At 40.5% G+C, this 60948-nt stretch overlaps 1 pseudogene; it reads right to left on the bottom strand.

The window, feature by feature from the left end:
* Positions 1–36774: 36774 nt before the first annotated feature.
* Positions 36775–38321, bottom strand: LOC129044428 (arrestin domain-containing protein 3-like; annotated as a pseudogene).
* Between the last annotated feature and the right edge of the window lie 22627 nt (positions 38322–60948).

A 60948-nucleotide genomic window follows, 5' to 3' on the forward strand; every position in this document is an offset into this window, starting at 1 on the left:
AGAGACTTCAAACACTGCTGTTGTTTCTCAAGGAAAAGATCCAGTTAACAAAGAATCATTCTCTCTTCTTCAATAGCTGCTTATGGTAAATAAAATCTGTTCCTCCTTTTAATATTTTACATAAGAGAACATTTTAAAATTTTCTTAAAAAAAAAAAAACATGAGGAAAGAATGATAGCCTTAAGTGAGTTAAGTGAGTTTTCTCACTGTGCTTATAGCCCTTCCCAATTTTGTGTTCTGTATATTTAGGATGGCTGATGGATGGGAAGGCCAGAGAGCCAGAGCTGTACCACAGCTGCTGTGCCTGCCAAAGGACAAGCAGGTGTTCTGGTTTTTTGTTCGTATTCTTTAAGGTCAGTGAACTGGCTGGTTTCCATTTCTCATCTTAGCCTACATCATACTTAAAGGTTCTGTCTCACAAGGAAACTGTTCAAGAGCTTAACCAGCAAGTGTGGCTATCCCAAGTGAAATGGAGAAATAGACCAGCATCCCTCATGAGCCAGGCTCAGTCCTCACTTTTACCATAAAATATTGACGTTGTGAATGTAATTGTTTCTCTATAAAGCTTCTGCATAAATTCCATGTTTTAATATATTAGTTCGGTGTTTCTCATTATTTGGAAATCAGGCCTTTTTTGATAAGCATGTAAGAAAATAGCATAATCAGAAACAATATCAGATATATCAAGAGCAGGAGAGTGACAATGGGCAGAGCTTTTTTCCAGGCTTTGGGGGTAGTTGACAATAGGCTAGCTGGAAGATTAAAAAAGAAAGTTAATGATGGGTCACCCTAAGGGAGCTGGTAAACTAGTTCTGAGGTAAAATAAAGAGGTCTGGGACCACACAAATAGCAGAAAGAATGGGACTGATCTAGGATAGAAGTAAAATCTAGATTAAAAGAACAAACAAATTAAGGCTCTGATTTCTTCTCTGGGGAGACTTCAATGTGTGCTTGTCAAAGTGAGATTTTTTTTTTTTTTTTCTGTTATGGATAGTTAAAAGTGCAGGGGAAAAGAGGTATCTTTTCCTCAGCCATTGCTAGGTTCATGGCTGAGGCCCCTATAACAAAAGACAAATTGACAAGAGAAAAGCATAAAACCTACTAATAAGTTTTACATGACATGACTTCATGAAAAATAAAGAACCAAAGAAGTAGAAAACCCCCGTGTATTGACCTGGTGCGGTGGCTCATGCCTGTAATCCCAGCACTTTGGGAGGCCGAGGTGGGCGGATCACGAGGTCAGGAGATCCAGACCATCCTGGTTAACACGGTGAAACCCTGTCTCTACTAAAAATACAAAAAATTAGCCGGGCGTGGTGGCGAGTGCCTGTAGTCCCAGCTACTCGGGAGGCTGAGGCAGGAGAATGGCATGAACCCGGGAGGTGGAGCTTGCAGTGAGCCAAGATCACGCCACTGCACTCCAGCCTGGGTGACTGAGCAAGAGTCCACCCCCCCGCCAAAAAAAAAAACGTGTATTTCTTATGCTATATTTGATGTACAGTCATGAAGAAATATAACTGGACAAGGTGGGTAGACCTCATGGTAACACACTGAAGGAAACTTAGCAAGGATTTTGTGCAGGTTCTTCACTGTGTCCCTGTGTCTTCGGAGATAAGGATGCTCCTTTTCTCTGGGTATAGGGAGAACCTCTCAAATAAGAGTCCTATGACCTGCTTCAGGAGAAGGTCAGAAAATCCATCCTAGGTTTTAGGACATGCTTTTAGGAAGGAGGATCAGGGACAGTCATAGAGTGATATTTCTTCTTCAGTTTCCTCAAATGTCAAGGTACCATATTTTATGGTAACATACCTGAACCCAATTAAAAGAAATTAGCATGTTACTTTTTGAAGGGCAAGGCTCTGACTGAGCTACAATGTTATGGGTTTTGTAGGGGTGAAAAAGCAATACCTTTTCCTCACCCATCACAAGGGTCATGGCTGACACCTTGATAACAAAAGACAGATTAACAAGAGAAAAGCATAAAAAATTTATTTAAAGTTTTGCATGGCACAGGAGGTTTCAGAAATGAAGATCTAGAGAAAAGCGTGTATTTGTATGCTTAGGTTTGATATAGAATAAACAGTCATGTAGAACTATGATTGGATGAAAGGGTGTGACATAATGGTAATAAACTGGGGGGAACTTAGGTCTCTTGTTCAGATTCTCGTTGGCCTTTCTGAGTAGCATTCCTTCCCCCTGGGAATGGGGCAGGGCTCCTTTGGAGTGAGGGTCTTATGACTTAATTTCAGGTGATGAAGGTCAGAGAAATCGTTTATAACTATGTTTTACCCAGAAAGGTGGGAGGAGGTCAGAGTGACTTTCTTGTTCTGCAGTTTCCTCGATTGCCAAGGCACCATATTTGGGGGTATCATGTTCTGGTCCCCAGCAAGTTATATGGGGTACTGTGCATTTGTTGCCCCTACCTAATTTTCAATATATGCTAATTCATGGGTGCAGCAGAGCATAGACTGTAAGTGCTCTGTTTCTGGGAACCTGTTGCTCAAACTCTAAACTTGGCTCATTCATCTTGCATGTAAAATGAGAATATAAATCTCATTTAAAACAAAAGTCTCAAGCTGAGAGATGATTCACGCATAAGATTCAGCACACTGTCTGGCACAGAGTAAGTGCTTTCCAAAATGAACATTATGTTAGATATAATTTCCAAAACACACACTCTTGTGTATTAAGTCATTGGCAAACATACCCAAGCTTCTTGGCTCACTGATATGATGGACTCTGCGATTCACATCCTGAGAAGGGTGTGGGCATCACATGCACAATGCGGCTTATCACAGAGGATTTTTCCAGAACATAAATGCTACACATCCCTCCCTATGAGAAAATTCACATTTCTTTCTTTTGAATGAGAGGAGAAATTCTGCACAATGGAAATAGTAATTTGAATGAGAGAATATACCTTTGAATTCACAATTCAGGCAGACTGTATTCTTTGTCTTCTTGAAGGTAAGAATAGTTCTTAATTTTTTTTTCTCAATTTTGAAGGGCATGAAGTTTAGGAAAAAAATATATGTAAGTGGTAGCTGACAAGTGTTCTAACCCTCTTAAGATATTATTCATTGCCAAAATGGAAAGCGTTTAAGTGAATATCCTTCTCAAGGATTCTGAAATGCCCCCTGAGAAGACGGCGACAATTGTTTTGGGGCTCTTTCTGTAAAGGGGAGTATGTGACAACAAGGAGGCTGGTACTGTGTACTTCCTATGGTGGCATGAGCATATGCATTCTCTAAAATATAATCATAGATGTATATATACGTATATATGCATGTGTGTATTGTGTGTGTGTATTTCTGTAAATATTCTTTTAAATATTGTTCTCAACTATATATAATATTCTATAATCCATTGTGGGGCTCTACAAATAATCAGTTAAAGTGTTGCTTAATAGCTACATGATCACAAAGGTCAGAAACCCAGTCAGGACCAAATCATGTAGAGTCTTAGAGGCCACCACTAGGAATTTGTATGTCATTCGAAGTGGCCGGGGGAGCATTTCAAGAGCTTGAAGCATGGGAGTGATATGATCTGATTTATATTTTCAAAAGATCACTCTTGATGCTTGTAGATGGAGTTGGGGGATATAAACTCCTCAGGGGGCCACTACATCCCACTACAGATGATGCTGGCTCAGAGCCCAGAATCTGGTTTAGAGCTGGTGAGACATGGATTGTATTCAGGAGGTAGAACGGCTGTGAGGACCAGGAGAGAAGAAAGAGAAACAATGATAAGTTTCTGGCTTGAGGATTTCAGTAGATGGCCATTTCATTAACTGAGATAGAAAAGACAGCAGGATGAGCAGTCGGGGTTGGATCTGACTGGCTTTGCATTTCTGTGGGGCTGTTGGGCTGTTGGGGAGGGAATGACAGTGTCACCAGTGCTCTCTACCCACCTGTCACTCAAGGTGGGTGAGACGTCTTCTTGAACTTAATTTAGGCTCCTGCCTTTGTGCTTCTTGAGGTTAAATGTGTAGAAGCCCTTTGAACGTATTAAAACGACAGTGCAAAGATTAGACATTCTTTGGAGGCCCTGCCTGACTTGCATTAGCTTTGATTAGGCTGTGTTCATTGCCAAAGCTTGTGGCCACATGCTTATTATTCTGCATTTACTGAGGAAATAAGAACATGACAAGACGTTCTGAAGTCTCCAATGACTCCAGTTAAGGTTCTTTGAAATGCCCATGCTCTACTTTCTCTCCCGCTACCTGATGACTTTTTTCACACTAGGCTGGAGAATAAGTTGGAAGAAGGCTTGGTCCCCTTGGCTTGGTGAGATCACGGTAAGCAGCAGCTCCGATTGTTTGATGCTACACTGTGAAGAGCACAACCTGAATTTTCAAAATGGAAAAGTTGCAGCAATTAAAAATTATGCTGACAAGTTTTGTTTTTGCAACAGTTGTCAGGGCTGGTGTTGATAAGGAAAACAATGATAGGATGAGTCGTGAACCTGCACAGTGCTTTACTAGTGTTCAGGTGAGAGAGCTTCGTGATCAAGGGAACTTTTAAGTTACAATATTTTCTTCATGGTTTCTAGCTTTCCGTATTGTATCTAGAAAGTCCACATGTAAGCCACAAGGATTTTTTTTCGACTTTTACCTAGCTCTTTTATGTTCTAATTTTCACATTAATTCTTACATGCTTCCAGGATTGGTTTTGAGGTGAGTTGTGACACAGGAGTCCAAACATAACATTTTTTCTAAGTGGCCAGCAAATTATTTCAACACACAGTGTCTCCCTACATTGTAAGTAGGTCCTGTGGGGCAGGAGCAATCTGTCATGTTCTTAGGGCTTAGCACAGCACGAAGTCTCAGATATTTGTTTGGGGCCTGAATGAATCCGTGGAAGAGCTTCCTGCTAGCATCTCATGGCTGCGTATGAACACTTAGGACTTATAAATGCAGAGGTACACAGTAGCCTTGCAATTGACTCCCAGTTTAAAAAATAAGGCCAGAGGTGGTGGCTCATGCCTGTAATCCCAGCACTCTGGGAGGCCGAGGCAGGTAGATTGCCTGAGCTCAGGAGTTCGAGACCAGCATAGGCAACACGGTGAAACCCTGTCTGTACTAAAGATACAAAATAAAAAAAATTAGCTGGGCATAGTGGCGGGTGCTTGTAATTCCAGCTACTCGGTTTCACTTGTGTCCACATGAAGAGACCACCAAACAGGCTTTGTGTGAGCAACAAGGCTGTTTATTTCACCTGGGTGCAGGCGGGCTCAGTCCGAAAAGAGAGTCAGCGAAGGGAGGTACGAGTGGGGCCATTTGATAGGATTTGGGTAGGTAAAGGAAAATTACAGTCAAGAGGGGATTGTTCTCTGGCGGGCAGGGGCAGGGTCACAAGGTGCTCAGTGGGGGAGCTTTCGAGCCAGGATGAGCCAGGAGAAGGAATTTCACAAGGTAATGTCATCAGTTAAGGCAGGAACAGGCCATTTTCACTTCTTTTGTGATTCTTCAGTTGCTTCAGGCCATCTGGATGTATATGTGCAGGTCACAGGGGATATGATGGCTTAGCTTGCGCTCAGAGGCCCGACACTCAGGAGGCTGAGACAGGAGAATCACTTGAACCCAGGAAGCAGAGGTTGCAGTGTGTCGAGATCGTGCCCTTGCACTCTAGCCTGGGCGACAGAGCAAGACTCCATCTCAAAAAAGAACAATAAAATAAAAAATAAATCCCAGAATTATGTAAAGTGCTGATTTAAAAGGGTATTGTTTTACCATAGTCTCTAGGGCTCCTAGGATTTTTAAAGTGAAAATATAATCTAGAGTGACACAAAATTATTCTAAACTAAATGAGAGACAGCATGGTGTTGTGAAAATATTTAGAATCATCAAACTGCATGTCTGTCATTTACTTGCTATGTGATCTTGATTTATTCATTATAATCAGTTTTCTTGTCTCTGCAGTGAGAGTAACAGCACCCACTTTTCAGAGTAGCTCTGAGTTTCAATGAGTTAACATCTGTAATTTACCTGAATGGTGCCTAGCAGGGAACAGACACTAAATTAGTGTTTTTTCTTCTTCAACTCCTCCCTAAAGCCACATTCTAAAAATACATCCTTTCTTTCACGACTTGACAGCTTGAAACTGAAAAAAAAAAAAAAGATTGTATATCTTGTGTGAGTACTGATATGTAGGCAATTTTCCATCATCAGAGTGTGGAGTACTTTTTAAGACTGTCTTTTAATGAATCAGATACACTGATTACAAAAGGACTGGTTGATTTCAATCCAGTTATTTTCCATGAGTAACTTCAATAATACAACAAACACATACAGTTTTTGTTTGTTTTTTTTTTGAGACAGAGTGTTGCTCTGTCACCCAGGCTGGAGTGCAGTGGCGTGATCTTGGCTCACTGTAAGCTCCACTTCCCAGGTTCACGCCATTCTCCTGCTGCAGCCTCCCAAGCAGCTGGGAATACAGGTGACTGCCACCACTCCCGGCTAATTTTTTGTATTTTTAGTACAGATGGGGTTTCACCATGTTAGCCAGGATGGTCTCAATCTCCTAACCTCATGATCCGCCTGCCTTGGCCTCCCAGAGTGCTGGGATTACAGGCGTGAGCCACCGCACCCAGCCACAAGTACACTATTAATGAGCTAATGATGAGCTCTGCATCAGGGCCAGGACTGAGGTGAAAAACTGCCTCATTTGTCTTGTGTGCAAAACTGAGAAGTCACCAAAAAATTCAGTCATTAAGATAAATAGTTAACATAATATTAAAATATCAAAATGAATGCAAAAAATTCATTATGAGCAAAATACCAACATTTCAAATGAAGACAAGCTCTGACAAGGCTAGGCTAGTGAGGAACTGATGCTTTCAGGTACTATGCTAAGCACTGCAATATATGCTAGATTAAAGCAGATGACATTGCTTTTTTTATTTAAATATTTTTATTTAAAAATGGTCACATATCTGCAATTTTATATTTTTCAGCCTAAATATTTCCTTATTTAAACATATTTAATCTCTGCAGAAACCCTTCATCTCAGGGATCATTTCACCATGAGACAGTAACTCCTTTAAACTAACTTCTGGTAAAAAATGAAGTAAACTTATAAAAATATAGCAGACAGCTGACTATCAGCCTCTTAAGTGTTTGGAACAGAGGACTGAGGCCCAGGAGCTGAGGTTTCTCATCTCAGCATCTCTCCAAGTGGCCACCCCTTTCTCTTAGTGTCTCTGCAAAGAGGCTTTTCTGATTACTCCTTTGTATGAGTCTCCATCATGATGGCTGCTAAAGGGCAGCCTTGGTTCCAGGAGTCTTTTTTCAGGGCCTACTTCAGCATCTCCCATTGAATAACCCATTTGTGGTGTCTCAGGTCAATTCCTGGAAAGGCAATGTGAGAAGCCAAGGCTATAGGGTGCCTCAATTCTTCCTGGTCAGGGTCAGCTTTGGTTCTTGGATACAGGAATGGGGGTTTCATGTTTAAAAAAAGAAAACCAGGACACAGACCTGAATTGTCTAACATCAATCAATAGGAAATCGGGAAGAAATGAGCTTGGTCAGACAGCCGGGTAGGGACTGGAACTCATTCTCATCTTATATTTAAGGAAACAGAAAAGCAGAGTTCAGTAGCTTGCTGAAGTCACGGAGAAAAAATGGATTTGGGATCTGATGGGAGTCTAGTTTCTGTGTGACCTTCAGTGAGTTAATTAATAGTCTTACGTCTTTGTAAACCAAAAATAAAATTCTTAGCCTCCAACCGACTAAAATGGACCCCTTTGTCAGCCAAGGGGCCCCAAAGAAACCTAAAAAACTAGGTCAGGCCAGGACAGGAAGAGTTCAGGCACAAGCCACCAACATTAACACTAAAACAGAGATCATAACACTGACAAAACACAACCTTTGTAACAAGATACCACATTTCAACCCAACTCTAGTATAGTATCACATGACAGATAAAGAAGGAAATCAAAATATTTTATCCCAAAATATGTGTCTTTGCCATATTTTGAAATGGCCCTGCAGAGCCATCTTTTGTGGGGCAAGATTTGCATCTATAAAGAATCTCCAGCTGGGCACAGTGGCTCAGGCCTGTAATCCCAACACTTTGGGAGGCTGAGGTGGGTGGATCACTTGAGGCCAGGAGTTCGAGGCCAGCCTGGCCAACATGGCGAAACCCTGTCTCTACTAAAAATACAGAAATTAGCCCGGTGTGGTGGTGCCCCAGCTACTTGGGAGGTTGATGTGGGAGAATTGCTTGAACCCAGGAGGCAGAGGTTGCAGTGAGTTGAGATCACGCCACCCCACTCCAGCCTGGACAACAGAGTGAGACCCCATCTCAGGAAAGAAAAAAAAAAAAAAAAAAAAGAACATCTATTAACATAGCTAGATCTTTCCCCTCCCAGGCCTTCCCAATCCTGAAGAGTATTAACTGAGGGTCTAGCACCTTTTAAAGATCTGAATAGGAAACATTTACCATCTATTTTTCTCTATGGGTGGCCACCTATTAGACCTCATCTACATAAGAAGAACCTTGGTTTCCACAACCCCTTATCTTAACCCAGACACTCCTTTCTATTGATTCTAAACCTTTGGATGGTAACTTAACCCTTTCAACCAATTGCCAATCAGAAAAACCTTTGAATCCACCTATGACCTGTAAGCCCCAACCACCTCCCACCCCCACCGCCACTTTGAGTTGTCCCGCCTTTCTGGACCGAACCAATGTATAACATGTGTATTGATTGATGTCTTATGTCTTCCTAAATATATAAAACCAAGCTGTAGCCCGACTCCCTCAGGCACATGTTCTCAGGAGCTCTTGAGACTGTGCTTTGAGCCATGGTCACTCATATTTGGCCCAAAATTGCTGAGACCAGCTCGGTCAGGGAGACCCTCACCCAGCTGCGCTAGAGGAATTAAGGACACACACACAGAATTATAGAGGTGGGAAATCAGGGGTCTCACAGCCTTCAGAGCTGAGAGCCCTGAACAGAGATTTACCCATGTGTTTATTAACAGCAAGCCAGTCATTAGCATTGTTTCTATAGATATTAAATTAACTAAAAGAATCCCTTATGGGAAAGGAAAGGATGGGCCAAATTAAAGGAATAGGTTGGGCTAGTTAACTACAGCAGGAGCATGTCCTTAAGGCACAGATCGTTCATGCTTAAGAATGCCTTTAAGTGTTTTCCCCTGGGCGGGCCAAGTGTTCCTTGCCCTCATTCCCATAAACCCACAATCTTCCAGCGTGGGCGTTATGGCCATCATGAACATGTCACAGTGCTGCAGAGATTCTGTTTATGGCCAGTTTTGGGGCCAGTTTATGACCAGATTTTGGGGGGTTTGTTCCCAACACAAAATAAACTTCTTTAAATATTCTACAGAGTTCGGCTTTTTTCACCAACACCTCCATTTTCCTATAAAATGTGATAAAAATACTTCTTGAACCGCATGTATATGGACAATAGATTTTTGAACAAAAGCACCAAGGCAGTGCAGTGGAGAAAGGAGAGCCGTGTGACAAATGGTACTGGGACTTTTAGATATACAAAAAAAAATGAACTTTGGTCCATAACTTGCATTATATGTAAACATGAACTCAGAATGGTTCATAGACCTAAATGTAAAAGTTAAAACTATAAAATTTCTAGAATGAAACAGAAGCAAGTCTCTGTGACCTCGGGTTAGTCAAATATTTCTTGGCTAAGGCAACAAAAGCACAATCTGTAAAATAACAAATTAATAAATTGGATTTCAAAAGACACCGAAACAAAAATGAAAAGCCTTGCTACTGACTTGGAGAAAACATTTGCAAATCCCATACCCAGACGTATTTTCTGTGCCCAGTTGGTGATTTTATAAAGGGATACCAAGACAGCATGGCCCAGTGGCTGACACAATTCTGAAGCCAGACACCTGGGATTTGATCCCTGCCCTGCCACTTACCACTTACTAAACACGTGACTTGAAGAAAGTCTCCTAATCTCTATGGCTTTCCTTTTCCCATCTAAAAATGGATAAAATAATATCTAAACCTCCTCATTCGTTTCTATAAAGGTGAATTAATATTCTAAAGTGCATAGATCAATGTCTAGCACATAGTAGCCAAGACAGGTTTGTTAAATACATAAAACCAAGCAGGAGGAAGCCTGTCCCTACCATCCTCCTAGTGCTGGTACATTTTTCTCACCTTTCTTAATCTTGGGGGAGAATTGATTTTCTCATTCTGTCTTATTTAACATTTGAGCTCGATGTCTAACCTATAACTTTATATATGATTTATTTCTGTATACTTCTCATTTTATTTTTAAAAAACCCTATGATTTGATTTCAAAAGAAGTAAAAACAAATTAAATCTTGTTGACCTAAAACTTGCTTCTGCAACATCCCTGCTGGGAGTGATAATATAAATGCTCATGCCTTGAGATGAGAATGTCATTGTTTGTTCTATATTGTTTTATCCTTACCGTTGTACAGCCTGAAGATTAAATAAGTAAAATAAAAGTGGAATTAAGAAATATATCTTGTCTACTAGTCAAAGCAGTTCAGAAACTGTATTTCACTGTTATATCTAGATAGTTGAATTGTGTGCCTTTAAGCTATGAAATTTGGTGAAATAAACTTTAATGAAAAAAATCGGAATGCAATTCCATTTTTATCTTCTTCTTTAAATATGGTAAAACAAACCTATTAATACAGCATTGAGATAACTTTGACCTATTAGAATGCAAATGACTCTAGATTGATCTCACATTTAGGGCTGGTTTTAAAGGTCTTCTCTATGATTCCCATTTACAAATGAAACTTACTAATACGAGTTATAGATTCTTTTCCAGTGTGTGCCAAGCAAGGAGAGAATCAAGCTTATTTGAATCATGCAGGCACATAGACTTTGGAATGATTAGGAGACCATGGCAAAAATTGTGAGTAATACATGTAGAGAAGTTTAAACTTTTCCTCTGGAGGTGTGATAACTGAGTCATCCTGCCAAAATACACTGACAATAGATAGATTAACAGGAGAAAAACACACAGATTTGCTAATATGTACATGAAAATGCGAGCCCTATAAATCTGAGACTCAAAGAAGGACCAGACAGCTGAGGCTTAAATAGCGTTCTTTTTGTAGGGGACAGGGGAGATTAGTGTGCAGGTAATTTTGAGGAGTAGTAAAATGCTTTTCAGGAGAACCGAATGGGCCTGGGAGACAGAAATTAGTTTATAAATTATTCTCTTTGGAATTTGAACAGGACAAGTTATGGGAAGGTGAGGGGTGGAATTGCACTGAACAAAGGCTGTCACTATGCAGATAAAGTCTCTTAGGCAACCTCTTGCAGCTGCCCTCAGAAGAACAGATGAAAAACCTGTCTGAGCATGGTGATGATTTTAGTCTCCTCTAGAAGGTGTCAAAATCCTCTTATTTTGCCCCTTGCCAAGTACTTGTGAAGGGGTAGGCACTGGTTATGGCATGTGGAGTGTTATGGTATGGTGAGGAGCTGGATAGCAAGGGGGCTGAACATGTACTGATTTGATTAGCTTCATCTCTAAAGAGTCGAGTCTCAGATGAAGCAGCTTGCACTCAAGGTACTATGAAAATGAAGAGGTTATAAAAGTATTCTAAGGGTCTCTGAGCCTTGTCAGTCTCTGTTTTCTTTATGACAACCTATGGGTTGTTAAGTAGTTGGGATGGGGTCAGTATCTGAGCAGAGGGAGGTGCCCTGGGGGAAGTACTAGAGGATTTGGTATTGCATCCAAGATGCTGGAGTTCTTAGAGGTTAAAGGATTTTAATTTACCTAATAAAACCTCAAAGTTTAATTTACTCAACATTTAACCAACAGGCGTCTTCTATGCTGAACTAAGACGCCTAAAGTTTTCTCTGAAAGCAGTAAGAAGCCTTATAGGGATTTTAAAGTGAAGGTGACAGGGTTAGATTTAAATTTTAAAAGATTGCTATGAAGGAAGTGTGAGAGGGAATCAAAAAAATAGAAGCAGGGAGATCATTAAATTTTGTTACAATAGCGAAGGTGAGAAGTGATGACGATATGAATTCAAGAATTAAAGAGTTGTTAAGAAAATGGGTTCACAGAACTTAATTGTGGCAGGAGGGCCTAGGTGGGGGGGTGGTAAGAAGGAAGTGTCAGGAGGGAATGATGCTGCTAGGCATTGGGAGGGGGAGCTCAGGGGCAGGAAGAGGATTTGGAAGAATGATGGATAGAACTGATGACAGGCTGTATTTTAGGTGTCTGAGAAAAATCCAAGTGGAAACAATTCAGAAGATACATGAATATTCAAGTATGGGCATGGAAGAAAAGTCTGGACTAGAAACATATATTTAAAAGTAAATGTGAGCGGCCAGTTGCGGTGGCTCATTCCTTTATTTCCAGCACTTTGGGAGGCTGAGGCGGGTGGATCACGAGGTCAGGAGATCGAGACCATCCTGGCAAGCATGCTGAAACCCCGTCTCTAATAAAAATACAAAAATTAGCCAGGCACGGTGGCATGCGCCTGTAATCCCAGCTACTTGCCAGGCTGAGGCAGGAGAATCGCTGGAACCTGGGAGTTGGAGGTTGCAGTGAGCCAAGATCGCCACTGCACTCCAGCCTGGCAACAGAGCGAGACTTTGTCTCAAAAAAAAAAAAAAAAAAAAGTACAGGGTATGAGTGATAGTTAAAGTCACACCTGTGAATTGGTTGAAAGATGTGAAACAGCCAGCTCAGGGTCCGAAACAAAATAAGAGAGACTCACGTCACATTTCCTGACTTTACTATAACATTGCCTATTGCATTTTCAAGCTTGAAGGGGAAAATATATATTTTTTTATGGAGATACTTTGATCTTTCAAATTCTGGACCCGGGATGTGAAATGGCCGTGGCCTTAGTTATTTTAACTGGCTAACTCATAGAATCCCTTTTCTGTGTTCCACAAATGTGCCACATTTTGTGCTATTCATATTCCTGTATCTAGTATATCCTCTTTCATTAATCTATTTTAATGCAGTAATAGTTATATTTTCAGATATAAGAACTAATTGCTTGACTTTGTTAATGGAGAAAACAAACTGTAATATATTTTAAAGAGGTTTATTCTGAACCAATACGAGTGACTGAGGCCTGGAGAAAACACGCACCCGAGAAGGCTTGAGTAAGTGGTCCCAAGGTGGCCGGGTTGGTTTGGTTTTATACATTTCAGGGAGGCAGCAGTTACAGGCAAAGACTTCAACACATGGAAGGTATACACTGGTTCAGTTCAAAAAGGGGGATTATCTTGAGGAGAGGTCTTATAGGTTGTAGGTGGACTTGGGGATTCTATAATTTGTGATTGGTTGAAGGAGTAAGGCCCTGTCTACAGCTTAGAGCTGACAGAAAGGAAGATAAGAATGCTCTGTCAGAGTCAGCCACAATAAAATGCCCTGGTTAGCAAGCCTGATGGCCTGCCTTGCATGGCCTTAGGGCTTGTTCATAATTTGTTATCTTATGGCCACACAGGGTCTGTTCTGTCAGTCTTAGGATCTCTGTTTTAACACTGCTGCTAGTTACTTGTTGAGTCCAAACTCCAAAACAGAGTAGGTATGATGAGGTGTGTCTGACCTCCCTTTCTTTCAGGGCCAGAAACAGCTTTTCGGTTTTCTCTGGGGTCCTCTTGGCCAAGAGGGTTCTGTTCAGTTGGTTGGGGGGCTTAGAATTTTATACTTAGTTTACAACCTAGTGTTGGTCTATATTATATGCTCAGGAAAGTTTCTGAAATCGCCCTGGACTGGTTGGGTGATCTGGGATATGGAAAATGGGCCTGTGTCCTGAATGACACACTTGAAAATGGAATATAAGACTCTAAAACTCAAAGCATCTGTGAACACAAAATTCAATTGAGTTGATTTGCGGCAGGCTTTCTCCACTGCTAACAGTTACAATTCAATCTCAGTTATACATGATGTTTCTCCACTGCTAACAGTTACAATTCAATCTCAGTTATACCTGGTGTCCAAAAGAAGCACATTGTGGTGACCAGCAGAAACCAAGTTTTGCTTGAAGAATAAAGGTTGCAATTTTGCAAAGGTCATGTGTTACATAAATTTTCAGTAAGATGAGATAGTTTTAAATATTTATGGCATGGACCTAAAATACACTTGCACTCTTTAGGATGAAGGAATCTATTATTTTGTTGATAAGTGAGGAATTTCAATGGCCACTAATTGCTTGCACGAATAGCTCTGCACGTTTTTCTCCACGTGTTTGTAGCATGTACCCTTATCAGTCAAACAACACTAAAGGGTATTTTGTGGGCACATCTTTAGAATGATACATTAAAATTCTAGTAAATCTTAAGGCCTAGATGATATAAAATCTGAAGTCATCTTGCTCAACAGAAATTATCAATAAACCTTTTTATAGTCCACTAAAAATAAAGAACAGAGTTAATAATCTTGACATTTTTATTCCTGCAAGTTGAAAAAGTTCTCGTGTTTTTTCTCAATCTACTAAAGATCTAAATTATTTTGATATAGTTTCAGACTTACTTTGTAACTGAAAGTGTTTTTTTCTCATTTTTGTTGATATAAAAACATCAGTAGGAGGGGAAGGAGGAAGGAAGGAGAAGAAAGAGGAAGAATAGGAGGAGAAGAGGAAGAGAGGAAGAAGTCGTGAACAGCCCTCCTGCATTTTGCATCAGGTAGAAAAGTCAGTTGAATGTTGGGAAGAACACAAATAGTAAGTACATAGATTTTCATGTAATAAAAATACCCATTGTTATCAATGCAGGAATGTGCATTTTTTTAGTCACCATAAGATGACAGAGAGCCCTGGGGCCACCCTTTGGTGTCTCCCAGCTTCCGATGGCAGTCAAGCTTGTAGCAGAGGGACCTGCGTCCCATGTGCCCCTCATCTCCACACTGCCCTAGGCTTGGCTAAGGGAACTGTTGTTCTTTATGTTCCCAAGGGCAACTGTGCAAATGTTCCGCTTGCCCTTCAGCATGGGGTGATTCTCCTATGCACAGAAGCAAACACAATGGTTTAAAACAGGGATAACTCAGTAGATTACTCCTGATCCATCCAACTGTGCTTTATCGTCATCGTGTTATAGTTTCTGGGTGGAGCCTATTTTTCCAGCTTTTGGCTGCTCTGAGCCGAAGGATGATAGTAGGGCAGGAGAAGGGGAATTGAATTAATATTTATCGAGGGCCTGACATGAGCCCAGGACTGTGAAGACACCCTCTACACCTGTTATCTTACTAAATCCTCAGTTCAATCCTTTGGGACAAGTGTCACGCTGTTTGCAAATGAGGAAACTAAAACTCATTAAAAATAAGCGACATGCGCAGATCATGTAGATAATATAGAGTAAGGGTTTAAACTCTGGACTCTTTGGGACCAATATCCATCCTCTTAACTGTTCCACATTTTCTTCCATGTAATGTAGAAATATTTGATTTATTAATAATGTATTCCTTTACAACTTCTGAATGGGATCTGAGAGAAATGTATTCATATGCCCTATATATGATAGTTAAGTATAAGGTGAAAATAGGGAACCATTTAGACAAAAGAGAAGATGATTATGTATGAGGCTAACATAGTAAGATCATGAAAATTAAGTTTAGTTTCTCATCTCCGGTTAGACAAGAGGAAGGGAGGTGTGGCAGGTCCCTGGCTCTACCCATTTCTCAGGGCAGATCTTGGGTTGTGATCTGATCTCATGTGGTTCTCCAAGACCTTCAGGGAAGACTTTCTTCTGTTTTGTTAAGTTTGAGGTTATTTCTTAATTTGTTTGTCATTTTGCTGATTAAGAAGCATAACAGAAATTTATTCTACAGAAAAGGAAACTGATTAAGAAAACGCAGTGCTTTTATCAGGGACTTTCCAGGATAGATGAATAGATACTGTATATTTTTTATTTCAACTCGTGAAAAAAATTCAAGGACATGTTATTAAATTGTAGTTTCTTAAAAATCTTTTAACAGTAAATAAATCTAATGCAGACCAAGTACTTTGCCATTCAGTGGTCTAACGATAAAAAGAGACAACCTAAAGAATATCTGGCTTGTGTGTTCCTTAGGTCAACATGTGTAAATAACTAGCAGGTTGGAGGCATTATGTTTCACTTCCACGCAACCTGTTGCATTTTGCAGGGGTCAATGATTTGGGCGCCAATGCCCCTTTGTTTTTTAAAGGGACAAAATACAACCATAATTTCCCTGAACTATGGATTTTAGACTCTAGTTACATATGAGCTAATTTAAATATTCCAAGTAAAGCATATAAGAAAATATAGTCAAAATAGCATGATAATAATTTGACAAGTAAACATCATCGCACTTTCTAAAGCATCCATCTGTATGATAAATTATATGATCCACCCTATTTATCAGGTCCACCCTAATAACAACCCTCTCTTGAAGGATTATATTACCCTGGTCTTTCAAATGAGGAAATTAACAGTGTTGAGATCCCAACCAAAAGGTCTGGCTTCAGAGCTGGCGTGCTTAGTCACTGTACTGTGTGGCCGCTCTACATTCTAGTTTTATTATTATGATCTGGTTGTAAGTGAGTTTACAAGAGACAAGGGGAGAAGAGTAGGCATAAGATAGAAGCCACGATCTAGAATCACTCATTCAAAATATATGGTTACTATTTCCCTCTTTCCACAGTCACTTAGAAGGCACTCCTGATACATTTTAAACCTAAGTCTTAGAACAGTATTAGATTCCTGAGAAAATGACAGCTTTTCCTCTTTGATAAAAAGTCTTGTATTAATTATGTGTCCCCTTTGCTTTGACTGTTACAATGAGGTCTTATATCTTAAAGACGTCCACAATGCCAGCCCTCCACAAGTCTCACCTTCAGCATTTTCTTACTATTCCAGTTTACATTATTTCCTGCTCCTAATTTTTAAGCTTAAATTACTTAATTGTTTTTATGTGGTTATCTATCTGGTCAAGTGACTTGGAAATGGGGCAACAAAATAGAATGATAGATTGGTTTGCATAGGAAAACAGACAGAAAAGGAACGATAGCAATACAGGACCAGATGGATGCTTTCCAGAAGCAAAGAACAGGGGCCTGCGCTTACAGGAGTATGTGGGGACTGATGGATGAGGTTCTTTTTGCCTTCCAGAAGAGGAGCCAAGCCACTGATGAGTGAGGTAACTAAGAGCTCTGATGCTTTTAGTGAGCTAAGGTCCACCTGCTGCTAAGATTACCTCAAAATACTAAGCTTAAGGTAAAACTCCAGTTTTAGAATCATATTAAAAATAATTTGGTTAAGGATGAGCTGTGAAATAATTAATTCAAATGCTGCTAACTGAGCACTTCACTTAGTGCTCCTCAAGGCTGTGAGAAATAGGCTTATGCTCCGTTCCTCCTGGGTGCTGTAAAAGGAACATAAAATCTCTGGACCCCAAACTCACTAAGCTGAAGGGAACAGTCAAGCTGAGAACTGGGTCATGCAAATCAGCCTCCCATTTTGTTCCTAAATAAGACAGCTACAGATCTAAAAGGATACATGCCTCCCTCACAATTTGCTCAAAATGAAATTCTTTGTGGGTCCCAAGATCTTTACCCTAAAACAGTTCTGTTGAATTTCACCCGGACAATGCAAGTGAACAGCTTATCTTCACAGATCCCGGGACAAAGGACAAAAGATAAAACTAAAAGCGCCCCCCACCTGCCACCCTGCACCAAAGGAGTCATATCTGATTACTTCCTTCGGAAAGGCTAATCAGAAACTGAAAAGAATGTAACTGTTTGTGTCTCACCTATCTGTGACCTGGAAGCTCCCTCCCAGCTTTGAGTCTTCCTGCCTTTGCTTCCAGTTATTCTGCCTTTCCAGACCCAACCAATGTACTTCTTATATCTATTGATTGATGTCTCATGTCTCCCTAAATGTAAAAATCAGGCTGTGCCCCAACCCCCTTGGGCATATGCTATCAGGACCTCCTGAGGCTGTGTCATGGATGCGTCCTCAACCTTGGCAAAATAAACTTTCTAAATTAACTGAGACCTGTCTTAGATCTTCTGGGTTCACAAATGCATATCTGATTACTTCCTCTACTTTGTGTTTATTTTATCTTATTTAAAAATGCAGATTCACTGAGTGTGAGATGAATGCATAATTGACTATTTCTCTACCCCTTCCTTTGACATGTGAAATGTGGATTCAGTGCACACTGATCAAAGACTCAACAGAATGTAACTGCCTGCCCCTTTTATCTACCCTCCCCCTTTTTTCTTTTCTTCCTCTTTCTCCTACTGCCTGCTCTTTCCCATTAAATGCTAAAATTCCCAGGCCCTCTTTGGAAAAAGCATGGATCACAGATTGTTCTAGTGGTTTTGTGTTCCTTTTTCCCAGGTGCATTCTTAACCTTGTCAAAATAAACCTCTAACATGATTGAAACACTCCTCAGTCATTTTCTTTGACTGTCAGTGGTGAAGGTTTGTTGCATGAGTCAACTTCTGTCTCACTCTGAGTCTTCTTCTGGCTGCTTTCAGTGCCAACACAAAGTGCTCCCTCTAACCCCTTGGCTAACATACATTTCTTCTGTCATCACTATCTCTGGGATTTCTGTTTATTGCTTTTGTTATGGCCACTGTCAGCTTTCATGCATACAAATCCCCAGTTTCTTCTCTATGTGGTTTATATTTAAGGTGAACAAGGGAGTCTCATGGGTTGGAAAGTCACTGTCTGATATGATCCAGACCTTTGGCTGCTCTTGGCTAATGAGCAACCTGGTGAGAAATAGTGGCAATTAGAATGCCATATGAGCTTAATAAAAAGTCTGGGGTGATACACCCAAGGATTTGCTTCTAATTGTATTTACCAGACAGGGCAGTGTTGAGTGCAGACACTTTAAAAGGGGCAATTACCCAGCCTGCTAAACCTGCTATAGATAAAGGAGTGTGCTGGGCAAGGTGCCAGCACATTGTATAAAATGATCAGTATAGATTAAAGAAACACAGGCATACCTAGGGCCGTGGGCATTTGATACATCAGATCTGAAAGAATAATACATATGCTTCAGACCAGTTGTAAGAAAATTTACTTTTCTGTATAGCAGGGTCTAAAGTGCATTTCTACGAGGCACAGATGCCTCACTAGAAAACTAAAGAAGTTCTGAAAAAAAGCTAATATGATACTTGAGAGCATGTCTGTTTCCATCTCATCTAAGTCACAGGAAGAGGAAACGGCCGAATTTATGAAAGTGTGAATTGGAAGCCCTGAAAAATGTGACTGGGTGGGATGAAACACTTGTGTGATACTTTAATAATGGGTATTGGCTAGCTCCTCATTATTTCCACTGCAGTAAAGTGCGGCATGCAGCAAGATGTCAGTGTAGCATTTACGTATGCAGTGCCACTCTGCTGCAGAGTTTTAAGGAATGAAGATAAGGAAGTGCTACCCGAAAGCTGGCAAATACACCACACATTGAAAGATAAAGAAAATTGACTTTTGCTGAGTACCTGCTTTGTGCTAGGCACTGGTTTCCAAATTTTGCTGCACAATGGAATCATCTTGGATCTTTAAAAACTGTTGATGCCTGGTTCCCACGCCTAATATTTTGACTTCATGGATGTTGCGTGCAGTGTGGACGCTGGGTTTCTAAAAGCTTCCCACTTCATTCTAATGTGCAGCAGTTTGGGAATCACCTTACCAGACTATTCCATTTCTTTTTTTTTTCTTCCTTCCTTCCTTCCTTCCTTCCTTCCTTCCTTCCTTCCTTCCTTCCTTCCTTCCTTCCTTCCTCCCTCCCTCCCTCCCTCCCTCCCTTCCTCCCTCCCTGCCTCCTTCCTTCCTTCCTTTCTTTCTTTCTTGGTGGAGTTTCACTCCTGTTGCACAGGCTGGAGTGGAATGGCACGATCTCAGCTCACCACAACCTCCACCTCCTGGGTTCAAACGATTCTCCTGCCTCAGCCTCCCGAGTAGCTGGGATTATAAGCATGCACCACCATGCCCAGCTAATTTTCTATTTTTAGTAGAGATGGGGTTTCTCCATGTTGGTCAGGCTGGTCTCGAACTCCTGACCTCAGGTGATCTGCCCGCCTCAGCCTCCCAAAGTGCTGGGATTACAGGCTTGAGCCACTGTGAGCGGCCCAAACCATTCCATTTTTACTCATTATCTCACTTAACCCACAGTGAAGCCTGTTGTTACCAATGAGGTCATACAGGCTAGATGACCCCGGAAAACTTGCCTAGTTTTGGGTAGTGGAATAGACTAAAATCTGATCCTGTGGCTGTAAAACTCCAAAGCTTGGGTTCTTTTCATTCTTCCACACTGGTAGAATTCATGCACTGTAAGGGAAGAAAGGTTTTCTCTTTAATTTTCCCTGTGCTGGTAGCTAGCAGAGAATTGTAATTCATTTAGTAGAGGAAAAAAACCATATATATACTGGGCTATTTTATTAAGGATTGGGTTTTGGTTAAGATCAGACAATGAAACCTATTATAAATTTCCAAAGATATGCAGGTCAGACCATGCTACACCATGTTTCTTGGAGCCCAGAATGCAGAAACAAACATCAAAGTTCTCTTGTAATTTCATGGAAATATTTCATGTTAAAATTGTATTAATTTCAAAAGGTTAGAGTAGAAAATGAGAAGTATACACTTCATTAATTCTCAAGTTCAATATTTGCCAGAAACTTATCTCACCTTCATTAAAGAAAATCTCTTATTACTTGATTTCAGAACACTTACAAAACATACTATGGGCCGGGCGAGGGGGCTCACGCCTGTAATCCCAGCACTGTGGGAGGCCGAGGCTGGCAGATCATGAGGTCAGGTGATCGAGACCATCCTGGCTAACAGGGTGAAACCCCGTCTCTACTAAAAATACAAAAAATTTGCCAGGTGTGGTGGCGGGCACCTGTAGTCCCAGCTACTTGAGAGGCTGAGGCAGGAGAATGGCGTGAACCCAGGAGGTGGAGCTTGCAGTGAGCCGAGATCGCGCCACCGCACTGCAGCCTGGGTGACAGAATGAGACTCCATCTAAAAACAAAACAAAACAAAAAATACTATGACATCCTCAGTAGTGACTCAAAATCAGAGTTACAAAAAATAAGTAAAATGAATTTAAAAAAACAAACAAAACATGTTGAGCTAGGAAAACAAACTGAGATTGAAAATACATCCTAAAATAAAATCCTATGTAAAATTCAACATAAATAAGAAGATACTTCTGATGCTATACAGAAGAAAAATAAAATAGATAGGAAAAGAGCTTCTCAGACCAAAATAAAGAAGAGAAGAAAATGGAGGGACGGTCCCGGTAGAATGCCAGAGTAATCTCTTCAGACGCCGTGATCCTCCGGGGCTGTTCTCTTCTCAGGCATCTGAAATTAAGAAAGGAAGCTGCATTTCTCACTCTTATTGTAGTACTTGATTCTCTGTGTTTAGATGTGCGCTACCCATGTCCAATAATATTGAACATATAGATTTATATCTTGCTTTTTCTATGTATTTGTCATGTCCGTGTTTGACAAATGTTCATATTTATTACATTTAATAACAACAGAAGCTTATCGCCACACGTTGGGTGTTAAAATTTTCTTAACTATTTTCTTACTCTTGGATATTTAGACTATTTTCACTTTTTCGATGTAACATTGAACGTCTTGTAAACATAATTTTAAAAAAATGGCCGGCGGGCGCGGTGGCTCACGCCTGGAATCCCAGCACTTTGGGAGGCCGAGTCGGGCGGATCACGAGGTCAGGAGATCGAGAAAATCCTGAACAACATCGTGAAACTCCGTTACTACCAAAATACAAAAATTAGCCAGGCGTGGTGGCACGTGCCTGTAACCCCAGCTACTCAGGAGGCCGAGGCAGGAGAATCGCTTGAACCAGCGAAAACGCCCGGGCGCTGTGGCTCACACCTGTAATCCCAGCACTTTGGGAGGCGGAGGTCACAAGGTCAGGAGATCCATCGAGAACATTTTGGCTAACACAGTGAAACCCCATCTCTACTAAAAATACAAAAAAATTAGCCGGGTGTGGTGGCGGGCGCCTGTAATCACAGCTACTCAGGCGGCTGAGGCTGGAGAATCGTGTGAATCCAGGAGGCAGAGGTTGCAGTGAGCGGAGATTGCGCCACCGCACTCCAGCCTGGGTGACAGAGCGAGACTCCATCTCAAAAAAAAAAAAAAAAAAAAGATAAAAACTTGTCTTAGGATAAATTCCTGGTAGTGAGATATCAGTTAAAGGAGGATGAAATTTTTATAAATTATATAGCATCTGTATGTTACTTTCTGAATGCATCCATTAGGTTACAAGGTCACAAGTAGCACATGGTGCATCCCGTTCTCCACAGGACTGCCAGGAAAGGCTTATCTTTTCACAGAGATTTTATTAGTAATTAGACATAAAATGGTGCTTTGAACTACTGTAACTTGCATGTCTATGGGTATTAGATAAAATTTTTCTCATTTTTTAAACTATTTACATTATCTCATATGTGATCTTGACAATAGCGTTTTTCCCTTTTGTTTTTTACTGCTCTTGAATTTCCTCCTATTTTTTGAAATAACTTAATATAGAGAGTTGTCCTCATAATGGTAGTATTCTTCGCAATATTTCCCAGCTTCATTGCGTTCCTTATATAGCTCTACTTATGCAGATATTTTCATTTCTATGCATTTAATTTTTTAAAGAATATCTTCTATTGCTTATAATCTGTGAAAGTTTGTATTTCTTCATTTCCGCTTAGACCTAGTGACTCCCTCATTTTATTATCTGTGAGCTTTTCTCTCCATTAGGTTAGCACAGCCTTCTATAATCTGGCCTTATTACACCTTACAGAAGCATCATTTGACACACTTCAACTCAGCACCTCAGATCTATTTGGCCCATCCCTTTTCTTCCACACAAACATACCATGTTCATTTATGCCTTGGGGCATTTGGCCTGTCTTAGATGCCTGCCCATTCTTATTTCCTCTACCCATTCAAAGTCTACCTATCAGGGGGACAGATGCCTTGATTACACTCCTCCCCTTGATTTACTTAGTCACATGAACTCCTATAACCTCCTATAACTTGCATAGTCAATATTTATTTATTTATTTATTTATTTATTTTTTTGAGATGTTGTCTCGCTCTGTCACCAGGCTCGAGTGCAGTGGCGTGATCTTGGCTCACTGCAAGCTCTGCCTCCTGGGTTTATGCCATTCTTCTGCCTCAGCCTCCCAAGTAGCTGGGACTACAGGTGCATGCCACTATGCCTGGCTAATTTATTTTGGTATTTTTAGTAGAAACGGGGTTTCACCATGTTAGCCAGCATGGTCTCGATCTCCTGACCTCATGATCTGCACATCTCAGCCTCCCAAAGTGCTGGGATTACAGGTATGAGCCACTGCGCCTGTCCCATAGTCGATTATTATAATTTGGCAATTACCTGTAATTATGTAGTCTCTTGCATGTATTTCAAATGTGTTAGCCTTGTCTTCTTAGACAGACTGTGAGAATTAAGACCTATATTTCAGTGGTCTTTATAGCAGCTCTGATGACTGTTAAATACATTTTTGAGTACCCTACATACTCACTGCATATTTAACTGGTTAAGAATTAAATAAAGAAGTGAATTTTTATCTGCAACTCAGTGGGTCAGGCCCATTGAACTCCAAGTGTCTCCAAGTCCTCATCACCTGCCTTTGAGTGACATGACTCACTCAAAGGCAGGTGATAAGAAACAAGAAAACTGGAACTCATACTTTCAGAGATTTTCCTGCCTCAGATGTAAAGTCTCCTGGCTACTGGAGACTAGAAGATGACTTCTAAACTGATTCTGACAGGATTCTAACTTGGAACCCTATTATATTCAGTTTCCCTCACTGGTCTCTTTACCCGCTCCACACTAGGTGGTACCAGTACTGAGAACTAATTCCCTTCTAAATTCTAAACTCTAAACTGTGTCCACTTTCATCTCACTTATCCTGCCAGTCCCTCCACTCCCTTTCAAGTTTCCCCCTGAAAGCTTCAATTTGTTCTCTTTGGTTCTGATCATGTTCATCAGCACTCTCCACATGCTTCAACAAACCATAACACTCCAACTTTCAAACTGGATCAAAACAACCATGACTTTTCCCATTCCTATCCTTGGGCTATAGAGTGTTGCCACAAGAATTCACCCACCAAGTGAGGTTGGTGCTCATGATTTACAGCCACGGGAGCAGCTTTGCAGACCTTTCAGCATCCTCTTCCATTTCTCCCATTTCTCTACCAAATCTTCACTACCTCTCAGAAGATCTTGCCTTTCATTCACAAAGAAAATTTGATTATCAGCCAGAAAGTCTCTCCATTGTCATGCTCTAAAACAACCAACCACATCAAGAAATTACCCATATTTGCATGCAATCACACTCATGTTCTTGTCTTCTAATCTGAGAAGACTTGGAGGGAAAAACCCTTCTGCTCAAAGGCAGTCCATCCTCACATTGTTTACTCAGTCATAATCAAGATGCTGTCCAATTATTAACATCAGTCTTCCCTTTAATATATTTTTAATCTTTTCAATTTATAAACATGATCAAAATTTTTTCCTGTGAAGAGAAAAACCAATTCTACATTTCAGACCTTGCTTTCTGCCCACCCACTCTCTCCCTCAGCCATGGCCATTACCTCTTCAAGGCCAAACTTCTCCAAAAAAAAAGTCTTCCATCACTTCCTTGTCAGGTCTCCACCCACTTCCTTGGGTCTATGCACTCTTATAAACATTGAAGCCATCAATTCCTCAGTACTCAGATCTGAGCTCATCTGACTCTGGAATTTTCAGGTGTTAAGCCTTTCATCTTGTAACCCTGTCTTTCCCTGGCTTCCATGATACCGTTTTTCCACACCCTCTTCTAAGGTCTCTGAATGTACCTCCTTGGTCTCCATTGCTAACCATTCTTCCTGCCTGCGTCTTGAATGTGATGTCTCTCATGTTCCATCCTTGAGCTTATTTTTCACAATGTATTCCTCTGAGTAATGTAAACCAGTAGTTTCCATTTTAATTTACATATAAATTATCTGGGAATCTTATAATGCATATTCTTATTCAATAGGTCTGGGATGAAGGATGAAATCGTGCATTTCAAACAAGCTTTCAAATGATGTCCATGCTCCTGGGCCATACACCACACTTTGAATAGTGAGGATCTAAACTACATATTGGTCTCAGTTGGCGATAACCCCAAATCTCTGGCCAGCTCTATCTCCGGGGCAAATGCTATACAAATAGTTAAGCACCAAAGACAAACATCTCAAAAACAGATATGTAAAACTGAACTCATTTTCTCTGTTTCCTCAATCAAATAATTTGCAGACATCCCTGTTTTAATAAATGGCATTATGTCCCTTCAGTTATGTAAGTCAGACCTGGAGTTACCCTGAGCTTTTTTTCACTATCTCTCCTGCCACTCATCCTATACCTCAATATTCAGTTAATAAGAAAGTACTGGCTGGGTGCGGTGGCTCACACCTGTAATCCCACCACTTTGGGAGGCCAAGGCGGGTGGATCATGAGGTGAGGAGTTCGAGACCACCATGGCAATATGGTGAAACTCCATCTCTACTAAAAATACAAAAATTAGCCGGGCGTGGTGGTGTGCGACTGTAGTCCCAGCTGCTCGGGAGGCTGAGGCAGGAGAATTGCTCGAACCCAGGAGGCAGAGGTTACAGTGAGCTGAGATCGTGCCACTGCACTCCAGCCTGGGTGACAGAGCAAGACTCCATCTCAAAAAAAAAAAAAAAGAAAGTACTGCTTACTCTACCTTCTTAACATCTCTTAAACCCATGGACGACTCTTTATCCCAGACTACTGCCTTAATTAACAACATCAATATCTATTTTATGAATCATTTACAACAATTTGCAAACTCGTTTTCTTGCCTCTACCATTGCTCCTCTCCAGACGCTCTACATTAGGCATATGTTTTTTAAAAGTGAAAGCATGACAAAGTCACTGTTTCAGGACAGTGTATCCAGCAAGTGATGAAGGAAGGCTTCAGGCAAGAGGCACTGGAGCTTGAGTTGGTCATTTTTGGACACATGAACCAAGAGAGGCAGAGGGAGTGTAATGGTTTCCATTTCATCCCTGTAGCTCCACAGGATAAACCCCAAAACCCTTAACACGGATCACAAAGCCCTTGAAATCTTCTGTTTGCTAAACCTTCCTTCTTACAACCTAAACTTTTGGCATGCTTAGAGCTCCCGAGGTCCCTGAGCTCATCAGTCAACTCCTCTGTAAAGTGTCTTCTTATTGGCTCTTCTATTGGAATTCACGCTATCTGCCATACTTCTCCAGCCAATTAGCCTTTTTAACACTGTTGTTATAAAAACTGTGGAAGAGGAAATTAGTACAGAGAAAAGCGACAGGCTAGCAAAAATCAGAGGCTCGGGGAGGAAGTCAAGGGCTCATCTTTCTATCCCCAATTAGAATCAGCACATGTAAGAACACTTGTGAATAGAAACTCTAGATTGCAGCCATTCATTAAAATTCATTAAAACCTTCATTTTACGTATAGAAATCTGAGACTTCATAAATGACTCATAACTTCCAAGATTCCAAATCTAATCAGTCCCACATAGGACTTTTCACCTCCAGTCCGGTGCTCAGGTGTTTCTGTTCTGCCCATCACCCATTACAGAGGAAGTAGGTTCATCTGGGGATGCTCTTCTCCAGGAGCGACTTCCCTAAGCCTTTTGACTATGCAGATGCTTTCATGCATCTAGAAATAGTTTACCGCCAGTGTAATGTAAATTTTACTTCAGTGTAGAAAATAATTTCTAGGCTCTTGTGTCACATTACTTTTGGGAGGGGCTATTGTTGGAGAGTTAATCATTCTCTGAAAGTCATTAGTTCTTGGTTCTGTTTCTTTTAAAAGAAGAGAGCTCATTTAATTTAAACATGTAATAACATCCAGAACAGGTTGCTTTTCTGGAAACTGTTAATAGAATCTGCATAGCTAGACAATGATTAACATTATGCAAATCTGTTTTTTTTTTTTTTTTAGACGGAGTCTAGCTCTGTCGCCCAGGCTGGAGTGCAGTGGCACGATCTTGGCTCACTGCAAGCTCCGCCTCCCGGGTTCATGCCATTCTCCTGCCTCAGCCTCCTGAGTAGCTGGGACCACAGGCACCCACCACCATGCCCGGCTAATTTTTTTGTTTTTGTATTTTCAGTAGAGACGGGGTTTCACCGTGTTAGCCAGGATGGTCTCAATCTCCTGACCTTGTGATCCACCCGCCTCGGCCTCCCAAAGTGCTGGGATTACAGTCATGAGCCACTGCACCCAGCTGATTATGCAAATCTTAGGCGTTATTTCAAAGGTCTTTATCTTGTCTTCTCTTGGATAGACATTAAGATGTAGACAGGGCTCAAAAAACCTAGTTTACAAAAAGGGAAGTCATCAGAATTGCATGAAGAGATTTTGGGAATGTGCATCTTCAAGCTCTATTCTTGTATTCATATGATCTTGGAATCTGTTTTCAGAAATTGTTCCCATGTGACTCCGATGAGCATCATTAGTTAAGAATCACTCCCAGAAAATTTAAAGCTATATTGATCAAAGTGGAGGATCTATGATGTGATCTAACCATTGATTTTTGATTCTATATCAAATCCTTCAGTATCACACTCTATTGGCCAATAGAGTTAGGGGCCAAGGGAAAGCTTATCTTTTTGCCTTCAGTAGATTGACTGAAAAATCAACTCACAAAAGGCAGATTAGTGAGATAAATGGCATATACATTTACTAGGGTATATGAGAGAGAATCACAGAATGATTGCTCCACCTCAAATTGGGGTACAGGTGATTATTCACTCTTATTAAGGGAAAGAGAAGTAGGGAAGTGTGAATGATTTTAGAGGGGTAGTAAATAATTTTGGGAGAGATTCAATGGGTTTGAAGAACATACAATGACCTGGGACCAAGTGTGTTGGGCCCACAGAGCAGACAATGGTTTGTGGGTTTGTGACAAAAGTCTGTCCAGATGTGTTGGCAGACTTCAGTCTTTCTTCCTTCAATATGATTTCAGTTAAGGAAAACTCAGGGAGAAGACCAGAGGTAATTGTTTTCTTCTATGTTAGTTCCATACTTTAGGCCTATAAAGAAACTTCAGAGAACAACTTTATCTTGTGCTTTGGGAGAGAAAGGAGAGGAGGGAAGGTCAAAGAGACCTTGAAGCTTCTTCTGGAGTTCATCATGTCAAAGCACTGTATTTTGGTGTATGGGTTTCTGAGCCCCAGCAGGGTGAAAGGCAGATGTCAGGGACAGAATCACACAATCCTCATGATACTATTTAATTCCTGAATCCAGAAATATTCTGGATTAGGAAATATATCTTTTTATTTTTCATTTATATGAGCCAGTCAATTCCTCTTCATGTTTAAGTTAGGTCTTTGTTTAAGTTTTGTCCTTTGCAAAAGAAAGTAATGGCTTCTATGGTTTCTTCAGAAGGCCTTTCCTTTAATTCCTTAAAAAAAGTATAGAAATCTGGAGAAGAAGCCTTTTGTTTTTAATAGCTTGACAATTACATACCCAAGTTGTTTTGTTTTATTTTCCCTGTTTGATGTTCTCCAGTTTTCTTGGATCTGTGGTTTCCAGTCTGTTGTTAACTTCTGGAATATTCTTGGACATTACTTCTTCACATATGTCTCTCAGATTCCAATTATATCTGTACTAGATTGTTTAATAATATGGAATAGATAGCCCTAGTTCTTGAATGCTCTGTTCTATTTTTTCCCCATTCTTGTTTTCCTCCGTATTTCAATTTGGGCAAGTTCTATTGATTCCCTTCTTAAGCGCAAGAGTATTTCCTTTGCTACATGAAGTCTATTGATGAGTCTATCAAAGAAATTCTTTATCTCTGTTACCAAAGTTTTATTTCTAGCATTTCCATTTTATTCATATTATAGTTTCCATATCTCTGCTGAAATTACTCCTCTGATTTTGCATGGTGCCAGTTTCTTCATTAGAGCTTTTACCATATTAATTACAGTTGTTTTTAAATTTTCTGTCATAAAATTCTAACAAACACTTGTGTCAGAGCTGAGTGGTTGAGTGTAATTTTGATGGTTGCTCGGCCCCTTGGGAATGGGTTCTTTCTTGTCTTTTTGTGTGGCTTGTAATTGATTTTAAATCTAGACATCTTGTATTAAATAGTAAAGACTGGGGTAGGGAGGCTGAGGCAGGAGAACCGCGTGAGCCCAGGAGGCGGAACTTGCAATAAGCTGAGATCCCGCCACTGCGCTTCAGCCTGGGTGACAGAGTGAGACTCCTTCTCAAAAAAAAAAAAAAAAAAAGACTGGGGTAAATACTTTTTATGCCTAAAAATGGGCACTTCTTATTATTTCTTTCGCTAGACCCCACTGGGTATGGAGTTTCATCCATCTCTTGAGAAATATGTTAGCATGCTTAGTTAACTTGCACTTTTAAAAGTAAAACTGTTTGGTTTTATTGGTTTATGTTTTTAAAAATACGTTTCACCAAAACGTTAAATATAATTGAATTGGAATATCACTCTTTTGGTAAACCATAGACCTTTGTTTATATATTTATTCATTTATTTTAAGATGGAGTCTCGCTCTATCACCCAGGCTGGAGTGCAGTGGCAGGATCTCTGCTCACTGCAAGCTCCGCCTCCTGGGTTCACACCATTCTCCTGCCTCAGCCTCCCGAGTAGCTGGGACTACAGGTGCCCACCACCACACTTGGCTAATTTTTTGTATTTTTAGTAGAGACGGGGTTTCACCGTGTTAGCCAGGATGGTCTCAATCTCCTGACCTCGTGATCCGCCCAACTTGGCCTCCCAAAATGCTGGGATTACAGGCGTGAGCCACCTCACCTGGCCCAACCATAGACCTTTGAACATACCTAAATGCCTGTGATATCATCTAATGAGACAGTTGCAATTTTCATTAAGTTTTTACTACCCATAAAGTTCTTTTACTTTTCAAAATACGCTAGCTATAAAGAAAGTCATTGCAAGATATCTAGCCTGTGGCAGACCTTAACTTTCTTCATCATTGGCCTTTAATTTTACTAAACACCAGTAAATTCCAGGAATTCTCAATTGGAAGCATTTTCCCTTTTTTTGATAATGATTAAGTCTCATATTAGGTTTAAACTAAGTTTACTTTTTTAAGAAAAACAATACACTTTATTCTGCAGAACAGTTTTAGGTTCACAGCAAAATGGAGTGGCAAGTACAGAGAATTCTCATATACCCCATGCCTCCACACACGCACCGCCTCCCCCATGATCAATCAGCAACCCTCACCAGAGTGGTACACTTGTCACAACCAATTTGCCTGGATACATCATTATCATCCAAAGTCTATGGTTTGCAACAGACTTTAATCTTGGCTTTGTACGTAATATGGGTTTTGACAAAGGTGTAGTGACATGTATCCACCGTTGTAGTATTATACAGAATATTTCCAGTGCCCCAAAAAGCCTCTGTGCTTTGTCTATTCATCTCTCCCTCCTCCCTAACAAGTGGCAAACGTTGATCTTTTTACTGTCTCCAAAGTTTTGCCTTTTCCAGAATGCCATACATTAGAATCAAAAGTAGTTAGCCTTTTCAGATTGGTTTCTTTTACTTAGTAATGTCCACTTAGGGTTTCTTGATGTCTTTTCATGGCTTGATAGGTCTCATCTTTTTAGGTTGAATAATATTCCATTGTCTGGATGTACCACAGATTATCCATTCAGCTACTGAAGGTCATCTTGATTGCTTCCACATTTTGGCAATTATGAATAAAACTGCTGTAAACATCTGTGTGGAGGTTTTTGTGTGGACCCAAGTACTCAACTCCTTTGGGAAAATATCAAGGAATGCAATTGCTAAATCATCTGGTAAGAATGTGTTTAGTTTTTAGTTTGTTTTTTTGATACAGAGTCTCACTCTGTTGCCCAGGCTGGAGTGCAGTGGCGCGATCTCGGCTCACTGGAAGCTCCGCCTTCCCAGGTTCACACCATTCTCCTGCCTCAGCCTCCCCAGCAGCTGGGACTATAGGTGCCCACCACCACACCCAGCTAATTTTTTTGTATTTTTAGTAGAGATGGCATTTCACCGTGTTAGCCAGGATGGTCTTGATCTCCTGATCTCATGATCTGCCTGCCTCAGCCTCCCAAAATGCTGGGATTACAGGCATGAGCCACTGCGCCTGGCCTAGTTTTTTTAAAACTGTCAAACTCTCTTCCAAAGTGGCTGTACTATTTTGCATTGCCCAGAAATGAATGAAAATTCTTGTTGCTTCACATCCTTTCCAGTTTTTAGTGTTGTCAGTGTTTTGGATTTAAGCCATTCTAATAGATGTGTAGTGGTATCTCACTGTTGTTTTGATTTGCAATTTCCAATGACATATGATGTTGTACATCTTTTCATATACTCATTTGCCATCTGTATATCTTCTTGGATATACAAAAATCGGGTTGTTAGTTTTCTTATTGTTGAGCTTTAAGTGTCCTTTATATAACTCAAATAACAGTCCTTTATCAGACATGACTTTTGAATATACTTTGTCCCAGTCTGTGACTTGTCTTCTCATTCTCATAGTATCTATGGGTTTTTTTGTTTTTTTTTTTTTTAGATGGAGTCTTGCTCTGTCGCCAAGGCCAGAGGGCAGTGGTGGTTGGTGTCTCAGCTCACGCAACCTCCACCTCCCGGGTTCAAGCAATTCTCCTGCCTCAGCTTCTCGAGTAGCTGGGACTACAGGTGCTGGCCACCACACCCAGCTAATTTTTGTATATTTAGTAGAGACGGGATTTCACCATGTTGGCCAGGCTTGTCTTGAACTCCTGACCTCAGGTGATCCACCTGCCTCAGCCTCCCAAATTTCTGGCATTATAGGCGTGAGCCACCGTGCACAGCCAGTTTTTAACTTTAATAAATTCTAGCTTACAAAATATTTCTTTCATTGGTGTTGCCTGAATGTACCGCAGTTTTTTTATTCAGCCAGTTAATGAAGGACGTCTTGGTTTCTCCCATATTTTGGCAAATATGAATAAAGCTGCTATAAACGTCTGTGTGAATGTATTTGTGTGCACATAAGTTTTCAACTCCTTTGGGTAAACAGCAAGGAGTGCAATTCCTGGATCATCTGTAAAGTCATCACCATGTCCAGGGTCATCCAGATTTTCTCTGCTGTTATCCTCTAGGAGTTTACGGTTTTGCATGTTACATTTAGGTCTATGATCTACTCTGAGTTAATTTTTGCAAAGCTTATAAGGTCTTTGTCTTGGCTCATTTTTTTTTCATGTGGATGCCCAGTTGTTTCAGTACCATTTGTTGAGAAGGCTATTTTTTTCTCCATTGCATTATGTTTTCTCCTTTGCTGAGTTTAGTTTTTAGGCCCATGAACAAAATCCTCTTGTTCCTTCACAAAACTATTAACAGACCTTTTTTCATCCTTTTCGTCAAGGCCCAAGTAATTACAATTTCTCTTCAAAACCTCTCATAAATCCTGGAGGTTCGTGAGAGAGTTGGGCGTAGAAGAGACTTATTTAGCAAATGCAACTAACAAGGATGCTAATGTACTCAGTCCAGGTCAGAATTTCTTTTTTTCAGTAGCGGACGTGTGTGCTTGACCCTTAATGTGGGTCTATAAATGCAGCACTGGGTTCATCAGTGGATCTGTAAGCTTTGGTGTTTTATTTCCCAAGAGCTCTGTAGATGCTCCCCATTCCCTGAATTTTGTGCTGTAATGAAGGTGGACATGACATTGTCAGTGCGACTCGGTCTCAGAGTTAGGTGGACTGCATGTGGGTTTGGGTTCTGCTACTCCCTGTAGGACCTTTCTACAAGTCACCTGTCTCCTCTAGGCCTCAGTTTCTTTATCTGTAATGTTGGACTAGATTCTCTCTATGGTCCTCTGGAGCTCCAAAGTGAAGATAAAACTCCTTTTCCACTCAGGGAGTTTATATCTTCAAAGTGAAAGCTTCCCGGGGAAAATGAAGCTTTCCTTCACCAACGTTAGAAATTAGTGGTTGAAAAATAGTATTTTTCAGTGTCTGCGAGTCTTGAAATTATGTTTTCACAGAGTGACAAGAAAACAAATTAATGAAAGGCAGACATCTTCATGAATGAGAGTCAGAGAAAATATGAACATAACATATGACCCAGTATATAGTCTGTTCTCCCTGAATGAATAAAATGTAGGAGTTATTCCCTGGTTTACAAACCAAAATGTTAATCAGAAGTCCCATTTGAGAAGTGAAGTGGGACTTTATTTTATTTTATTTATTCATTTATTTATTTAAGACAGAGTCTCGTTCTGTCCCCAGGCTGAGTGCAGTGGCGTGATCTCGGCTCACTGCAACCTCCACCTCCCGGGTTCAAACAATTCTCCTACTTCAGCCTCCCAAGTAGCTGGGATTACAGGCGTGCCACCATGCCCAGCTAATTTTTGTGTTTTTAGTAGAGATGGGGTTTTACCGTCTTGGCCAGGCTGGTCTTGAACTCCTGACCGCAGGTGATCCACCTGCCTCGGCCTCCCAAAGTGCTGGGATTACAAGTGTGAGCCACTGCACCTGGCTGGGACTTTAAAGTATGTAAGATATATAGAGACATGATGAAGAGGGAGGTATGGAGCGAGAGAGAGAGTGTGTGGCTGGAACTTGAAGTTTTTTTGTTTTATTTAAAGTTGTATACTTTGGGAATAAACTTAGGTTTTCATGCTATGCCAAGCTTGAGCAAGATGGCAAATGCATACATTGAGCTCTCTAATCATAACCTCAATATATGGATTCTTGTTCATTAAAATACTTGCACCAGCAAATATGATTTCCAAAATTTGTGTTTTGGAGGTAATTAAGTAACTGTATAAGAATAAATGCTTTCCCCTCCTTTCCCCAGTGACTAAAAAATTTCCATACTTTTAAAATAATAAAAATAACGTATATATATTTTAATTTTTAAAAGCAACTTAACTCTTTGTTTTTAGGAAACTGTAGATTAAGATATCCCTTTGATGCCATGTGTGCTAGGGATCCACAGGAATGTTCCTCAGCCCTGTGGCATGAGGTCTTTCTCAAAGTCCAGGCAGCTACACAGCATAGCCATGTCTCCTCTAATACTGCCCTATCCTTCCTCTGCAGAGAGGACACACCTTCATTTCTATGTCTGTCTCAACCTTCCACCTTCTGGCTGAGAGCAAGAGTCTCACCTTTGAGCCAGCCTGAGTTGGCTTTTAATATGCAAGCCATGTCGGGAATTTGGTGTACCCTTTTCTCCCTCAACAGAGCTCATCTTCCAGCTCTATTATATTGTTGTGAGCTCAAAAATCTTATTGTGGGGCCTGGCGTGATGGCTCATGCCTGTAATCCCAGCACTTTGGGAGGCTGAGGCAGGTGGATCTTGAGGTCAAGAGATTGAGATCATCCTGGCCAACATGGCGAAACTCCGTTGCCACTAAAAATACAAAAAATTAGCTCAGTGTGGTGGTGTATGCCTGTAGTCCCAGCTACTCAGGAGGCTGAGGCAGAAGTATCCCTTGAACCCAGGAGGTGGAGGTTGTCCTGAGTCGAGATCACACCACTGCACTCCAGCCTGGTGACAGAGCAAGACTCCATTTCAAAAAAAAAAAAGAAAAAAAAATATATATATAGTGAAAGTTAAAAGCTAAACATTAACTCTTTTTTTTTTTCTCAAGACAGAGTTTTGCTTTGTCGCCCAGGCTAGAGTGCATTGGCACAATCTTAGCTCACTGCAAGCTCTGCCTCCTGAGTTCACGCCATTCTCCTGCCTGCCTCAGCCTCCCGAGTAGCTGGGACTACAGGTGCCCGCCACCACGCCCAGCTGATTTTTTGTATTTTTAGTAGAGACGGGGTTTCATCACCGTGTTAGCCAGGATGGTCTCTATCTCCTGACCTTGTGATCCAGCTGCCTCGGCCTCCCAAAGTGCTGGGATTACAGGCGTGAGCCGCCGCGCCCGGCCAACATTAACTCTTTTTTTAAAAAACTTTCAACCACTTTATTAACTGTGGTGTTAAATGGCAAGAAAGATATAATACTCATTTCACATGTGTGTTGCAACACCAGAGATGCTGACTCTCATTTAAAAAATCAGAGCTGAATTCCTTCTAAAATACACACACACAATCAGTACACTTGGTACCTTGGAAAATGTGAAATGTTATCATGAGTGCTGGTATATTTGTTATGAGCCGACTGAAAATTATCTTTAATTAAACTATAATTGACCCATGTACTCGCTCTTCCTGTCTTATCTATATCTACTCAAAATGAGTGATTTCCCATGTTTAACAAATTATTCTTTAGGCCATATAAAAGTATTTTCATTAAAAAAGAAAAATACAAAACAGTTATCACAGCAAACTTTCTAGTATTTTTAATTTGAAATTACATATTTTGGGAATATTATATACTTTGCATTTTCATGCTGTGCCAAGCTTGAGTAAGATAGCAAATGCGTAAATTCAGCTCTCGAATCATAACCTCAATATATGGATTCCCATTCATTAAAATACTTCACACCAGCAAATATGATTTTCAACATTTGTGTTTTGGAGATAATTAAGCAACTGTATAAAAATAAGTGCACTTTCCCCTCCGTTCCCCAGTGGCTAAAAATTTCCATACTTTAGATATAATAAAAATACTATTTTTTTATTATACTTTAAGTTTTAGGGTACATGTGCACAATGTGCAGGTTAGTTACATATGTATACATGTGCCATGTTGGTGTGCTGCACCCATTAACTCGTCATTTAACATTAGGTATATCTAAAGCAACAGCCCTTAACTCCTTGCTGGCACCTGCCATCCTGCCCTTCTTTACTTCGTTATTAGCTCTGCTAGTTTTCTCTTGTATGTGATGATAAAAGGGAATGTGGATGGGTCATGATTTTCATGCGTGTTCTGTTTCCAAATTTTCTTCTTCAAAAAGCCAAACAAACAAAATAGCAGTGCAACAAAACACAAATAGCTTTCAAACAGTTTGACAAGCGATGCATTCACTTGTGATTTTAGTCAGTAACAAATGCTGCTTTGTCGTAATAGTAGAAATGTTGCCTTTGTAATAGTAAAAAGGCAACAAGTTCTTAGAAGAAAACAGGAAGGTATACAATCTTAACAAAGTCTCTTATTACCTTCCTCCTCTTATCTCTTTTTTCCCCATATTATCTGTTTAGTATTTATTGCAGTAAGCTGCAAAACATACAGCAAAAACGATTGGCTTAACAGCAATTAATGTTTGTAAATAAATCCACAGCAGGGTCCGAGCTGAAGAAGTGATACACGGTCAGCCCAGTCGGACAATTCTGAGCACGTGCGTATGCAGGTGAAGTCCAGGCTCCATTAAATTTTTTAAAAAGTCAGTGAATTTTTACTCTTTTCATGTTAAAAGTTTTTTTCAAAGCTTTCTTTTTTTTCTTTGTGCTGACCACAAACAAGTTTTAAATGAGCATCAAGAGTCTGGCAAAAATGCAAAAAAAAAAAAAAAAAAAAAAGCTGTAGTAACATTGAACTGCACAATATAAGCATTGAGCATGTACAAATTTTAAAATCAAAAGAAGAAAATCATCCCTCATTATAACGTGGTACCTTGACATGTAAGACCACAGGCTAAGACGACGGCTCTGAGAATGTGCCAGTTTAAAAGGAGAAAAGCTCAGATCTTCAAGCATGTTGGGACAACCCCAGAATGTTGCCTTCAGGCTTCTAAAGGATGATTACTGGTTATTTCATGTATTCACCATTTTTCTGGGCAAAAGCAATTCCACTTCCTCTGAAAACTTGTCTCCAGGATACTTCCCTGTCCTCAACCAGAAGAGATACAGATTGGAACCCACATCGACCTGATTCAACCAAGTGCTTCTTCAACAAGAAGGGCAGGATGGTCTATCATCTGCTGACTCATCAGGATTTGGATCCATCTCTGAATAAAGAGGTAGAGACAAGAACTGAAACTCCTGGATGTATGCAAACAGTGGTCCTTGGCGCGCTCTCCCGAAGTCATCACAGGCACTCACATGCGAGACTGTTCTGCCTTTGTTCCTCTATTACCACTTCTGCATAGCTGGCTGGTGCTTCAGGTCTTTCAGGAAGGGATAAACTGAGCCAGTTTATGTTCCTGCTACGCTGCCTGCTTACATTTGAAGCTCTGGTACCCAATAGATGGAGAGGAATGGTGCTGATGGCAAGTGGCAAATTAATAAATGAGTCCATAGCTCCAGGAATATCCACATATTCCATTAACAAATATTCCACACAGATTATACCACAGTGGAGAATAGAGGGACAAACTGGTGGAATTTTCAGCAACTTGACATTCCACGTCTCTCTTTCCAGATGACAAGGATTCCTCATGCAAGTTAGCCACACGCTGTTTCACTTCCTTCATCTTCCGTTTGGCATGGAAGGCCCGTGTTTGGTAATGGCTGACTTTGGCACTAGCATTTGGAAAGAGCAGTTCTCAGTCTCAGCAAATTTCTGAGTTGATTCACCCATGGTATAGCCCTTCTTTTCAATTTTGGCACTTAAGGATATTGAGCCTGGGGTAGAAAACCAGCAACCTAGTGTCTTTTCTTCTGTGCCTGCTTGGGGTGACAGTGATGAAGGAGTATTCATATTTATATACTCAGAGACTGTAAATTCCTTCTGTGATGTTACTGTTAGTAGTCAGGGACTTTTGAGATTCAGCTTTCACACAAGAGTGCACACACCACGACTGCCTTTGAATGAGGTAGCAAGTGGTGTCTCTGGAAGCTCAGAGCTGAAAGCATATTCAGCCTTCCTGAATGAATAGTGTTGAAGCCTTCTTTGGAATTATCGTTGACTCTTTTGTGTCCAATTAAGATATCTTTATGGTTGATATATTGTACTTCTTCCATGTAATTCCGTCTACAGGCAGTATTGGCGTCAGTGTTTCTAGATTCAACAGAGCGTATTTCCAAGTGTCCTCTTGCATGAATTTTAAGAGCTTTTACTCTGATTTTGCCAGTAACAACTTCTTCTTCTTCTTCTTCTTCTTTTTTTTTTTAATGGGGTCTCGCTTGGTCGCCAGGCTGGAGTGTAGTGGCGTGATCTCGGCTCACCGCAACCTCCGCCTCCCGGGTTCAAGTGATTCTCCTGGCTCAGCCTTTCAAGTAGCTGGGACTACAGGTGTGCACCGCCATGCCCAGGTAATTTTAATATTTTTAGTAGAGACCAGGTTTCACCATGTTGACCAGGATGGTCTCAATCTCTTGACCTGGTGACCCACCTGCCTCAGCCTCCCAAAGTACTGGGATTACAGGTGTGAGCCACTGTGCCCAGCTAATAACTTCTAAATTCACCCTTCTTGAGATGATAGAATACACAGGACATTGCTGTCATTAAGACAGTCAAAGCTCATTGTCAAACTTTTCACCTTTCCCAACACCATGTTTCTAACAAAGTCTACAAAAATATAATGTAAGCCAAAAAAAAAAAGACGGCATATAAAATGTGGTCTTCATTTAACACAGATATCTCTGTCATGCAAAATACCTGCAGGTTGAATCAGTGATTCTTTATAAATAGTTCATTGGTCTCAGTCTGTCATCAAGGTTGTAGTGCAGTGGTACCATCATAGCTCACTGTGACCTTGAACTCCTGGGCTCAGGGATCTTCCTGGCCTCACCCTCTTCAGTAGTGGAGATTATGGGTGTAAACCACTATGCCTGGCTAATTTTTAAATTTTTTTAATAGAGATGGGGTTCTCATCATGTTGCCCAGGTTGGTCTCGAACTCCTAGGCTCAAGTAATCCTCCTACTTCAGCCTCCCAGAGTGATGGGATTACAGATATGGGTCACCTTACCTGGCTGAGATTTCTTAAAAAGTCAGGGCAGCAGAGGCTGTTGCTCTGTGCTGCTGCTCATCTTGGTTGTCTCCTTACAAACACCCATTAATTCTTTTTCTTTCCTACTTTGCCAATGGATGCATTTGAACAAATAGGGGAAAGAGTTTTTAGAAGGAAAAAAATGAGAGCAAAGCACATTAATTTGTTTCCACATTTAACCCTCTTGACACAAGCAATTTCTTGGGCTTAATCCTCTGCTCCAAAGCCTCCCTGTCTGGAAATCCTTTTCTTTTCTGACTCGGGCTGCCTTTCTGAGACACTGTATCCCTTTTTAATCCTAGCATGGAATACTATTGATCATTAGGATGGAAACCAAATCACTGATCTATAACAGAACATCAAGAGACTGGGAAACTACAGAATTAATCATTTTATCTGCTTAATTTGTAGTTTTCCCACACTTGTCCAAAACAAGATTCTACATTAATACATTTGGGATGCCTACAAATATTTTAATGTCTTACATTACAAAGAACAAGTTATGTCATCCACCACAGGAATTATTCATAGTAATGTAGAAAACAGGGTGCACTGTGGCTCAGTCTTAGATGTGAGACTACACCATATTTGAAGCACATTTATTTCTTGAGAAAAATTTCCAATGTTACTTTTTTTTTTTTTTTTTGAGACGGAATCTCGCTCTTTCGCCCAGGCCGGACTGCAGTGGCACGATCTCGGCTCGCTGCAAGCTCCGCCTCCCGGATTCAGGTCATTCTCCTGCCTCAGCCTCCTGAGTAGCTGGGACTACAGGGTCCGCCACCACGCCTGGCTAATTTTTTGTATTTTTAGTAGAGATGGGGTTTCACCGTGTTAGCTAGGATGGTCTCGATCTCCTGACCTCGTGATCCGCCTGCCTCGGCCTCCCAAAGTGCTGGGATTACAGGTGTGAGCCACGGCGCCTGGCCCAATGTTACTTTTAATTAGTGTAATTACCGTGGAGACAATAGGCATCATCTGTCACTGTTTATCTTTCATTCTAATCAAAAGAGACATTTTAAACAAGCTTTTTAGGATCTCTGAAATATTGTCTACTCATAATCATGTATTATAAAGTTCAGCTGTTTTAAAAGTTAACTATACCAGGAGTGCACTCATTAGGTATGATAACAAGTTAACTGGTTAATCTCATACAGATTGAAAGTTCTTATAAGTTAGACATTTTTGAGTTGTGCACCTATATTTGGAAAGAACAACTTTTAGTCATATCCCTCATATATCTGTTTTGATGTTTTATGTCAGCCTTATGTTTAAATATGATACCTCATTGTAATGCCCTAAAGGCAAGAAACAATATACTCAAATAAAAATATGTCTATTTCTCTGTGTTATAATTTATAAGAATGTCTTCGGTAATTGAATAAACATTTTTAAGGTATTTTATTTCAATTATTTGAAATAAATAATTGAGTTGCTCAAATGAGTATGAATCCTTCTAGAAAAAACCCAACCCTCCTTTGTATCTATTTGCAAGGTGCACTTCAAAAGTTTATCATACAGTCAATGTTTGTAATTCTTTATGTATTATTTCTTCAATAATACTCATGCACCTTGAGGGAAAGTTCTGCCTTATTCTTGCATAAACTCGATAGGCACACATTTGTAATTCAATGCTTGTAATATTTTCTCCCATTTCTGAGATATTTAAAAAATTTATCATCATTATCACCATCATTACCTCACTATCACCATGAAAATCTCAGTGACAAATAGAGCAACAGTGATCAGCTTGTGAGTAAAAGCCTAATACCAGGCACTAACAAGAGTTCTCTTTTCGTAAGAAACCTTCAAGGTCATTGCTTGAGGACGAGGCCAGGCCAGTATTCAACATCGGATTTATAGAACCTAAAGTTGGCCACTTTCCTCTTTGCCATGCTGAATCTTTAAAATAAATCCTAATTCAATCTTTTAACCTAATGGCATGTCCAAGTCAAATTTTTTACTACGCACTTTTCCCAGATTCACCTCTTTTATTACATATTGGAAAATATAATTTCACAAAGATTATTTCAAATAAAGAGGCAATTTTTCCAATCGTGTAAATGAAATCCACAGGAAGGGACAGCTCTTCTGTATAAATAGCACAAATTCAGAGGAATGCCTTTGCAAACTGTATGCTTCACCAACACAGATCTTCCCTAGGAAGAGAATTCAAGACTGACCCCAAAACTCATCTCCTGAACTCAGTTGACATATCTTTTCAGTAACTGTCAGAGCCTCATTTGCAAATTCAAATACCTTTGACAAAAAGCCAAAATGTTCTGAAATGTCAAATTCACTTGTACTTTACTTCTTCCACTCTAATGTTTTCAATAAATATATTGTCAGCTACAGCAACAATTTCCAATTTCACTTGTAAATAAGTGAAATAGCTTGGGAGGATCTTCTGAGATTCCACTGAGGTGTGCTCACAGGGCTCTTTCATTTATAAGGTGTCAAGTCAGGTAGGTGGGCTGATCTCTTTCTTCAAGTAGCATCTGTGTAGTAGGATGTTGTGCAGTTAAGAGCCTGAGTCCTGAATCTCAGTGTCTTACTATGGGATGCTGAACAAGTTAAACTTTTTAATTTTATTGTATTTTTAAGTTCTGGGATACATGTGCAGAATGTGCAGGTTTGTTACATAGGTATACATGTGCTATGGTGGTTGCTGAACCTATCAGCCCATCCTCTAGGTTATAAGTCCCGCATGCATTAGGTATTTGTCCTAATGCTCTCCCTCCTCTTGTCCCTCATCCCCCTACAGGCCCTGATGTGTGATGTTCCCCTCCCTGTGTCCATGTGTTCTCATTTGAACAAGCTAAACTTCCTAAACTTCAGCCCTACCATATGTACATTGGAAATTATAACAGTGCCTTGTATGGCATTTAGTCATAATGTCTGGTGTAGAATAGATGCTCTAAAATTATTATTATTACATGCTGAAGGGCAGACATCTCATCTTATTTTTTTTTCATTTAAAAGAATGTATTTTTTCGGAGTCAAGATCTCGCTATGTTGCTCAGGCAGGTCTCAAACTCCTGAGCTCAAGTGATTCTTCCATCTTGCGCTCCCGAAGTGCTGGGATTACAGGCATGAGCCACCATGCTTGGCCCACATCTTATTTTTATTGTGTTCAGAATGCAATATAGGGTTGCATATAAGAGCATTAAATGAACTGTTGTCATGCTTCCCTTGCTGATGTGTGTGCAAATCTGCAATCTACTTTATGGGGGGATAAAGTTTTGTTTGGGCTCACATCGGAACTGACGGAGTTGTCTCTTCATTAGAAACTGGATGGTCCAGTTTAAAACTACACCATAAAGATGTGATGTAGCCTTCAGTAATGGCACTTAAATAGTGGGTTTAACTCATCAAATTTCTCCAATAATATAACACTAATATATTTAGCTAGTCCACAGAAATACATATTTTTGTAGATTTTCTTTTCTTTTTTTTTTCGGAGATGGGGTCTCATTCTGTCTCCCAGTCTGTAATCTGTAGTGCAAAGGTGCAATCACACCCACTGCAGCCTCAACCTCCCAGGCTCAAGTGATCCTCCCACCTCAGACTCCTGATTAGCTGGAACCACAGGTGCATGCCACCATGCCTGGCTATATTTTTCTTTGTAGAGGTGGAGTCTCACTATGTTGCCCAGGCTGGTCTTGAACTCTTGGGCTCAAGTGATCCTCCCACCTTGACGTCTCAAACTGCTGGGATTACAGGTGTGAGCCACCACACATGGACATGTAGATGTTCAATAACAAGAAATGCAAACAGTGAAGATATAGTATTAGAGAAAATTATCTATTTTTTAAGACCTCCAGTCAGCAATTATTCCTTCAGCTGCGAGAAAACGTAAATGCAAAATACTTGCAAAATGCGATGACTTCCTGTAATGTGGCACCACAGGCAAGCTGTGGCTTTTCAGAAGATACATTCACCCTGTTACCTTACAGTTCTACCAAGTGGGACATCCCAGAGATCCTCATATTTTATGTCTTTTTAATAGTTATTCCCAGACGTTGTTTCTCTGCATTTATTTTCAAAAGTATTAATCCAATTTAACACTCATCTTCCTGGCAAGAACAGTAAAGGGTCTGAAATTTTATACTACTTACAATCTAACAAGTTGGCCTGCCACTCTCATGGATGCTGCCAAAAGAAATAAGACTCCCAGGTCAGAGACAAAGAACGTTATTATTATTGTTATTATTATTATTTTATTATTTTATTTTATTTATTTATTTTTTTGAGACAGAGTCTCGCTCTGTCACCCAGGCTGGAGTGCAGTGGCACGATCTCGGCTCACTGCAAGCCCCGCCTCCCAGGTTCACACCATTCTCCTGCCTCAGCCTGCCAAGTATCTGGGACTACAGGCGCTGCCACCACACCCAGCTAATTTTTTGTATTTTTAGTAGGGACGGGGTTTCACCATGTTAGCCAGGATGGCCTCGATCTCCTGACCTTGTGATCCACCTGCCTCAACCTCCCAAAGTGCTGGGAATTACAGGCGTGAGCCAACGTGCTGGGCCAATAACGTTATTATTTATGGACCAACAAACAGCATAAGCAACAGGGTATCAGTTGTCCTTGTCCTGGAGTCCCACAGGAAGGACATGGATGGACTTAGATGGATGCATGCACATGCATTACGGGATAGGAGCCCTGAGCTCAGGGAATGCAAATCCCTTGTAAAGATCCCTAAGAATGCCCAGTCTTTGTTCCAGAAGGGGATACCAACATCCTTGAAAAGATGGTCAAAACAAAGGGCAGTCTGTGTCTGCTCGTAAAGTGTGCAGAAATGTGAGGGACTCATGAAAACATGTCATACAATACTTTCCTCTTATAGTAGACAAGTGAGTCTGTATGCACGTGGAGTACTGGATGAAATACTTTATCAAAACTGGTCAGAAATTCAGACAAAAATTTAATTCAATCAAACAGCTGCATGTAATAAATAATGTTTTTGTGTGGCTACCAATGACTCACAAGTCTAGCTGCTTCAAAAAACATCCTAATTCTCTAGCTCCACCACAGTTCAATTCAATATAATCTGTGGGGAGGGGCCTGGCCTCAGTATTTTTAAAGCTTTCCAGGTTACTTTAATGAGTAATCAAGTCAGGGCTGACAATCACTAAGCCAAAATAAGGCTAGTACTATGCAAGGTCTTTTCAGAGACAGGGAAGGAAAAAAAAAAAAAAACCTAAAGTAAATTCCATGATACAATGTCTATAAACGAGGGAACCTACAATCTTTGGCAGGAAAAACTTCAATTAAACTCATTTTCTTGCTACGCTGACCAATTATTTTACCAAAATAAGTCATAACATAAGATCTATTGCTCAGTTCCTGTGTAGATAGAATCTAAAATCTGGGGAGAGGCAAGACCAACTAATTTGTTTTTTTTACTCACTTGACAAGTATTTTGACTAAAGTGTTTAAGTATTGTGGTGTTGATTTTTTAAAAAAATGTTTACCAATTTTGTAAAAGACTTTTTTTTGCAGTTTTCCAACAAAATCTTGTAAGCGAAGCATGTTTTCTTTCCCCTTATCTCAACCCAAATGGTATGCAATTCCTCATATTTTCTTTTTTTAAAAAAACTTATATTTTAGATTAAGTGGTACATGTGAGGGTTTGTTATGTAGGAAAATAGATTGTTTCATCACCCAGATCCTGAGCCCAGTACCCAAGAGTTATTTTTCCTGATCCCGTCTCTCCTCCCACCCTTCACCCTCAAGTAGGCCCCAGTGTGTGTTGTTCCCCCCTTTTTGTCCATGTGTTCTCATCATTTAGCTCCCACTCATGTGGTATTTGGTTTTGAACATGTGGTATTTGGTTTTCTGTTCCTGCATTAGTTTAAGCATCACGGCCTCCAGCTCCATCCATGTTCCTGCAAAAGACATGATCTCATTCTTTTTTATGACTACATAGTATTCCACGGTGTATATGTACCACATTTTCTTTATCCAGTCTAACATTGATGGGCACTTAGGTTGACTCCAAATCTTTGCTATTGTGAATTGTGTTGCTGTGAACATATGCACGCAAGTGTCTGTATGATAGAATGACATATATTCCTTTGGGTATATACCCAATAATGAGATTGTTGGGTAAAATGGTAGTTCTATTTTTAGTTCTGTGGGGAATCATCACACTGCTTTCCACAATGGTTGAACTAATTTGAACTCCCACCAACAGTGCATAAGCGTTTTTTTTTCCTCCTGCAACCTCACTAGGATCTGTAATTTTTTGACATTTAATTATAGCCATTCTGACTGGTGTGAGATGGTATCTCATTGTGGTTTTGATTTGCATTTCTCTAATGATCAGTGATAATGGGATTTTTTTCATATGTTTGTTGGCCACGTGTATGTCTTCTTTAGAAAAGCATCTGCTTATGTCCTTTGCCTACTTTTTAATGGGATTGTTTGCTTTTCTCTTATAAATTTATTTAAGTTTCTTATTGATGCTGGATATTTGACCTTTGTCAGATACATAATTTGCAAATATTTTCTCCCATTCTGTGGGTTGTCTGTTTACCCTGTTGATAGTTTCTTTTGTTGTGCAGAAGCTCTTTAGTTTAATTAGTTACCATTTGTCAAATTTGCTTTCCTTGCAGTTGCTTTTGGCATCTTTGTCATGAAATCTTTGCCTGTTCCTATGTCCGGGATGGTATTCCCTAGGTTGTCTTCCAGGGTTTTTATAGTTTTAGGTTTTACATTTAAGTCTTTAATCTAGTTCATTGAGAGTTTTTAAAATAAAGGGATGTTAAATTTTATCAGAAGTCTTTGTCTATTGAGATAATAGTAGTTTTTGTCTTTAGTTTTGTCTATGTGACGAATCACATTTACTGATTTGCAAATGTTGAACCAACCTTGCATCCCAGGAATAAAGCCTATTTGATGGTGGTGGATTAGATTTTTGATGTGCTGCTGGATTCAGTTTGCCAGAATTTTGTTGAGAATTTTTGCTTCCATGTTCATCAAGGATATTGGCCTTAAGTTTTCTTTTATTTTTGTGTCTCTGACAGGTTTTGATATCAGGATGATGATGGCCTCATAGAATGAGTTGGGGAGGAGTCCCTCCTCTTCCATTTGTTGAAATAGTTTCACTAGGAATGGTACCAGCTCTTCTTTGTACAGCTGGCAGAATGCAGTTGTGAATCCATCTGGTCCTGGGCTTTTTTTTTTTTTTTTAATTGGTAGGCTGTTTATTACCAATTCAAGTTTGGAGTTTGTTATTGGTTTGTGGAGGGATTCAGTGTTTTCCTGGCTCAGTCTTGGGAGGGTGTATGTATCCAGGAATTTATCCATTTCTTCTAGGTTTTGTAGTTTGTGTGTGTAGAGGTGTTCATAATATTCTCTGATGGTTATTTTTATTTCGGTGGGGTAAGTGGTAATATCCTGTTTGTCATTTCTGATTGTGTTAATTGGATCTTCTCTCTTTTTTCTTTATTATTCTAGCTAGTGGTCTATCTTATTAATTTTTTCAAAAAATTAGCTTCTGGCTTTGTTGATCTTTTGAATAGTTTTTCATGTCTCAATTCCTTCAGTTCAGCTCTGATTTTGGTTATCTCTTGTCTTCTCCTAGCTTTGGGGTTAGTTTGCTTTTGCTTCTCTAGTTCTTTTAGTCATGATGTTAGGTTGTTAATTTGAGATCTTTCTAACTTTTTGATGTTGATTTTTAGTGCTATAAATTTCCCTCTTAACACTGCCTTAGCTGTGTCCTACAGATTCTGGTATGTTGTAACTTTGTTTTCAGTAGTTTCAAAAAACTTCTTGATTTCTGCCTTAATTTCATTATTTACCTGAAACTCATTCAGGAAAAGGTTGTTTAATTTCCATGTAATTGTATGGTGTTGAGCAATTTTCTTAGACTTGAATTCTGTTTTTACTGTGCTGTAGTATGAGAGTGTGTTTGGTATAATTTCAGTTCTTTTTGCATTTGCTGAGTATTGTTTTATGTCCCATGTGTGGTTGATTTCAGAGTATGTGCCATGTGGCAATGAGAAGAATGTATATTCTGTTGTTTTGGGGTGGCATGTTCTGTAGATGTCTATCAGGTCCATTTGGTCCAGTGTTGAGTTCAGGTCCTGAATATCTTTGTTAATTTTCTGCCTCAATGATCTGTCTAATGTAGTCAGTGGGGTGTTGAAGTCTCCCACTAATATTGTATGACAGTCTAAGTCTCTTTGAAGGTCTCCAAGAACTTGCTTTATGGATCTTCATGCTCCTGTGTTGGGAGCATATATATTTAGGATAGTAATGTCTTGTTGAATTGAGCCTTTTACCATTATGTAATGCCCTTCTTTGTCTTTCTTAATCTTTGTTGGTTTAAAGTTGCTTTTTTTTTTCTGTTTTCCATTTGCTTGGTAGATTTTCCTCCATCTCTTTGTTTTGAATTTATGGATGTCATTGCATGTGAGATAAGTTTTTTAAAGACAGCGTACCATTGGGTATTGCTTTTTCAGTCAGCTTGCCACTCTGTGCCTTTAAATTGGGGAATTAAGTCCATTTCCATTCAAGATTAATACTGACATGCGTGAATGTAATCCTGTCATCATAATGTTAGCTGGTTATTTTAAAGACTTGCTTATGTGGTTGCCTTATAGTGTCACTGGGCTTTGTACTTCAGTGTATTTTTTTTTTAGTGGCTGGTAACAGGCTTTCCTTTCCATATTTAGTACTTCCTTCAGAAGCCTTATAAGGCATGTCTGGTGGTAAAAAAAAATCCTCTCAGCACTTCTTTGTCTGAAAAGGATCTTATTTCTCCTTCACTTATGAAGCTTAAGTTGGTTAGATTTGAAATCTTGGTGGGAATTCCATTTATTTAAGAATGTTGAATATTGGCTCCCAACCTCTTCTGGCTTGTGAGGTTTCTGCTAATAGGTCTGCTGTTAAGTCTAATGGACTTCCCTTTGTACCTTTGTAGGTTATCTCTCATTTCTTTTTCTCTGCCTTTAAGATTTTTTGCTTTATTTCAAACTTGGAGAATCTGATAATCATGTCTCTTGGGGATGATTTTCTTGTGAAGGATTTTGCAGGGTTCTCTGCATTTTCAGAATCTGAATGTTGGTCTCTTTAGCTAGGTTGGGAAAGGTCTCATGGATGAAATCCTAAAATATGTTTTCAAGTAGTTTCCATTCTCCCCATCTCTTTCAGAGACACCAATGGGTCATAGATTCAGTCTCTTTACATAATTCTATGTTTCTTAGAGGTTTCTTACTTTCACTCTTTCTTCTTTCCTCTTGTCTGGCTGTCTTATTTCAGAAAGCCAGTCTTCGAGCTCTGAGATTCTTTCCTCAGCTTGGTCTGTCCTGCTGTTAATACCTGCCATTGCATTATGACATTCTTGTAGCGTGTTTTTCAGCTCTATCGGGTGGGTCACATTCTTTTCTCTATGGCTATTTTATCTGTCAGCTCCTGTATCATTTTATTGTGCCTCTTAGCTTCCTTAGATTGGGTTGCAACATTCTCCTGAATCTTAATGATCTTCATTCATATCCATGTTCTGAATTACATTTCTGTCACTTCAACCATCTCAACTTTGCTGGAGAGGTGATGTGGTCATTTGGAGGGAAGAAGGCTCTCTGACTTTTGAGCTGTCAGGATTCTTGTGCTGATTCTTTCTCATCTCTGTGGGCTGATGTTTCTTTAATCTTTGAAGTTGGTGTCCTGTGGCTGAGCTTTATTTTATTTTATTCTATTTGATGATCTTGAGGGTTTGGTTTTGGTACAAGGTGGGTTCAACTGACTGGTTTCATTTCTGGAATATTTTAGGAGGCTAAGGCTCAGCTCAGGACTCCCAAACTGCATGCTCTAACTCTGGGGGACTGGTTTCTGGCCCAGGCTTTGTCTCTGGCCCCTAAAGGTTAGGAACCTGCTGTGCTGGAAGGACCAAGATGATCCCAGACCACTGGTCACAACACTCTGATGGGTGGTGCCAGTCAAAGTGCTTCATAGGGCAGTGCCAGTGAGATCCATCCTGGTTCACACCTTCAGCAGCAGCAGCAGCAGTGGCAGCGAGGTGTGGTGCACATTCACTGGCTGTGGCAGGAAGCTAGTGGCTGCCAGCATGCTGGCCTCATTGTGGGCATTCATAGCAGCAACTGTGGCATCACGGTGCAGGGGTTGGGGGTGGAGGATGCGTGCCCCCTCCCCCACCCCCGTGTCTTTGTGCGCATTTGTGCCGGCGGCGGTGTTAGCATGGGAGTGAAGCACTGGTGAGCACAGGACTGTGTGAGTTCTCCTTGCACATTCACGTGGGTGGTCATGGCCACTCAGAACAGGGGTGGGTCCTCTGTTCTCGGTGCCTATTGTCACACTGGTGGTAGTGTTGGTGCAGAGGCAGGGCGCTGGCAGGGGCGGGGCTGGCGGGCTTCATGCCCACTCATCAATGCTCCAACAGCAATGGCAGTATGGTGGGGGGTCGAGAGGGTGAAGTGCACTCAGGATGGCAGCAGTAACATGGCACACACGCTGTGGCAGGAAAGGGGAGGCAAGGTCCACCCACACACACATGCACTGGTAAAGCGATGTGTGGGATGGCCGTGGGCTAGTGCATGCAGGCAAAGTAGCACAGGGAGACTGCAGTGGGGACAGGGCACAGTTAGGCTGATGTGTGTACATGGGGGCCACTCTGCAGCAGATCTCTGCTGGTCAGGCACAGTCAGCCAGCACAGGAACTATGATGCAGGTCCTCAGGAGGTAGCCTCCACTGCACCCTGCTGTGAAGCTGCACTGCAAGCAGGTGTGGCCAGGCTGGGGTCCCAGGAAGGGCAAGTGGACTGAAGGATGCTCAGGTCAGACTGGCCCTGTCTCAGGGGCAAGACTGCCCTGCAGAGTTCAGGTCTGACAGTTTCCTTAGGCTGAAGTCTCCTATGAGAGCAAGTCTAGCCTAGGGCAATGGGTGTCCCTGACCATTCTCCACTACAGATGCTCCCACACCAAACCTTCTGGGCTTTGCACAGTCTGGAGTTCTACCATTAACACTTTTATAAGCAGGTCTTCCTGACAATTCAAGTGTCCCTGGTGGTTGTAGGGTCTCCTCTTGTCAGGAATTCAGGGGCCTGCAACAAGAGGAGGTTGCCCCTTGCCTGTTCAACTCACCTCTCCTCCAGGAGATTTTGGGGACCTGGAATGAGTCCTGGTGCATGGTTGCCCCTTGCAGGGTTCCCGGCTTCCTCCCCCTTCAGCCCAACATCTGTGTCTTCCCTCTGTCTGCTCTCAAAGTCTTCCCTCTGAAGATCTGCCAGGAGCACACCAGTCTTCCCAATTTCCTGGTCCCTTGGTGGGAGCTGTTCCTCCTGGCTGTGTCTAGTCAGCCATCTTCCCTCATATTTTCTTCACACAAGTTAACAATGGTTATTTTCACATTGTAATTTCATCCATTAATTGACATTTAAGAGAAAACAAATCAGAGTGTGTGATAATTTGCTAATATTTCTCCCAATAAGCACATATGTTTTGTTGTTTCCTTCAACAAAGACAGTGATAGCTCCATCTCATTGTTCTGATTTTATCAGATCTATAGGAGGAAAACTGTCAAACTGTGATGAAGGCATTCAGTGAAGATCTCAATAAATGGAGAGTTGTTCTAAGTATATGGATAGAGAGACCCAATATTGTGAAGATGTCAGTTCTTTCAAATTTCATCTATAGATTAAAAGCAATACCAATAGAAATCCCAGCAAGTTATCTAGTGAGTATTGACAAACTGATTCCAAAGTTTATATGAAAAGGCAAAAGATCCAGATTAGCCAACAAATGTTAAAGAACAAGTTTGAAAGTCTTACACTGCATAGCTTCAAAATCTATGATAAAGTTATAGTGATCAAGACAGTATGGTATTGGTGAAAGAATAAAAAAATAGATCAATGGAACATACCAGCGGGCCAAAAAATAGACCCACATGTACATAGTGAACTGATCTCTGACACAGAAGCAAGGGCAATTCAAAAGAAAAGGTAGTCTTCTCAACAAATGGTGCTAGAATAACTGGTCATCCAACATGCAAAACTATAAATCTATACACAGACCTTACACCTGTCACAAAAATTAAGTCGAAATGGATCATAGACCTAAATGTAAAGTGCAAAACTATAAAACTTCTAGAAGACAACATAGGAAAACATTTAGTTGACCTTGATTTTGGTTATGACCTTAGGTACAACATCAAAATGCATGATTCATCAAGAAAAATTGATAAGCAGGACTTCATTAAAATTAAAACTTCCATTTTGTGTAAGACACTGTTAAGACAATAAAAAGACAAACCAACGATTGGGAGAAAATCTTTGTATAACACATATCCAATAGAAGACTAGTATCCAGAATACATAAAGGATCCCTAAAATTCAACAAGAAGAAAACAAACAACACATTTAAAAATGAGTAAAAAATCTGAAGAAACATCTCACCCCAGAAGATATGCAGAATGACAAGCATATGAGAAGATGCTCCACATCATATGTCATTGGAGAAATGCAAATTGAGATAACAATGAGATACTACTACACACGAATTAGAATGGCGACATTCAAAATACTGACAACACCAAATGCTGGGGAGGATATGAGTCAACAGGAACTCCCATCCATTGTCTACAGGAATGCAATACAGTATAGCCACTTTAGATGACAGTTTGACAGTATCTTTCTTTTTTTTTTTTTTTTGAGACGGAGTCTCGCTTTATTGCCAGGTTGGAGTGCAGTGGCACGATCTCAGCTCACTGCAACCTCCGCCTCCTGGATTCAAGCAGTTCTTCTGCTTCAGCCTCCCGAGTAGCTGAGAATACAGGTGTGGGCCACCACACCCAGCTAATTTTTGTATTTTTAGTAGAGATGGGATTTCACCATGTTGGCCAGGATGGTCTCAATATCTTGACCTTGTGATCCACCCACCTGGGCCTCCCAGAGTGCTGGGATTACAGGCGTGAGCCACCACGCCTGGCCAACAATATCTTACAAAACTAAACATACTCTTACCACATGTTTCAGCAATTGCAGGTCTTAGTACTTACCCAAAGAGATTGAAAACAAAGATATGTTCAACAAAAACTTGCACACAGATGGTTATAGCAGCTTTGCCCATAATTGCCAAAACTTGGAAGATGACTTTTAATAGCTAAATGGATAAATAACCTGTGGTACATCCAGACAACCAAATAGTATGCAGTGATAAATAGAAATGAGCTAGCAGAGACATGTAAAGACATTGAGGAAACTTAGATATGTGTTGTTAAGTGAAAGAAGTCAATCCAAAAAGGCTACATACTTTAGGACCTCCGGGGGAAGGGAGGGATGAATTGGTGGAGCAGAGAGGATTTTTTGGGCGGTGAAAGTATTCTGTATGATACTGTAATGATGGATACATGTCATTGTGTGTTTCTCATAACCTATAGAATGTAAAATACAAAGAGTGATCCCTAATGTAAACTACGGTCTTAATAATAGTGTATTAGTACTGGCACATCAATTGTAACAAATGTACCAGGAGATGTTAATAGTAGGGGAAATTCCTGCAAGAATTGCCCACTCCCACCCTCTCATTTCACAGATGAAGTCCTGTGACCCAGAAGTACAAAGCCATCTGTTGCTGTTCCCATCCTATTGGAGACATAGCCCTGACTCTTCCTCTGAGTTGGGGTCCAGGGCTCTTTCTGCTCCCCTAAATAGCCACCTCAGCAGAGCCTCCTGGCAAGTAGGATTTAGTCTACACCAGGCTTCCTGCATGCCGCTATTTATTTTCCTAATGAAGACAGAAAATGAGGTGTGAAGGCAGCAGCATGTTAGATTTTTCAGTTCTAATGGGAAGAATCAAAAACTCACTATGATGCCCTAAAGAGCCATTAGTGAAAACAGTTTTAAGTCCCTACCTCAATTCCCAAGAAAGCTGACGGAGAGAAATGGCAGCTTCAACATTTGCACTTTGACTCGCCTCTCTCCATGGGAACTTCAGATTTCCTTCCTACAGCTAACACAATCCTAAATTTCTAGTGTGACTTTCAGGGATTACCAAAGACAGAATGTTGAATGCATTGTATGGTTTCTGTCTTCAGTCATAGGAACCATTCTGTGCTCTAGGAGTAGCAATGAGATCCAAATCCAGGAAATATGGCAATATCTTTGATTAACATCATTAGCCCTCAGTTTTTTTTTTTTGTTTGTTTGTTTTTTTTTGAGACTAGAAGCAGAAGGCTGCTTCATGCCTGGCTGCCTATCAAAAGAAGCAATTTTCATAAATCTATAGCTCTGCACAATGAAAACGGTTCCTTTCACCTCTGCTGAATCAGTGTCTGGAGCATCAGGGACAGGGGAAAAGTTCTAACATTAGCTTTTTTCTTATACCTGCTGCTAATCAGAGTGCAAGCGAGAAGTCGCATTCTTCTCAGGGCCAGTAAAGCAAGGAAAGAAATCACTAGTGCTCCTCCCCAATCTGAGGATCAAACAAACAGCCTATTTTACCATCCAGATGCTAGGGGTATGGCTTCAGCTACAGAGAGCTCATTAGAAAGAACAACAAAGTTAGAAATTTGGCCTTTGGGGGGAAAATGTCATTCTTCAAATTCCCTGTCTTTTATTCTTTAATTAAGTACATATCCTTTTTAGGGGCCAGATGGGATGGGGAGACCTGTTTTGAACCTTAAGACAATAATAAAAGCTTAGATATTTACTAAAGGAATGAAATGGTTTGTATGAAAGTTGCCCAGTTTCACAACTGTTGTTCCATAAAACCAAAGAGTACGATGCTTGCCACGTGGTAAAAGCTGACTTTAGTTGACATCTCTTCCTTGATTCTTTTCAGCTCACACATCCTCCCCATTCTCTGAATTCCACGAAGACTGTTATCGCTGGGGCTCATAAAATGATACCCCAAAGTATGATGCTTTGGCATCCGGAGTGCTTTGAACTAAAGGAGATTGAAGGCCCCAGAAGCCAAGTTTCCCTCTGACCTTCTGCCCTCCTGTCTCCCACCCCCTACTTTTCCCCTTAAGTGAGTCCTGGAAACCAGAATTCTTTCCCAAAGCAAGCCATGACACCCTGGAAATATCACTCTAACCTTCCTTGCCTTTCCGTGTGGCAGCTGGCCATGAAGAAATTCTCTGACCCACCTTGTTTGATAGCAGATCACAAGACCCTGGTTCCAGAGCGGTCCTGCCTTACACCGAGGGAAAGGAATGTCATACAGAAAGGCCAAGAAGAATCTGAAGAGATGTCCAATCACCTTTGCACGTGGCTGCCCATTCTTCATTGAACTTAAGCATTAAAATAGACAGTTTCCCCTGGGTCTTTGGGTCTTCATTTCTGAAGACTCCATGTCATGTAAAACTTTGATTAAATAAATGTATCATGCATTACTTTTGCTAGCCTGTCTTTTGTTATAGGTGTGTCGCCTGTGACCTTTATGATGGGTAAGGAAAGATATCACATCTTTTCTACCCCTACATTATCATACTGTGAAATTTTATTATACGCTGTCTTGCCTTCACAGAAAGGGAATTTTGGAGTTTGAAAGAATCCTGCTAATCATGAAATCTGGTCTTTTATTTAACAGAAAGATTCCCAGAGACATGAAGTGATCAGTACTATTTCACAGAGAAGCAGAGTGAGAGCCAGACCCTGGGTCAGTCCAGGCTCTGCTGTCTTTGGAAGTGGGGGTTCAGGTCTCCCCAGCGGGGTTGTGAGGTCCCAAAGAATGGGAGGCAGGCCTTGGGCCATAGTCTCCTGCATCCCTCCAGAGTCTGCAGCAGGAGCTGGGCTCAAGGATGCTGCTGAGTGAGTCCACGTGACTGACATACACTGCTCCGGAAGCACCATTCCGGCAGACTAGCCCTCTTCTTCCCGTATAATCCAGGAAGTTTGTTTTAGATAGTACAGATTTTTCTAGATAATCTTGTCACATATTCACATTCAACATACATACAAAAGTTCACACTTGGTATGGGTAGGAGAACTGTGCAGACTTCAGTAGAATTTATTTATTAAAGCTTTCTGTAGATGGTCATTTAAGGCCAGCAAAATGTTTTCGATCTCAGGGGTTAAATGGATTCAAAACAGAAATCAGTAAAGCTGTCATTGCAGATTTCTGTAATAGAGAGGCAAGTATAACAATTGATTAAGAACTCTATCCCTTTATATCTATAGAATGTATAAGGCCCCTGGCTACTCCTGGACCTCAACACTCCACATTCCCCATTTCAGAAATCCAGGAGGACGTGTGGCACCGTGAGGAGACCACAGAGACCCTGTCTCTCCTGTCTAGTCTATGCATCTTCACTCGCCCAGCCCCTACTTCACAGAACAGGCATTCTTTCTCCAAAATCCCTTGCTCATTAGCTGCCCCTATCCTGCTGCTTACCCAGATTTTAACCCGTGAGTCACCCCACACCCTCCTGACATCTGCTTTTCTCAGGACATGCAAAATACAGGCTTGGGATTTGAGCATTTTCTATGCACAGGAAAATTGAAATTGAGATTCAGCAAAGCTACTTACTGAATTTGATAATTTCGATGTGGATTAAGATTGTAGGTGTTATTTTGAGAGGGCCCCAAGCAAGTTTCAGATGTACATTTTTTTCGAGAAAATGTGTGAGAGGCTATTTTGCTCTCAGTTCTCTGCTATTGTTAGGACCCCTAGTATTTACCTGCCCGCTTGCACTGCAACTCCAAAGGAAGCTTTCATCTAAAGCTTGGGAGAAATGATTTGCTAATAATCCATCACTGTGGTTTTTATCATGTTTCCAACCGTTTTCTCTTTTATGAGCAGTTCTTCTAATATTAACATTTTATTCTTCAAGCATCACTACTATAACAATATTATCAGACACTTTGGGAACATCTGTGGTGCATGTTTTTGTTGTTCTTTGTGGTTTTTTTTTTTGTTTGTTGGTTTGTTTGTTTTTTTTGAGACGGAGTCTGGTGTCTCGCTCTGTTACCCAGGCTTGAGTGCAGTGGCGCGATCTCGACTCACTGCAAGCTCCGCCTCCTGGGTTCACGCCATTCTCCTGCCTCAGCCTCCCGAGTAGCTGGGACTACAGGCACCCGCCACCACACCCGAGTAATTTTTTGTATTTTTAGTAGAGACGGGGTTTCACCGTGTTAGCCAGGATGGTCTTGATCTCCTGACCTCATAATCTGCCCGCCTCGGCCTCCCAAAGTGATGGGATTAGTGAGCCACAGCACCTGGCCTTGTGGTGTGTTTTTATTTAACCCAGAAAGAATTTTGTTGCCAGCGTTATTTGTATGTATTAATATTTCACTGAGAAACTGTGTCAGATATAGATATATGCAAAATTCCTAATGACAGTAGAAAACTAGAAATATGGGAAAAGTTTGAGCTTGAAATATGAAAACTAGAATGATGTACTTAATTAAATAAAAGAAATATTTGCAGATATGCTTGGACCAAGACTGATAATTAAAACACAGTACAATTTATTTCAAAATTAAAATGTTGATTATTTATTTTCTTAGGGGGCAGGTATACATATTCTTAAATAGTCAGAAAATAAATACACTCTTCAAATGTTGAGAAATAAGTAGTAAAATTTTTTATAAAAAGAAATAGCATGCCCACCTAGATTACTATTAATGAACACTCTTAGTTTTTGAATGAAACATGATCTTAGCATAGAAGTTTAAGGAAACAGAAAGATTTTTTAAAGTCACTATACTATGACATGTCCACAAAAATGTTTTGTAGATAGTTCCTCAGAAGTAATTTTCATAGATGAATAAAAAGATGACTGTGCATATTCTTTTCGGTGGTCTTTGTAGATGTGTTAATTCACAAGTGGGAAAACGGAAAAGTTAACAAATGCAAAGCATGAGAATCCCACATTTTAGTTTATACTGATTCTCATTAATTTATCCAGTGGTAATTCATTTTTCTTTTTCTTTTTTTTTTTTTTTTTTAGACAGAGTCTCGCTTTGTCGCCCGGGCTGGAGTGCTGTGGCACAATCTTGGCTCACTGCAAGCACCACCTCCCGGGTTCATGCCCTTCTCCTGCCTCAGTCTCCTGAGTAGCTGAGACTACAGGCGCCCACCATCACACCCGGCTAATTTTTTGTAGTTTTAATAGAGATGGGGTTTCACCGTGTTAGCCAGGATAGTCTCGATCTCCTGTCCTCGTGACTCGCCCGCCTCGGCCTCCCTAAATTCTGGGATTACAGGCATGAGCCACTGCACCCAGCCGGTAATTCATTTTTCATAATTGTTGCTTAGAGATTGTAACCCCAGTTCCCATTACCCATCCTGTTCCACACACTATAAAGTGTCATGTCTGAGTCACTAAATGTCTGCGTTGGAGTGGGTTTGAATTGTCTTTAATGTCAGACTCACTTCAGAGGTGGTGTGGTTTTCTTGTTTTTTTGTTTTTTTGTTTTTTCACCTCTGTAGGACTTTTCCAAGTGGCTCCGGGTCAGTGAAAAGTTATTAAGAGCAGCTTCTACTTCTGTCCTAATTAAAAATTGTGCAAAACAAAAAAATACATCTTTTTGACACATTTTTTCTGAAGTAACCTCATATTTTTTTCCTTCAAAAATTGAAATCAAAAGGTAAAGTAAATATACAATTTTAATTTCTGATACTGGCATAGTGTTTGACTATCTTCATGGAGCAAAAGTCATGGAGATAAAAGATAAAAACTCTTCACAATTATTCAGTTATTTTGTTTATTGTTAAGTTTAAATCCTATTTGATTTAGCATTTTATTTTCTATAAATGTTTAAATAAACATTTTATAGAGAAGCCCAATCACTACCACCTCCTCAAATCACTCAGGTTGCCTCTAACCTGAGTGTAAATGGAAAGCAATTATATTATTTATCTGCTTTTACTTACTCATATTTAAGTGCTGGTATTTGTGCTTTAGGTCAAATAATATAAGATTTTCCCATAGAAATGATGGCAACTTAATAATTAAAATTTTAAAGCATCTTACAGAGAACTATTTTTAGACAATATGCCACTTGTTCATACCGTTACTTAATCTCTTGATGATAACTTTTTTTGAGACGAAGTCTCTCTGTCGCCCAGGCTGGAGTGCAGTGGTGCAATCTCAGCTCACTGCAACCTCCACCTCCCAGATTCAAGTGATTCTCCTGTCTCAGCCTCCCGAGTAGCTGGGACGACAGATGCCCGCCACCTCCCCTAGCTAATTTTTGTATTTTTTTAGTACAGACAGGGTTTCACCATATTGGCCAGGCTGGTCTCGAACTCCTGACCTCGTGATCTGCCCACCTTGGTCTCCCAAAGTGCTGGGATTACAGGCGTGAGCCACCAAGCCCGGCTTGATAATTTTATTTAACTTTTAACTTCAGTGTTACATGTACAGGTTTATTACTTAGGAAACTTGTGTCATGGGCATTTGTTGTACAGACTATTTCATCACCCAGGTATTAAGCCTAGTACCCATTACTTATTTTTCCTGAATCTCTCCCTCCTCCCACTCTCCACCCTCTGAGAGTCCCCAGTGTGTGTTGCTCCCCTCTATGTGTCCATGTGTTATCATCATTTAGCTCCCACTTACAAGTGACAACATGCGGTATTTGGTTTTCTGTTTCTGGGTTAGTTTGCTAAGGATAATGGCCTCCAGCTCCATCCATGTTGCTGAAGAGGACATGATCCTCCTCTCTGTTCTGGCTGCACAGTATTCCACGGTGTATATGTACCACATTTTCTTTATTCAGTCTATATGATAAATATTATTTTTTTAAAAATCTTGAGTTCTAAATTCTCCCACTCAGTCATAAAGACAAGTATGAATAAATTACTATTTGGTAGTATAATGAAGATTATAAGGAACATTTTAAAGTCATTTTTCAGAACTGTTTTAGACTATGCTGTTAGGAAATTGTAGTCTCTCTCAAATTTAACAGGCATTTTACCAAGCACATTTTTATAATTTGGAGATCAAGATTTTTTCCAGGAGCAGTAGCATAGACTCTAATAACATGAGAGCAAGCATGAGAACAGCATGTAAAGCCAAAGTCACCATCTCTCCTCCTACCCCCTCTTGGTGATTATTCTTAATTTCAGAGTCAAAAATGACTGCCATCTTTGCAGTTGAGAAGCCTAAAAGACATTCCTGACCCTTCTGTCTTCCTCACATTCATGTCTACTTAATCAATTCAATTTTATCTCTAGAATTTATCTGTATTAACCACCATCAACTCCCTGGGCACAGTGACACCATCATGTGGCCAGCTGATCTCCCCCAGCTACTCTGGATGCTGGTATTAGTCTGTTCTCACACTGCTATAAAGAACTACCTGAGACTGGGTAATTTATGAAGAAAAGAGGTTTAATTGACTCACAGTTCCACAGGCTGTACAGAAAGCATAGTTGGAGAGGCCTCAGAAAATTTACAATCATGGCTGAAGGCCAAAGGGAAGCAACCACATCTTCACATGGCTGGCGGGAGGAAGAGAGAGAGAGCCGAAGGGGAGGTGCTGCCCACTTTCACACAACCAGATCTCGTGAGAACTCACTCACTATCATGAAAACAGCAAGGAGAGATCTGCCTCCATAGTCCAATAACCTCCCACCAGGTTCCTCCTCCAACATTGGGGACTACAATTCAACATGAGATCTGGGTGGGAACACAGAGCCAAACCATACCAGACCCCTTCTTGTCTATTATCCCCAGTGTATCCACAGTTATCTTTGAGATGGAAGCCTGATCATGTCATCCACAGGTCACAATGGTGCTAATGGGTTCCCATTATCTCAGTGGCGTCAAGGACTTCTGGTTATTCCAATGCCCAGGAGATAAAGTCCAAAGACTTAGCTAGGCCTCTAAAATGCTGCATGGTCTTTCTGTGTCCCCCCGAGTCACCATGCACAGGGCTCCCCACTCTCTGCTCACTGTGCCACACCAGCCTTCACTCAGGCCCCTAACACTCCTTGCTCTCCTGCCACAGCAATTTCACATAAGCCAGTTCTACTTTCTGAATTGCTCTTCTCACTACAAAAACTCTCACATTAATTTTTTTCATGCTACAGATCTCAGCTCAAATGTCGTTCCTCAGAGAAGCAATCCTGACTCCCTAGAGTAAGTCAGGTTCTCTATTTTATGCTTCCAATTAATATGTCTTTTTAAAATCACTAATCACAGCTTTAATTTTGCCAATATTTGTGTATTTGATTAAAATAGCTCTCCCTGAATAGATTATATGTTCCTTGAGGTCAAATCTATGTCTAATTTGCTCACCCCTTTACCCCCAGCACCACACCCAGTCCAAAACATTTGTTGGGAGAATAAATAAATAATTGTTGAACACTTTTGTGAGTTGAGACCTTCTTGGTAAAGGGAACATGGGTGTGAGCTGAAGTCAGTGCTCCCAAGGGGATCTATTCCAATGTAGGGAGACTATTTCAAACAAAAACATAAATGTGTTATAGGTCAATTGAGAAGAAAAGGCAGGTCCACAGGTAAGAGAGTAACCCATGGGTAGAGGAAATTCAGCTTTACCTTGACTGGTCATAGAAGGTGTTCCTGAGAAGCTATCTGAGTGGGAATTGTAATGCTGTAAAGCAGCAAGCCATGGATTCCTCAGACCAGATCATAAAGAGTCCTCAAAGCATGAAAATCATTTTAACTTTTATCCTGAGTGAAGTAAATACTTTTGTAAAGGACATTATTTGCTTTTTAAAAAGACCACTCAGGTTGCTCTTTGGGGGAATTTCCAACAAAGGTTAAAGCAGTAAGATTATTTGGGAGGTTCTTTTTAACAGTCCAGGTGGGGGAATTTGGATTCTGGATGTGTTTTAAAGATAGATCCTACAGGATATGCTGATGGAGTTGGATGCAAAGTGTGAGAGAAATAGGAGTTAATGGCTATAACATTTTTTAGTCCGGGCAAATGAAAAAGTGGAATTCACAGTCATTGATATTGGGAAGTCTGGGAGAGGTGCAAGTGTGAGAAGAGGGAGGCAGTGGTTAAGAAAAACTCTGTTTGAATGAATGAATGAATGAGTGAACTGTCTAAGTAAAAAAAAATCTGGAATTTCTCCATATATGAAGATACCAAACCTCATAAATAACCTATGGCATTTTGGCTCAGTTCAGTGGTTTGAGGGCAGGTCTAGTGGGAGGAGGTTCTGCAGTGAAATCTTGACACTGTACAATGAAGGCATTGAATATTCAGTGTGAATGTCTTTGAGCCAAGTGTTAAATTTTTAAGAATTTTA

This window comes from Pongo pygmaeus, chromosome 13 (assembly GCF_028885625.2).
Source record: "Pongo pygmaeus isolate AG05252 chromosome 13, NHGRI_mPonPyg2-v2.0_pri, whole genome shotgun sequence".
Classification (NCBI taxonomy): domain Eukaryota; kingdom Metazoa; phylum Chordata; class Mammalia; order Primates; family Hominidae; genus Pongo; species Pongo pygmaeus.